Genomic DNA, 72,089 nt, shown 5'->3' with positions numbered 1-72,089 from the left:
GTACCATGTCAGAGAACAATTCTCATCGGTGAACTTCATTGAGTCAACAACAATTACTTTCTCTTTTAGTCCATTGAAATTAAAGAAAGACTAGAGATTATTTTTGGAACTGACACTACTGGTTTCTTTGTCATCCATCCCTTTTTGCTCAAAAAGTGAGAACTGACGTTCAAACAATTCTTGCAACGAGTTCATGATCTTACGTGCAATGACCATGTCATCCATCCCTTTTTACTAAAATTATGTTTGTTCTATCTTATAGAAACTCCTGTTAAGAATCAAACTGTTAAAAGCCATTTGCAAATATTCAGATATTTAGAAACGGTTGGATCAAAGAATAGAAAGTTAAAGATTTCCATATCTGACTGTTAACAAGAGTTGTTGAGACAGGTCAGATGCATCATACTCAAGGAGTATAGAGTACCTCAATGTAGTAGGAGGAAAGTGTGATTTCTTGGTCATTGTTGAGAATAAGATGCAATCCCTTATAGGTTAATTAAAAGCCTATTGTACATTAACGTGTTTACAATGATTCTCTCAGCTAAAGTGTTTGAGAATCACCTAGTAAAATTAGGAATACTAGATTAATAACCTACGGCAAGTGGGAGAAATATCAGGTATGGGATACCGAATGGTAAACCATGGGTATGGGATGCCCTAGTTTATTGTATTTCTCTATAAAACTCAGAAACACAGTCTTATATATTGGATATATAAGTTACCATTGGAGTTTTAGTCCAAGTGAGAGTTTGTTGGGTTTTATGTCCTAAAACTCGTAGTTTGTAAACAATAGAACTTATTCTGAAAATTCAATAAGTTGTTATTAAATATATGTTTTGCTTATTAGAAATCCAATAAATATAAAAGTCCCTTGACTATTACATGAGTACTTGAACTTTATGTGGAGATATAAAAGTGGATCAGCTTCAAGTAAATAGTCAAAATAATCTATAGTATATGAATAAGGTTGGGTGCCTTATTTTGGTAACACTATTGGATGCAGCCTACTCTGTAGTTGTTACAAAGAGTTGTAAAGTGCTACAAACGAAGTGATCCTAATTCGTACATGTTATGACATGAGGAGTTGGGGCGTCCCTCCTTAGATGTTATCCCCATGCAAAAGGGTTTGTACAAGATCGGACCACGAAATCAATCACTCTTACTTTATAACACTGTTTTCTGTTTAAGACTGACTATTTCAAAGCGATGACCTAGGTAACTTAACCTTAATCCTGAGCTAACTATGAACTCTTGTTTATTCGGGATTATCCTTAGATTTGCATAGGTGAGGGTTAACTCAACAGCACCGGCTCAATAACCTCCCATTTCATAGGTAAGACCAGATAAATAGCTGGGGACGTAGGGTGTAAGATGGAATTCACTCCTACCCGCTGTTTAAGGATAATAGAGAGGTTGTTCCCTTAAGTGCTGATTCTAGGTATTAAACAAGGTGCGCCACCCTTTCATTGGCCCGAGAGGGACTCGATTTGTTGATTGGATCATAAATCAATTGTTCATTAGAGAAATAGTGAGACTTAAGGAACAAGAGGTAATTTCAGGGGTAAAACAAAGATTTGACCCAGCCGTTATTAAGAACAACCTGTGAAGGGTTAATTTACTAATCATGGTTATATCGAGTGGACATAATATATCTACAGTGAGGGGAGTTCAACTATGGGTTTTAATGGAGTGACCCATTAGTTAACAAATGGGGATTAGGTTAGTCTAATGAGTTTAGGATCGTTGGAGCCAATGACCTGTAAGTCCACAAGGTCCTCATACTTGCTCATAAATGGATTATCTCTAGAGTAGCGTGATAAGTTAATTTGAAACATTCAAATTAGAATTAAAGGAATTAGTAATTATATGAGATATAATTATACGTTTAATTTTGATAATTAAACGAAATTGGAGAATTAATATTTAAATATGATTTAAATATATGAAGATGGATTTGTGTAAAAATTAATTTAATATTTGAAATTAAATTAATTAGAATTATTTAAATTGTTTAAATAATTATTTATTAAATTTATTAAGAAAATTAATTTATGAAATTAATTTTGTAAAATTAATAATNTTTAAATAATTATTTATTAAATTTATTAAGAAAATTAATTTATGAAATTAATTTTGTAAAATTAATAATATTTTCAATTTTTAAATTGATTTATGAAATCGTTTTTGAAAAGTTGAAAAAGAAGAAGAAAAAAACACAAAATGGATTTTGAGCTTTTCCATTATCATCTTCAAGTTGCTCACACAAAACTCAGCTCCTCATCCTTCAATTACTCCACGCATGAGCTGCATCTCATACAACTATTTTCATTGCATGATGGTCTGCAATATATTGAAGAGATTGGAGTGAATTTGAGAAATGGAATCAATAGAATTTAGTTGAAAATTCGGGTCGAAGAAAGAGTTCTTCAAGTGGGTTGCTGCTACGAGTTCCTCTCCTAATTCCCTTAATTCAAGCTTATTTTGAGTCCCACAACTCAATTTAGAACACCAAGAGAATAGTACGTGGGAGGAAAGTGTGATGATACAATCCAAAAATTGGTATCATAGCATCATATAAGCATTCAATTCGGTTTAATTTTGGCTTGGTGGATGTTTTATATGAGTTCTATGAAATTTTTGTATTGATATGATTTTCTGAGTTTTGGCTTTTAATTTCTCTTTGATTTCTTAATTAAATTTGTAGTTGGCTCTTGTTTGATGAGCTTATATGTGTTCTCAGAGTCTGTAATTTATTTGGAGTCATTAGAGTTGAAATTAAGCTAATTGAAGAAACAAGTGAAGAAGGCCGGTTGCAGATTCCAGTTTTTTAGCCTCTGTTCATATCGTTGTTGAGGTTCAGTGCTAGGCAATCGTTTAGCTTCAGACATTAGACGATGTAAAGAAAATCTAGGCGAACGTTTACCTTTGGGCATTAGACGATGTAAAGAAAAGGTAGACGATCATGTAGCTTCGGGCATTGAGCGTTGAAGTGTTGTGCGCTAGACGATCCAGTACCTGTATGGGAGCTAAGAGATGCGTTGAAGTGCTATGCGATGGCGCTGTTCTGCATGGGAGCTAAGCGATGTGTTGAAGTGCTATGCGATGGCACTAAGTGATCATGTAGCTTTGCACGGTAGCTAGGCGATGCGTTTAGGTGCTATGCGATAGCACTACACGATCATTTAGCTCTGTGCGCGCGGTAAGTGATCAAGATGTGGCGCTAGACGATGGTGGTCAGCGATCGTGTAGTATTTATCTGGCGTTAGACGATGGTGCTGCACGATAGTGTTAGACACTAAGCGATCGTGTACCGTTGTCCAGCATTAGACAATGACACTATGCGATAGAAGGAAGACACTACACGATCGTGTAGCTTGGTCAGGCACTATGTGTTGGCTGCTACACGATCTCGCAAACACTAAACGATCAGGCAAATGCAAGACGATGGTCATCAATGCTAAACGACGAACCTTAGCGAGATTTTAAGCATGGATTGAGAGCAGCCAATTCGACCGGTTCAGCCTCAAATGGGTTTTGGCTGGTCCGGTTCAAACTTTGTTAGTTCGATTCAGATGGTTCGGGTTTGGTTCAAGCTACTTGGGTTTGGTTTGGAGCAGTTCAGGCGATCTAAAAGCGGTTCTGAAGCTGTTTTATAATTATTAGGCTTTTGTTTACTTGTTTTGACCAAAACTAAAACCATATCAGTCTATGTTTAATTATTTATGCATTTGATATATGTTATAATTAAATAAATCTTGTATGTGCATATATTATTCCATGTAGATTTAAAATCCCACCGTAGGAAGCATGTGACATGCATTGAAAGTATGTTATAATATATAGTATGTATGTTAAGGTTTCTTGTATTTAATATAATTGTTATATTAAATATTGAATGCCTTTATTGAATTTTGTGGATGTTTATTATGTCTAAAATTTTGTAAGCTGTTATAAAATTGGGTTAGACGTTTAAAATCCATAACAAAGAACAGCTGCATGCTCACTTAGTTTAACAACTAGTTTGATCGTTATAATAGATTGTTACCTTATGAAATTTGGTTACAAACTCATATCGGTTTATAATAATGTTAAAGGCTGATGGTATTTAAGTAGACGGTCTATGGAACACCTCCTACCGGGGGATTATAGCCGAATTATTAAGCGTTGGCAACCGGTTTTATGAGCATATGTGAGCGATGTGAGATAATAAAACGATTTATCACCTAGACATCGTAGGTTGAAATCCATTTATAAGTGTTATACTTGGATAAACCATATAGACTTAGGGTTGTTTTCATTAGCGGAAAAGAACCTAAGTATAAATTTACCCTTTTAAGTAGAACACTTCAGTGGTAGTCCAATAACTTCTATATGATAAAGTTATTAGAAAAATTCAGTGGGAGAATAATAACATATACGATACGTTAGTTTTAGCTCTCACGTCCCTAAGAGTTCACCGTTTAGATTTAAGCAATACTTCGTGTCACCCTGGGAGTGACCTCCATACGGAAAGTATTTTTTAGCTTAAATCTAGATTTCGGTGAATAAGAAGATGTTGTTCGTACATAAATCAAGTATATAATTTCAACTGCCACGTCTCCACATAGATTACACCGTGAGATTCATATGACGCTTCGTGTCACCCTGGGAGTGACCTTTATACGAGAAGTGGATGTATAAGTCAATAAAGGTAAACGGGGAAGTAGTTCATAGTAAGTTGGTGAAGGAAATGTGTCAACATATCCTGCGGTCTCTTCCATTAGTTTAGACCGTGAGATTTTTATGTTGCACCTGCTGGTTAGCTTTAAGCGGCCCTTTGCTAGTTGTTTAATAACGGCTATCCCCTCGGAGGGTTGTAACATAGGATTCGGAACAACTCAAGCTCCAGAAATGGATAGGATTTCTTAGGTCCATTCCCAACCTTAACTCTCCACTACGGTAGCATAGTTGGGGCCGACCTCTGACGTCTGAAAACGGAGGTTACACTTATATAATTATTAAGTGTTAATAATTTGTGACCAAAAGCTGTGCCTAAATGACTATCGGAATCTGAGTCATTCTGGAGATAGTATTTAATCAAGAATGTCTTGCTACAGTATCATTGCAAATATAATCTTGGGTAGATTATTACTTTACTAAAACTTGATTGGATATAAAAGCAATTCGCTTATAGATTTTGTTTATAATTTCAGATTGACGATTCATTAATACAATTGTTGGCATCGGATAAACTGATCGGGGATAATTATGTGACCTAGAAATCAAATTTGAACATGATATTAATGATAGATGATTTCCGGTTTATCTTAACAGAGGATTGTCCTCCCATTCCAAGCTCTAACACAAATCGAATTGTTGGGGATGCATATGATAGATGGATCAGGGCAAATGATAAAACCCATGCTTATATCCTCGCTAGCATATCAAATGTTTTGGCAAAGAAACATGTGGATATAGGTACTACCAAAGAGATTATGGAATGTTGCCATAAAATACGTTTACAACAACCGCATGAAAGAGGGGGCCTCTGTTCGTGAACATGTCCTGGACATGGTGGTCCACTTTAATGTGGTGGAAGTAAAAGGCACTGTGATTGACGAGCGAAGTCAAGTCGATTTTATTCTAGAATCTCTTTGAAGAGTTTTCTGCAATTCTACACTGATGCACTTATGAATAAAATTGAATACAGTTTGACTACTTTTTTGAATGAGCTACAAGCTTACCATACTATGTTGAGAACTAAAGGTCTAGAATCAGAAGTAAATGTTACTACTGTTGAAAAGTAAGGAACGTCCTCAAAGCTTGATGTTGCTTTCTCTTCACAGAGTAAGAGTATTCCTGTGAAGAAGGGAAAAGGGAAAGGGAAGAAGAAACCTGTTGGAAAGAAAGGCAAGAAAAACGCTGTAGAGAAAGGGAAATGTTTCCACTGCAATGAAGAAGGGCACTGGAAGAGAAATGGCCCTCAGTATCTTGCCGAGAAGAGAGTAGAGAAAGCTAAACAGGCAAACTAGTTCCTGGGGACCGCTTGTTCAGCTTGAACAGTGGGAGGTGTTGTTGCGTGATCTTACTTACTTTTTGCGACCTTGTAAAGAACAAATTTTATATATTCTTGTTGTAAATGAAGTGTTCATTTTCCAAAATTATGTTTGTCCTATCTTATAGCAACTTCTGTTAAGAATCAAAATGTTAAAAGCCATTTGCAAATATTCAGATATTTAAAAACAGCTAGATCAAAGTATAGAAAGTTTAAGATTTCCATATCTGACTATTAACAAAAGTTGTTGACATAGGTCAGACGCATCTTACTCAAAGAGTTGAGAGTACCTCAATGTAGTGGGAGGAAAGTGTGATTTCCTGGTCATTATTGAGAATAAGATGCAATCCTGTATTGTTTAATTAAAAGCCTATTGTACACTGACGTATTTACAATGATTCTCTCGGCTAAAGTGTTTGAGAATCACCTAGTAAGACTAGGAATACCAGATTAATAACCTAGGGCAAGTGGGAGAAATATCAAGTATGGGATACCCATTACCATGGGTGTGGAATGCCCTAGTTTATTGTATTTCTCTATAAAACTCAGTAATCAGTCTTATATATTGGATATATAAGTTTTAGTCCAAGTGAGAGTTTGTTGGGTTTTATGTCTTAAAACTCATAGTTTGTAAATAATAGAACTTATTCTGAAAATTCAATAAGTTGTTATTGAATAGATGTTTTGCTTATTAGAAATTCAATAAACCTAAAAGTCCCTAGACTATTACATGAGTACTTGAACTTTACGTGGAGACATTAAAGTGGTTTAGGTTCGAGTAAATAGTCAAAATGAATTATAGTATATGAAAAAGGTTGGGTGCCTTATTCTGGTAACACTATTGGATGCGGTCTACTCTGTAGTTGTTACAAAGAGTTGTAAAGTGCTACAAATGAAGTGATCTTAATTCGTACATGTTATGACATGTAGTGGGGCCGTACCTGTGCAAAAGGGTTTGTACAAGATCTGACCACGAAATTAGTCACTCTTACTTTATAACGTTGTTTATTGTTTAACCTCTCATTTCAGGGGTAAGACCGGATAAATAACTAGGGACATAGGGTGCAAGATGGAATTCACTCCTATCCACTGTTTAGGGATAGTAGAGAGGTTGTTGATTCTGGGTCTTGAACAAGGCTCTCATTGACTCGAGAGGGACTCGATTTGTTGATTGGATCACAAATGAATTATTCATTAGAAGACCACCCTCTCATTGACCTAAGAGGGAGTCGATTTGTTGATTGGATCACAAATGAATTGTTCATTAAAGGATCAGTGGGATTTAAGGAACAAGAGGTAATTTTGGGGGTAAAATAGATATTTGACCCAACCGTTATTACGGACAACCTGTGAAGGGTTAGCTTACTAATCATGGTTATATCGAATGGACATAATATATCTACAGTGACGGGAGTTCAACTATGGGCTTTAGTGGAGTCACTCATTAGTTAACGAATGTGGGTTAGTTCGGTCTAATGAGCTTAGCCGATTAATCTCGGATTGTTGGAGCCCATGATCTGTAAGTTCGTGAGGTCCCCTTACTAGCTCATAAATGGATTATCTCTAGAGTAGTTTGATAAGTTAATTTGAAATGTTCAAATTAGAATTAAAGGAATTAGTAATTATATGAGATATAATTACACGTTTAATATTGAGAATTAAACGAAATTGAAGAATTAATATTGAAATATGATTTAAATATATGAAGGTGGAGTTGTGTAAAAATTAATTTAATATTTGATATTAAATTAATTAGAATGATTTAAATTATTTAAATAATTATTTATTAATTTTATTAAGAAAATTAATTTTGTAAAATTAATAATATTTTCAATTTTTAAATTGATTTATGAAATCAATTTTGAAAATTTGAAAAAGAAGGGGAAAAAAAAACACAAAATGGATTTTGAGCTTTTCCATTATCATCTTCAAGTTGCTCACACAAAACCACCTTTTAAGTCTTCAATTACTCCAAGCATGAGTTGCTCTCATGCAGTCATTTTCATTGCATGATGGTCTACAATATATTGAAGAGATTGGAGTAAATTTGTAGAAATGGAATCAATAGAATTTAGTTGAAAATTCGAGTTGAAGAATGAGTTCTTCAAGTGGGTTGCTGCTGTGAGTTCCTCTCCTAATTCCCTTAATTCAACTTTAGGACTCAATCTAAAGCACCAAGAGAATAGTAGGGAAGATCTTGAGGTGGTCCACAATAAGATTCGGAGAGATTTACAGCTGAAAATCGAGATTTCAAGAGGTCTACAAAGGTATGACTTGAAGCCCATTTATTTCTGCAAAAGCATGCTTTATATTATGCCAAAATTAATGAATTAGAGTGTTTAATGATCCTTGTTGCTTCCACTGTGTGATGATATAATCCAACAGTCCAAGGATGTTGCACAGGATGCTCATTCTACAAAATATTTTGTTTCCTTATCTGGAATATTTTGGAATGTTTTTTTTTTTTTTTGGTGCTTTTCTGTTCTATGGCCTGTTGATGTTAATTAAGAATATTTTCCTCTTTTTGTTGTGCTTATTTAAGAGAAAGTTTTTGGGCTTGCTAGGGCTATCACTTGTATTTAGAGATTCAAGAACATTTATGTTTTCACAGTCTTCACCAAAGCTCTCTGTTAGTTTGATTGTTGTGAAGCATGAAGTTCGAGTGTTATTTTGCTACATGATGTATCTTTGTTCTTGAGATATCACAAGCGGCATATTGTATCTTTTTTCTTGAGATATTACAAGCAATTTTGAAATGGGTTCTTGTTGTTAGAGGGAGCCTAAGGTATCGTTGGTTGTGAAGAAGTTCTCATTCTAAAGGGGATCCTAACACATTATTGATTGAGAAGGAGTTCTCATCCTTAGGGGGATCCTAATGCATCAACAATAGAGAAAGAGTTCTCATTCTTAGGGAGATCCTAAGGTATCGTCAACAGAGAAGAAGATCTTGAACTTTGGGGGAGTTTAAGTTATATCAAGTGAAGCGGTCTTCATTTGCCAATGGAAAGATAAAGTATTAATGAGAAAGAGTCTCACACTTAGGGGGAGCTTAAGTGATCCATCACTAATATTCAAATACTCAAGAGGTGCCTAAATTTGACTGATAGGTAATCAACATAATTTAGACTCTACGTGTCACTATAATTATCATAACTTTATAGAAAAGTACAACGTTGTAATTGCTTGACTTTACATATTAGTGAATTTATCTTTTCCGAGCACACTGCCCCTCTAGATGTGGGTGGTATACCACAAAAGTGGGTTACTAAGCTTTGTGTGTTATTTGTTTATTTAGTTGTTGGTACTTTACTCGTTTATGTGATTGCTAGGACTATTTGTGGACTATTCGTGTTTTAAGTAACAAATCACCTTAATTTCACAAAGGACCTAGAAGAAGAGCCAAGAAGAGTTCAAGACATCATAGGAGAACCTAATGGAGCTTAGAGGACCCATGGAGAGAACCTAGAAGAGCTTAAAGGACCCACAGGAGACCTCTGGTAGACCTTAGGACGATTCAGTTTGAAACCATCCAGATTCTCAACACACAAAGCATAAGAAAACATTGAGAAATTGAGTGGATGGTGTACTTAAGCATCACTTGTAATAATGGTGCAACTGGCCAACAAGTATTAATTCAACGATTTCAAAAATTTAATAGGGGCAATTATGAGCCCAAAGGACTCTTAGTTTTTACTATTGATAAACAACCAAAGCCACTGGTCGAATGTATGTCCAAATATCCTACTATTTTCTACTATCAAGTTACTCACAAACCCGAGATTGACTTGAACGTCGGAGTCTTTGTGGCTTAACACCACATTGGCACTCAATGTCTTTTGTCTTGCAGACATTTAGACTATTTTCTCCTATAAAAAAAAATTACAGTTGATTCATTTTTTGGCATTAACATATTCAATGGCCGATAAATTCGTAAAACTTTTTTAAGATATATATAGGTCAAAAATTATTCCAAACAAAATAAAAAGATTAGACTTATTAGATGCAGTTTATCAACAAAAGACGTCAAATGGTATTAAATCAATTGGTTTTTTTTTTTTTTATTATTTATTGAAAAGTAACTATATCAAAGCTTTCATTTTTTTAAAAAAAAAACGGCTATTTAAAATAAAAAGAAAAAGGAAAGTGTTAAAATATGAGAATTTGGATTTGCCAGGTCAGACGGCACAGCATCCCAGACTGTCAGCCGTTCATACAAATATATGTTTGTTTTTAGCTTTGTCGTCTCGTAATCGATTGATTAGATATTGCTTTTGTTTTGTTGCATTGGACACCGGACGACGTGTCGGCCGCTGATGTGCCAGCACATCCCAAAAACCCACCGTTTTATACCTATCCTTATAATTTTCAAATCTAATTGACAATATTCTATCTTTTTTCCTTTCAATTAATGAATTACAAACGTTTTGTCCTGTATACAGATCACTTTAATTAATGAAAATGAAAATTATGGAACTTTTAGAGTTTATTTTGGTAAAATGTGAATTTTATTTTATGTTTTTAGATTTATTGGTTTCGGTAAATATGTGTTTTGATATATAATTCGGTTCCGCTTCTAAAAACAATTTTCGAATTTTGTAAACTAAAAGCGATAATCGGTTCAATTTTATCGGTTTTGGAGGTCAACCAAGAATCAATCGGTTTTACAAAGAAGGGATTCAAACCAATGTCCAATAAATAACAAAACCATTGGATTGATTCTTTTGAATCGGTTATTATTGGTTTATTTCTCGGTTTTTGACATTTTCTTTTTTATTCTAATTTTTATTTTTAATACCACTTTATTTTGAATTTTTCTTTTTTACTAATTTAAAATTAAAATTGGGTCTATTTTTTTTATAAATTAGAATTTGACATTTTTTTTTCTAAGCAATAAATATACATGCACCATAATAAGCAACAAATATACATGCACCCTAAAATACTAAAAGATAGTTTACTTTGAAGGGTATATATATACCACTAAAACTCAATTCATTCTTTAAAAAATATAATATATATGATGTAAGGTATTACAAATTATATAATATTATAAAATAATAATTATATTAATTTTTTTAACATAAATCATACTAATAAATAAATTAATAATAGTTTATAATCAACTAAATATTAGTGGATAACTTCAAATAGTTTTATGATTTATAAATAGTGTCAAATAAATTTTAGACAAATGTTTAAATTAGAATCTAATTTCTAAATTCTGCTACCAAACATATATATAAAATTAAAACGTGAAATACAATTTTATTTTCATTGAATCTCTTATTTTTAAATTTTCTACCAAATATGCCCTTATTTATTTATTTTCTTCTCATTTTGTATTGAATTAATTAATTTTGTTTTCAATACAATTCATTAATTTTGTTGTTCAATTGGGTTTGTATTATGTATGTTAATTAATCACTATAAACTATTCAATTGTTACTTGTTTCAATAATATTTTTAAACTTTTAAAAGCATTGATAAAAGACATAAATTTTTGGAAAAGAAGTGTTCACTAATATTTCTACCGTTAGTATATGGATGAAAATCATTTATACTTTGTCTCAATCGTACTCTTAAACTTTTAAAAGTTGAATCATTCAATTTAAAATTACTAAGAAGATGTAGAGATCCTTTAACTTGAACATTTATGTGTTTTATGAATATAAATTTTACATTTTGGAAATATGATTTAGGGTGTCTTAAATTAACTTTTTAAGTGTTTAATTTTAAAAATAAGTCATTTTGAAAAAAATTAAAGTGTTTGACAAACACTCAAAATAGTTTTTGAAACACTTTCAAAATATATTTTAAACCATATCATAAATGTTTAAATAAAAATATTTTTTTTGAAATTTTTTTTTTTCTTTCATCCATTCAAACATAATACCCTAAATTAATACAACTATAACATAGACATTGTTAAAATGTAGACCATTAATTTATTATGATATTCATATAGAATTGAGGTTCAATGTTTTTATAAATGCATTATTAATTAATCAGAAGAGAAGTGGGGTGAAGGAATCTAATATTTATTTCATATATATATTCTCTAATGCCTACTAATTATAGGAACCATACAATTTTAAGGGAAATTATTGTGGCATGCACTAACTCAAAGTGGGTCATGAATTGAAATCTGAGTCTACTTTGAAGGTTCATATCAATAATCTATAGGTGCATATATTAAAATTAGTTGTCCCATTGGAAATATTCCTATTTTTTTCTTTTAGTACTAATAAAGTTAAGAAAGAAAAAACTTTCAGTCCTTTGCAAAAAAGAAAAAAAAAAAATTCAGACTATGTCTTAAATTTAAATCAAAATACTAAAGTCTCTAGTTTGATAATGCATTATTATTATTATTATTATTATTATTATTATTATAGTCCACATTTCAAACTATAAGTATAGTCCACATATTTTTTCTCAGTGTGCTTTTACATAGAAGTTTATTTCATTTCTTAAATGATAAAAATGATTTTTTAATGTTAAATTACGGCAAAAAAAATCACTATAAAATACTATAAACTAATAAAAAAATCGGAAATTCAATGTTTGGACTAAATGTACGTATTTTTATGTCAAGAAAGATGTTTTTATTGACTATTTTGTGTCAACTTAAATATAAACATTTATTGATATTTTATAAGTATTTCTAAATTAATAGTTGTTTTTAAGTTTTAATTAAGGTTTTATTGACGGTTTTATGTCTCGATTGTCAACAAAACAAAAGACTTTGTGTGTTAACAAAACTCAAATTTGTATAGTCATAATTTAAAATAATGGCCGTCAGAGTTGATGGAGTGGCTGCTGTCGAGAGTTGGTGGAGTGGCCGTTGTCGGAAGTTGGTGGAGTTGGCCGTCAACAGTAGTTTGGATATTGTCAGAGTTGGTTGCAGGCGGTGGTTGCCAAAGTTGATAGTTAGAGATGTCCAATTTTCCCACGGGCCCGATTAGGCGGGAAATGGGGGAGGGAGTGGGGAAAAAAATTCTTCGTGAGCTAAACAGGGATGGGGACGTGGAATGCATTCCCCTGTCTCCAGCTTGTTCCCCTTCCCCGCCCCGATTAGCTTTTACATATTTATTTAGTATAGTTATCTAAAGTTATGTTATTATTATTATTATATAAATATTACATTTTAAATTTTAATTTTGATTATTTATTGGGAAAGATAGTGAATATGTTTAAATTGAATGTTTAAATTTAGATTATATATGTGAATAATTTGATTTATGTTTATTTAAGTAGCTTTTTTAGGCCAAAATTTGAGTAATTTATCTTTAAATTCAAATTGTCATATAAAACTAACCACAATAAACAATTTAGTGATAAAGTTAATTATTTAATTAAAATTTGCGCACATTAGTGATTTAAATTAATTTTCTTTTTACAAAAAAAAAAAAAAAGTAACAGGGAAAAATTTCCAGCGGGGAATCCTGCCCTGATCCACTTGGGTAATTTCACGGGGATGGGGAATGAAATGGGGAGCGGGGATGGGGATGGGGATGGGGAATGTCTCCGGCCTCACCCCGCCCCGTGGACATCTCTATTGATAGTTGGAGGCGGTCGTTAGAGGTGGTCGCCAGAGTTGGCTGTCAAAGATGGTCACCGAAGTTGGTTGTTAGAGTTGAGCAATGAAGCATCAGTGGTGATGAGCGCTGAGTGCACTATTTGTAGACATGGTATAAAATATCGGTGACATACAAAGTTAACCTCTTAAACAATGAGTGGAGTTCATACTTCAACTCATCTCATCTCATCTCATTTCCTCACCTCAAATGCTCTTATATTTTAAAGCATTCCATCCTTGAATAAAGTCCCACTTTATCAAAAATTAAAAGAATGCTCTCCTTAACCATATCTTTTCTTAAAAAATGCTTAAAAAATCTTAGTAAAAAAATTTAAAAACTAACCATCAATTTTTTTTTAAGTGATTTGCTATATAAATTATAAGGAAATTTTTAAAAGTAGAAAAAATGTCAAACTATTTATAGAAATAGCAAAAAAATATTGAAAGACATTGAAAGACTTTTATCAGCATCTATTAGTGATAAACTTGTATCAATAATAGGCTTCTATTAGTTTCTATAACTGATAGACACTGATAGATTTCTATCAGTTTCTATCACTGATAGACTTCTATCAACTTCTATCACTAATAGACACTGATAGACTTTCTATCAGCGTCTATCAGTGATAGACAGAAAAGGAGAAGGATTAAATTTTGTTATTATGTGTAAATAGTTTCTCTTATTTTTCTATTTTTGAAAATCCCTCTAAATTATACAAGATACTCTTAAATTTTGGTCACTATTTAAAAAAAAAAAATTAATCCTCAACTTTTACTTTTATATAAGTATCAATTTAATTAACGGTAATTTGTAACAATGAAGTAACTTAACATGAAACAATCAGTCACAATAAGTGTAAATTTCTATTACGTAATGTCTTAACCTTTATAGTTAAAAAAAAACTTGATCCTTAATTGATTTATCAATCTACATATGTAAGAATTTTTTTTTAAAATATAACTGTAATAATTCTTTTTCATAGGGACTAAATTTTTTACAAATTATGAAGTATAAAACTAAATTGTTACTTATTAAATTTTAGAAATTAAATTATTATAATTTTAGAAGTACAGAACTAGATCGTTGCAAATTATAGTTAAAAGATTAAATTGTTATTTTCAGTTTAGGAAAAAAAAAAGTTTTAAACCAAAAATTAATCAGGCTTTGAATCAAATTAACAGCAACACTTTCATATACAATTGCATTTATACAAGTTAAAATTTAAATTTGAAGCATCAAGACAACAATACACCAACAAAAATAGCACCAAGTTCCTAATACAACACCAAAATGTTCACCATTAATTTACCGATATCAACAACACAAACTTCCGTTGCAATCATTCGTCTTTTGTATTTCATTTGTTTTTGTCAATGAATTGGATAGTGAATTTCTATAATAATAGGAGTTCAAATAGTGGCTTAGTTGTAGGAGAATTTAAGGGAATGGGTAGTTTTTATTATTATTTTTTTTTAAAGATATTGTAATTAAAGTGTGTGGTGGGGGAATCGAACTTATGACTTCGAAGTCGATAGTTTTTAAATTTTTTTATTAAATAGAAAAAAGTAGAAAAAAGAGAGAATTTTTACGTTAACTTATTGTTAGTCAATTCGGAGGTTGGGATTCTTCAAAAATCTTATTTAGGCTTATTTGAATGAGTCTATATTATTATCATGTTTGCAAATAGGCTTATCTATCACAGATGGTCAGAAGTCACACAAAGTAATGTTACAAAATCAATAACAATGTATGGAATGACGAACAGTAAAGACAGTAATAAAAAGATACAAGGATTAGTAACCTAGCTTGGTGCAATATATGTAACCTACATCTGAGGGGCAGTGTGTCCTAAGAAAGAAGCTTCACTAATATAAAGTTATGTAATTACAAAGTTGTACTTTTTGTTAGATGATATAATTAAATTTACCTTCACCCATTAACCTAAGCTCTGATACCATCTTAAATAAGCAATTGACCCAAAAACTTAAGTTAATGGGTGAAGGATAGTTAAAACCAAACAAGTGTAAATCAATATTAATTGGGGAGAAAACAACATTGCAGGGGCTTGAACACAAGCCTCCCTGGAACACCTGCTCCGATACCATATTAAATCACTTATTGACTCAAAAGGTTAAGCTCATGGGTGAAAGTAAATTTAATTATATCATCTAACATACTTATCTAATGAAAGAAGACATCTATAGGGAGACTAATGAACAATCTAGCTTTTAGTGAAAACTAACTAAGGCTCCTCTTAATTGTGAGACTCCCTTTCAAATATTATCTTGATCTTGAAGGAAGTCAGACATGAGGATTTTCATGAGCAGGGGAATGATTGTTCCAAATTCCACTTGATATTAAACATACAGAATTACAATCAAGAAACGAAAACTAACCAGTCATGCACAATACGAAATTACAGCATGCTTTACAATAAGATCATGGGCTAGAGTATCATACCTTTGAAGACTCATGCTTCAAACTCCCTCGATCACGAACGCTCGATCAGTCTCCAAGATGGCAACACATGAACGCTCAAACACAACGATCATAATACAACACGGTCAATCAGCAACCACAAACTCAATGATCTCCAAGATCACGAACCCAGCGAACGACCTCCAAAACCTCGAACTCAGTCGAGTTGAGTAAGTCACCACCACAATGGCTACCTTGGTATTCTTGGTGTGAAAATCTATACGTGTGGGCTCCGTGTGGACTTGGTTAGAGGATGAGACCGGAGGAATAACAATCGTGTAAACGATTGAGCAAGAGGGAGATGACAAAAGTCTATCCTATAGACGTATGCCCAATCGTTTAGAAAACGACAAGCTATTGTATGGAAAAAGCCCCACGATCGTTTTGAAGACAACCAGTTGAGTGAACTATCATGTAGTATCACTCCACGATTGTTTAGTCTCTCTTTAACTATCGTTTAGTGAATCCAGTTCACTTGACATCAACTCCGTGAGTTTTTCTGAGATTGGAAACTCTATTAAATTTAGGAAAATATTTTTCCTTTTATCTCACGGTTACCATGAAATCACCAATAACCTCTCATTCAATTGGTTATTAGAGAAAAAAAATATAATTATCTAATAATTAATATTATTATATATTATATAAAATAACCAACTTACCATAATATATTTATAACCTATAGTTTTAATATTTCATCTCATGAAACATATAAACCATAGTTCTTTTTCTATTTTATGGTACTTAATGTAAACCTCATTTACATTAATCCTCCACTTGATGTATCTCATACATCACACCGATCATATCATATATAATCGAATTTCCTCTTGTCAATTTGAACATTTCAAATCAACACCAAGAACTGATTCTCAACTTGAATCCATTGAGCTACCAAGGGGACCTTATGCACGTTTAGCTGGAAGCTCCAACGGTACGTGAATAACTGAGTAAACTCTTTAGTCACGGGATCCACCATCCGTTCACTACCAGACACTCTACCAAAGACCGATAGCTACACTCTTCTTACTACAGATATATTTTGTGTCCATATCAACCAATCAACAGTGCGATAACCCTTCACAGATCGCTCGTAAGTACAACTGGGTCAATAACCGTTATGCCCCTATAGTTACATCTAACTCCTTAAGTACCACTGATCTCTCTAACGAACATAAGTCATAGTCCTACTAAGACTGAGTCCTCTCTTCCAAAGAGAAGTTGTGGCTACTATGTTCAAGACTCGGAATCAGCCCTTAAGAGAACAACCTATCTACTTACCCCTGCTTCGGTGAAGGAGTGAATTCCATCTTTTTATCTGAGTTCCCAGCTCCCAAATTAGAAAAGTCCCCAAAAAGGTAGGCATGTTGAGTTGGCAATCTAGTCACTCTCACCCATACTAATCAAAGGACCACCTTTAAAGACAGGAGTTCCCAAAACACTCAGGATTGAGGTCATGTCACCTATGGTCCTATGAGATGTAAGTCTCAGTATCAACGGTGTTATATAAATAGACTAGTCATCTTGTGGCCCAATCTTATACAAACTCTTTGTATAGGACACCCCCCTCCCCCCTCGCATATCTCTACATGAATTGTCAAAATCTACCATCTGTAGTAGTTCACAACACTTGTAAACCTCTACAAAGTGGGTCATATCTGTAGTGTCACCAGGATCAGGTATCCCTCCTTAATCCTTATACTATAGACCTATTTAGGTTATCACATAAGGCATGATCCACTTGTATATCTCATATATATGCTTAAGTTTACATATAATAACCATGGAGCTTTGTTTATTGGATATGAGTAAATGCTAAATAAAACAACTCTTATTTTATTCATAACAATGTGTACAGTTTACAAACTACGAGACTTCAGGAGAATTAGGACACCAATCCCAACAGATCTTTCCTTAATCTTGTAAGGAAGAACTCTTCAACTGAGAAACTTGTTCGAGTCAGGAGAGGGTGTGACGCTACATTCTAGTTGAGGAATGTCCTTAAGTCCCTGCTGTTAATGTAGCCTGAAAGGTTCAGAAGTCATATGAAAAATGGGTCAAGGCACACGAAAAGACTTGAGCGTACATCTTGGAAGGTTTATCTGAACTCTTAGCCAAGAAGCACGAAATCGTGGTCATAGCTCGTGAGATCATGGATTCATTGAGTGAGATGTTTGGACAACCATCCATCCAACTCGGACATGATGCCCTTAATTTCATCTTTAATGCCCATATGAAAGAAGTGGCATCTGTTGAAGAACATCTTTTGAACTTGATGGTCCATTTTAATGTGGCTGAGATGAATGAGTCTGTTAGGTTAGCTTCATCCAGAGACTCTACCTAAAAGTTTCCTCCAATTCCATAGTAACGTTGTCATGAATAAGCTAGACTACAACCTGACCACCTTTCTTAATGAACTAAAGACTTATCAGTCATTGATGAAAATTAAGGAGCAGAAGGGAGAGGCAAATGTTGCCACTACCACTAAGAAGTTTCATAAAGGTTCAAACTCTTGAAAAAAAATTGTACCTTCTTCTTTCAACACCAAAAACTGGAAGAAAAAGAAGGAGGTTAGGGGTAAGCTAACCCTAGCAGCCTAAAGAGACAGCAAGGTCAAGGTTGTCAAGGGAATCTATTTCCATTGCAACTAGGAGGGACATTGGAAGAGGAATTTTCCCAAATATTTGGCTGAAAAGAAGAAAGCCAAACAAGTTAAATATGATTTACTAGTACTGAAAACCTGTTTAATGGAGGATGATGATTTTGCCTGGATAATTGATTCAAACACCACTAATCATGTTTGTTTTTATTTTTAGGAAATTAGTTCCTGATAGGAGCTTAGGACTGGTGAGATGACTATACGTGTTAGAACTAGACAAGTCATCTTAGCTGCAGCAGTAGGAGGTCTTCGATTACTTTTTTAGAAAACATATTTATCATTAGATAATGTATATGTGGTTCTGGATATGAAACAAAACCTTATTTCTGTTAAAGCTTTGCTTGAACAATCATATTCTATAAATTTTCTTATGAATGAAACGTTTGCTTTTAAGAATGGCATTTATATTTATTCAGCAAACCTAGAAAGTAATCTTTATGTGCTAAGGTCGTTAGCATTTAAGGCCCTGCTTAATACTAAAATGTTCAGAACTACAGTAACTCAAAATAAAAGACAAAAAAGTTCTCCTAAAGAAAATGCCCAACTTTGGCACCTAAGATTAGGTCACATAAATCTTAATGGGATTGAGAGATTAGTCATGAATGAACTTCTAAGCAAGTTAGAAGAAAATTTTCTACTTTTGTGTAAATCATGCCTTGAAGGCAAAATGACTAAAAAAACCTTTTATTGAAAAAGGTTATAGAGCCAAAGAATTATCGAAACTTGTATATTCGGAACTTTGTGGTCATATGAATGTTAAGAAAAGAAAGTGTTTTAATATTTCATCTATTTTATAGATGATTATTCAAGATATGGGTATGTTTACCTAATGCAACATAAGCTTGAAGCTCTTGAAAAATTCAAGGAGTACAAGGCTAAAGTTGAAAATACATTGGGTAAACAATTAAGATACTTCAAACTGATCAAGGTGGAGAGTATATGGATTTAAAATTCTAGGACTATTTGATAGAACATGAAGTTGTATCTCAACTCTCCGCACCTGGTATATCTCAACAGAATGGTGTATCAAAAAGGAGAAATTGAAACTTGTTAGACATGGTTCGATTTATGATGAGTCACGCTCATTTACCTGATTCATTTTGGGGTTAGGCTGTACAGACTGCAACTTATATTTTCAACTGTGTACCATCCTAAAGTGTTTTTGAAATACCTTTGGAATTATGAAGTGGTTGTAAAGGTAGTTTATGCCATTTCAGAATATGGGGTTGCCCAACACATGTGCTTAAGGCTAATCCTAAGAAATTGGAACCTTGTTCAAGACTATGCCTATTTGTAGGCTACCCTAAAGGAACGAGAGGTGGTTACTTTTATGATCCTTAAGATAATAAACTGTTTATGTCGAAAAACGCTACATTTTTAGAAGAGAACTATATCAATGAGCATCAGCCACGTAATAAGATAGTGTTAAACAAGTTTTCCAACGAAACTATTGAACCTTCATCTAGTCAGTCACATCTACCTCAACCGTTGAAGGAACCTTGACGTAGTGGGAGGGTTGCGAACCCACCTATTCGTTATATGGGCTTAATAGAAACCCTAACCGTCGTAAGGTTGAGGATCCATTGTCCTATAAAAAGGAAATGAATGATGCATGCAAAGATGAATAGATCAAAGCTATGGATCTCGAAATAAAGTTGATGTACTTCAGTTCAGTATGGGATCTTGTAGATTAACTCGAAGGAGTTAAACTTATAGGTTGCAAGTGGATTTACAAGAGGAAAAAAGGTGTAGATGGTAGGGTGCAAACCTTTAAGGCTAGACTAGTGGCAAAGGATTATACTTAGGTTGAGAGAGTTGACTATGAGGAGTCTTCCTCACCTATTGCCATATTAAAGTCTTTCAGGATACTCCTATCCATTGCCATATATAATGACTTTGAGATTTTGAAAATGGACATCAAGAATGCCTTTCTGAATAGAAATCTTGAGGAGACCATCTTTATGCAATAACCAAAGGGATTCATCTCTCAAGTAAAAAACAAAAGGTTTCCAAGCTTAATCAGTCCATTTATGGATTGAAACAGGCTTCTTGATCTTGGAATATAAGGTTTGATATTGCAATAAAATCTTATGGTTTTAATCAGAATGTTGACGAAGCGCAGTTTATTCTTGGAATCTAGATCTTCAATGATCGTAAGAATAAATCATTGGCTTTGTCTAGGCATCATACATTGATAAGATGCTTGTCAAATATTCATGAAAAATTCTAAGAGAGATTTATTACCTTTTAGATATGGAATTATCTTATCTAAGGAGAAAGAGACCTTAAGAAGTTGAGAAGATGAGACAAATCCCTTATACATCAGTTGTTGACAGCCTAATGTATACAATATTATGTACTAGATCTGACATTTGCTATGCAGTGAGAATAGTCAGTAGATATCAGTCTAATCTAAGATTGGATCATTGGACAGTAGTTAAAACCATCCTCAAATATCTTAGGAGAACGAGAGATTACATGCTTGTGTATAGGTCTAAGGATTTGATCCTTACAGGATACATTAACTCTGATTTTCAGACTGACAGGGATTCTAGGAAATCCACTTCAGGATCAGTGTTCACTCATAACAGAGTGGCCAGATTCGTCGACGTAATAGACTTACCATTTTGGGGATTTGTCTTATTAAGAAGTTGCAAATATAGCTACACAAGAAAAATTCACTCCTTCCCTATTGTTAGGGTAAGTAGATAAATTGTTGTCTTAGGGCTGATTCTGAGATTTGAACAATGTGGCGCCACACCCTTTCTTGGCTCGAGAAGGGTTTGGCTATAGTTGAACTATAACTAGCTGTTCATTAAAGGTATTAGTGGTACTTAAGGAGATGTAACTACAGGGGTAAAACAATAGTTTTGATTCAGCTGTACTTAGTAGCAATTTGTGAAGGGTGCAACTGTCGGTCTTTAGTGGAATGACCGACAGTTAATGAAGGTTTATTAATTTAATTAAAAAGTTTAATTAATTAATCAAGTATCATTTGAGCTTCAAACTATAAGTCTATAAGGTCCCCTTGTTAGCTCAATAAGGATTAATGAGAATCGAATTAATTTTAGATTAATTTGAATTGTTCAAATTAATTAAGGGAATTAATTATATAAGATATAATTCATATAATGTATATAATGCATTATAATATAAATTTTAAATGAGTGAAATAAATATTTGAATATGATTCAAATATTTAATTATATGTATGTCATTCATATAAAAACTACACGTTAAAATTAATATAAATATGATTCATATTAATACTATTGGTTATATGAGAGTAAAATAAATTATAGGTTATATTAAATGTGAGATAATAAACTATAGGTTATATGTTATATCTTAATTATATTAGTTAGTTAATATAATTAAATTAAAATTGATTTTAAATTTTGAATTTAAAATTAAATTTAAAATCAATAACTCCTTAGGGAGTTAATTTTACTAAAAAGTGTGATATTATTTTCCCTAACCTTTCATATACGTGAAAACACATGTGAGAGTAAGATTTGCTTGACCTTCCTCATCTATCTCTTTGCAAGAACTCTTGGTGGAAATTCTTCTCTCACAAACAAATCCTCCCTACACCATAATTAAGTTATAGAAGCCCATACACTCTCCAATTGATTCTCGTCCTTGAGAATAACAAGGATGAATTTGTGGTGGTATTCCTTTTGGGTAAGTGTCGCTATTTGTGTTGCGGGTTCAAGAGATCGAGAAGGTGAAATTCGTGTTTGTACTGTGAACGGAAGAGGAAGCGAGAAGACAATGTACTTCAATGGTGAGTTTCTCTCTTTTCCTTTTTTCTTCTCTGTCTTCATTGTAGAAAATGCATTCTTAATTAGTTTTATTTATCAAAATTTTTGTCCCTCTATATTTCATATTCTATAAAACGAAAATGGGATACGACGACAATCAATTACTTCCACTTCCAGATATTTCGAACCCTTCGAGGTCTTGACTACACAGAAGACAAACTGTGGAAAAAAATTCCAAAATCTTTGCCGTAGGAAAAATAAAGCCAACACTGCTAGTACACTAATCATGTTACTTTGAATATATTTTATTTTATATTATAATCCAAAAGTTGGGTCGGTAACAATGAGCTTAAGAAGTGTTCCAATATTCTTTAAACTTGTTTTACAACATAGTTTGATTAAAACATGTCATGGATCGAGAAAATTCAACAACCATGGTTCTTAGGTTTGCATTAACAGTTTCCCAATGAGATATGTATACGAAGACAAAGTAACTTATAGCTAGCTATAGCGGCGGATTCAAAAATTCATAAATTAACTGAATAACTAAATTCGTACATCACAATTGTCTACAAGATTTTATATTATGAAATCATAAATCTTTCTCAATATATGCGGATGATGACTCATCGTTCTTTCTTTTTTAATAATATTTCTCCTTTTAGATTTCAAATTAATTCTATAATAAAATTAGTAAGTAGATAATAATAATAATGATGATAAATGAACTACAACATAAAATAAAAATAATGAAAAATAAATATCTATAAGTAATTGAATATGAATATTACTCAATGTGTAAAAGTAATTGAAACATGAGCCAAAATGAGGTCAGCTCAACTAACATAAGTATGTGTTGAAGATCAAGAGTTTTATGGTTCGAATCCTCCGCCCCATTATATGATACGAAATTGAAACGTAAATATTAAATGTATCTTAAAAAGGTAATCTCCAAATTGCCAACAACAATTTGATTTGAAAAATGAAAATACATATATGCATGTTTGAATTAAAAAAGCTTATTCTTAGGTTTAAAACCAATATTATATGATGTATTAAAAAAAACATATTTTGTGGTAGAAGCTTTGAGAAAAATCAAATTGGTTGGATTTAAGTAAAATATTAGAAATGCAATTGTCTCACATAAAAAAAAGGTCTAAGAAAGTCATTGACTCCAAGTACTATAAAAGGAACTTATGCCTTTGGTTTTTCAAATTAGCTAGAAACACTTTACGCTTAGGTATGCAAACTCTAGTTAAATTCCTTTTTGCAATCTAGTTTGAGAGTGGAAAAAAGTTGTGCGTGGTTAAAAGCTTTGTGAATGATTTTATAATCAGATGTAACAAATTTTCACATAGTGGATTTATTTTCTAGTTTGTGGTTTTTTCTCCAATTTAGAGTTTTTTCATGTTAATTCTTGTGTTTCTAGTTTTATTACTTTCTTTTAATTTATCTGTTATTTTTCTGTTCATCCTTGGAGTATTAACAAGAGGTTTTTGAAGGGATTGGAATTCCCACAGTGGAAGCGTACAAATGCCTATGTCTTTGAAATTCATTTTATAGCAACTTAAATAAACTGAGGAGGCGGAAACGACAGGATAAATAAAGCATACTTCTACTATAAATTTTGAGAGGATTGGGAATGAAATTAAACTAACCCTTGAAAATCAAATATTCTCGTTTCCTCTCCGATGGTCAAAAACATTGAAAGTTCCTTATTGATCACGAACACCACAAACATAGCAACACAACATGAAGAAACTTCTTAGACACTACTACAAGAAGTCTTCCTTGTTATTTTCAAAGAGAATCAAATGTTGAGTTATGTGCGCTTGCCTTTTAGTGTGTATTGGGAATTTATGTGAGAGCTTGAGAGAATTTTTGCAAGTGAGGAAGAAGGAGATGTTAAGTGCAGAGAGAAATTTCCTTCTGCCAAAATTCACATCACATAAAAAACATCCAATGATTCATCATCCCTCAACCCCACATTAAGTATAGTTAGTGAGTTACTAATTATATTAACATTCTTTATAATAACTCCCAACGAGATTTATTTTGAATCAAATTTCAAAACCAATTTAATTATATTAACCACTTAATATAATTAAATTATATATTACATCCCATATAATATATAACTTATAGTTTATTATATCACACATAATATAACTTATAGTTTATAATCTCTCATAAAACTTATAGTATTAATTTGAATCTATTCATATTAATTTTAACCTATAGTTTTTATATGAATCACATTCATATAATTAATATTTGAATCATATTCAAATATTTATTTCTCTCATAAAACTATATAGATTTAATATGAATCATATTCACGTTATTTTTAACATATAGTTTTTAAATAATTTTCTCTCTCATTAAATTATATAATGTTTCAACATACATTATATTAATTGTATCGTATAAAATTAATTTCCTTTAATTAATTTGAATGATTAAAATTAAACCAAAATTAATTTGATTCTCATTAGAGGTTATTGAGCTAAGAAGGGGACTTTATGAACCTATAGACTGAAGCTCCAATAATACGAGAACAATTGATTAAACTCTTTAATCAAATTAATCAACATTCATTAATTGCCGATCACTCCACTAAATACTGACAATTGCACTCTTGCATTGTAGATATATTTCTTTTTCTATTGGATATAACCAATCAACAGTGCGTTGATCCTTTACAAATTGCTCGTAAGTATCGCTGGGTCAAAATTTAGTATTTTACCTATGTAGTTACATTTAACTTCTTAAGTACTACTGATCCCTCTAATGAACAATTAATCATAGTCCAACTATAACTAGACCACTCTGGCCAGTGAGAGTGTGAGGACTCTCATTGTTCAAGACCCGGAATCAGCCCTTATGGAAGCAATTCATCTACTTACCCTAACAAAGGGAGGAAGTGAATTTCATCTAGCTCCCCACTTAGAAGAATCCCAAAAATGGTGGGTATATTGAGTTGGTGAATCTGGCCACTCTCAACCATTGTAACAATTATAAGGGGGATCGTTACACGGATAAGACACCATACCTTATCTACTACAAACCATTTAGGTTATTAGTTAAACATGATCCACTTGTATGTTAACCACATACATGTTTAAGTTACACAAAATAACCTTGAATATTTCTTTAATAGATTATTGTATATAAAAACTAATCAACCATTTATTCAAATAATATATAACTATGAAGCTTTAGGGCAAACATCCCAACAATCTCCCACTTGCGCTGAAGTCGATGAGACATAAGCCGGTGAGATATGTATCTTAGGACATACTTTATATCCTATATGCCCTCTCACTTGCCTTAGAGCACTAGACACATGTCTCATAGTCCTACGCAGTCTAGGAGATCCTTTCACACTTTAGCCTAGAGAATCCTTTTATATAATACAAACTATTAAGTCAACAAGAACCATTTGTTTACCACGAAGATGTTTGTCTCATTTTGTGTTATTCTTACAACTTGGTGCTTACATATGTCCTCAGACTCAGTCCTTGCACCACATTATCTTATAAAATGGATAGACTAAATTATATCTGAAACATCTTTCAAATATCTAAGGACATACTTGACTTATGCAAATTATCGCTTCACAAGCAAAATATTGCCATATTATCTAATCTACATGAGCTAGGATAAAACACAGATTTCTCTAAATCTAGTATGAAACTGTCTATCCTATTTATGATCAAATTTTAAACTTTATACATCAATATCTCATTATTTGTAAGTTTTAATTTTCAAAACTCAATGGTCATACCATTGACTTCACCAACTTTGCCGATTTAACTGACCAATTGTATATTAAATGTTAATGAAGTCTCATGTAAGATTTACATCCCCCAAAATTTGAGATGGCTTAGGAAACTTTTAATTCCCTTAGACATTTCAACTTCATTGTACAATGGTACATTACCATTCCATCTAAAGCATTTGCCTCGAACAGTAAACAACTTTGTAAATGTAAGGAGCATGAGAAAATTTTAACATCATGTCTTAAACATTTGTATGTGGATTTTTAATGTACAAAAACACTTCAAATCAAGTATTCTAAATTGGTTAAATAATCAAACTTTCATACTGATTTCTACTTCATTCATAATGAGCAAATATCTACATAGAACAGATAAATACCAAAGTTTTATTTTCTTGTCTATACAAGAACATTGTCATCGTCCAAAGTCATTGGTTATGATACTATATCAAACCCTTATTCTCAAAGTTCCCAATTGTGAAATTTATTTCTCAAATGAAGATCACAATTTTGAAAATCTTTTGCAATTCAATCTTTGAAAATTTTCGTGAAATTGTGTAGATGCATTGAACTTCTTTTCATAAAAGAAGTTATTCATTTTTACATATCTCATATGCAACAATGAACCAAATAATGGATACAAATTTTGTTATAAAAACTAGTTAGAAAATTGACTCATAGTCCATTTTCACTTAATAGTTCTAGCACTAGTTTTCACTTGATGTCAAGAGTTTTACTTTGAAGATCTCTATCTTCAAGTACTACACTTTCAAGTCTCTCTTTTGTAAATCCATTCATATCCTTTGAGTTTGACCTCATCAATAAAAATCTACAAAAGGCTGACTGAGATTAAGTGCACTACTTTATCTCATTATGATTTTAACAAAATTTCTCTTTGTCAACTTCCTTCAATTCTTATCACAGAGTATGACAGCTTTGACTTCCAATAAGTCACAGCAAAGGTTGAGTCATCGCATAACTCTCCCACTGCTATAAGGTTTATAAGTTTTTATCTTGTCATCTCATATGATATTGAAGACTTCAAGTAAGCCTTTGCAAAGGATGAGTTATCTTATAACTCTCCCACTACGATAAAACCTTATCTGCTTGACAGTTAGAGATTAACATTAAAATGAAAATGAATGGTTAACAACATTTGTTAACTACTACGTGGTTTTATTTGGAACTAATTCATTAATACAACTTGACCTTTTTACAAGTTTGTAACCTTTAACTTTCCAAATGAATTAGTATTTGTCACACAAATACATAATTTTATTTTGGACTGTCCAAAAGGCCATTTATAAACTCCTCATGGACTATCTACATGTAGATGTACTTTCGAATATTTATTTCACCAAGAGTTTGTTTTGACACAATTGTCTCAACTTACCCAGAAACTGAAATGGCATAAACTAATTTTGCAACACTTTTATAATCCAACATTGTTTCCCAAACAGTTTGGAGAAAATAACATTAAAAAAAATGTAATCTCCATTACATATTCTTAGTGGAATCAGGCGTCAGTGTAATTTTAAAAGATTAGGACTATGTTTAACAAAGTACTTAAAATGTACCAAGTTCATGAAGGCACATTTCTCCTACTACAACAAAATTTCATCCAAATTGTACCTAATGCTCGAAGTTGAGATTGTTGGAAATATCCTAGAACGCGCAGTTCGTGTTAAACATTCTATTTATCAATAATAATGACTGGTTGATTTTGCATCTTATTATGGAATTCCAATAAATGCATCATTGGCTATAGTCTGAATGTTGTAACTTTATGTAGTGACATAAACAGGATCAAGTTGACAGTATATAGCCTAAATGTTCTAATAAGTATATGGATGAAATTGGGTATCTCATCCTAGTAACACTATTAGATGCGGCCCACTCTGTAGTTATTACAAGAAGTTGTAAGGTGCGACAAACGATGTGATCCACAAATCATTCATGTTGAGACATGTAAGTGGGGGCATCCTATGCAATGAGTTTGCATATAGACTGGACCACGAAAATAGTCACTTTTTTATATAATGACCATTTACTGTTAAAGCTGACTATTTCATTTATCATATAACCTAGGTTAACTCAATCTTAATCCTGAGCTAGCTATGAACTCCTATTTGTTTGGGATTATCCTTTGATCTACAAATGGTGAGAGTAGTTCAATAACACTGCTCAATAAGCTTATCATTTTGGAGATAAGACCAGATGAATAGCTGGGGATATAGCCTTGCAAGATGGAATTCACTCCTACCCTATTTAGAATTAGCAGATAGGTTGTTCTCTTAAGTACTGATTCCAGATCTTGAACAATCGGGGCCCTGCCTTCTCATGATAGAGAAAGGATTTGATTCATAGAGGTTATGGATCAGAATTGTTCATTAGAGGATTAGAAGAAACTTAAGGAACAAAATGTATTCACAGGGGTAAAATAGTATTTTTGACCTAGCTGTGATTACGAACAACCTGTGAATGATTGACTTACTGATTATGGTTATTAAGTGGACATAATATATCTACATTGAGGGGAGTTCAACTATGGGCTATAGTGGAGTGTCCCATTAGTTAAAGAATGGGGGTTAGATCAGACTAATGAGTTTAGCCGATTAATCTCAAATCGTTGGAGTCCATAATTTGTAGGTCCGCAAGGTCCCCCTACTAGCTCATAAATGGATAAGCTTTAGAGTAGCTTGAGAAATTAATTTGAAACGTTCAAATTAAATGGAACAGGAGAATAGATATTTAAATATGATTTAAATATATGATGATTATTGTGCAAAAATTAATTTAATATTTGATATTAAATTAATTATTTTTAAATTAATTTATGAAATTAATTAAGAAAATCATTTTTCAGTTTTATTAATAATAATGGTTTTGAAATCATTTTTTATTTTTAAAAGAAAAATTCAAACCTGTTTTGCATGTCATGCTAAATGGAAAATGAAAATTTTCCATTATCTTCATCTTTTTGCTCACACAAAAGTCATTAACTTCTCTTCATTAATTCTCCAAGCATGAGCTGCAAGCCATGCAATTCACTTCTTTACATGTTCTTCTGCAATAAATAAAGAAATTTAGAGTCATTCGAGAAGGACTAATGCAGAAATTTTGAGAGAAAATCTCTGTGAGGAGAAAAGTGTTCTTCCATTCGGCTGTTGTGTGTTCTTCATTGTTCTTCACCATTTCAAGTTGTTCTTGAGTCTCACAACTCTGTCTAAAGCTCTAAGAGGATAGTAGGGAAGACTTTGAGGTGGTTCACGATGATCTCTGGTGAAGACTACTGCTGTACATTCGGATTCTTGGAGAGGTCTTCAAAGGTATGATCTTAAAACCCTCTTTTTAGAAAAGTATGCTTTAGTTTCTATCAAAATTAGTAAATTTGATGGATCCTTGATACTTCTGATGCATGTTATTTAACTCTTTCAGAGATCTCATCTCTATTAATTAGGCTTAGTACATCATATATCATGCACTAATCATTATGATCTGATAATATCACAATATGCTTGCCTAAATGACTTAAACTTTTGTCTAATTTCTTTTGAATATTTCAAAGAAAATAAGACCTAAGTTGCATTAGAATAAGATACTCTTATTCATAAATACTCATAAATCATATTATTGACTTATTTATGAAGTCAGACTTATGCTTTCAATCACAAGACCACTTGGGTCAAAATAAGAAAGTCCAACATTGACCAGGTAACCATATCTAATAAGGTTTCAGTGACGTACCTATATGAGAAGCAAGACTTTTGACAGGCAATAATAATTTAACTCTAACTCTTAGAGAATTACTTGTAACTATCATTTAAAAACCAAAGGCATGTATCTCTGTAGGAGAATAAAATCTTTCTTTTTTTTTCTAGATTCATTAATTCTTATACTCTCTTAGTTTAGTATGTAGACGTGTTAACCTTTAACACACAGAAATATATTTATTTAAAGCTGATCAATTTTCAAAATAAATTTTGAAAACATGTCTTATCACTAAAATCATTCATACTTTATGAAATGTTTAGAAATAAATCTTGGAGAAATTGAATTTCTCTTATGGTGATAAAAGCATCATAGTTAGCATAAATAAAAAAAATATTTTAATGTCTCCCACTACTTTAAATGAGATGAACTTCCCATTGTCTACTAGTAGAATTATTCCACTGAATTAAATATTTGCCAAGATTTACAATCTAATTGTAATGAAGAAAAAATATGATAGTGAATCATTATTCAATTATCAAGATGTGAATCTGTATTCTCTACTAAGAACTTAGTAAATCAAATTTACTTATTCTTATTTTTCTTCCTTTTGAGACATTTCTAAAATTCCTCATCATGTGACATCCCAAGCTAATTTGAAAACATTTTCCTTATTAGCTCCAGTCATTATAATTTTCTTAGACACAGATAATACTTAACTTTGGAGATCATTTAGCTTCCCACTCCAACATACAATATATTTTGTCATGACTTTATCATATAATCCAGACACATCATATAATTATCTGGACAATAAAAGTAAGCTATCACTACAAGATTATTCATGAACACTTCATGAATTGACACTATTCTTTTGAGATCATTTACCAAATAAAAGACAAAATTACACTGCCATTATGTATTGATGAAATTTTTCAAAGTAACATATTTATTAGACCTTTTGACTTATATTGGTAATTAAATTTAAAACTCTTGAGATGAAATGACATAACAATGAATTATATAAAATATGTTAATTGACTATATCTAAAGGAAGAAGCTCTTATGATGCCTTCAAGCCAAGCATGAGTCTCACAATGTGAACTATAAGGGAGAACATGAGTAGAAAAATGATATATCATATGCATATTTTTCCTCTCATTAAGTATTTTACAAACGAGGATTCATTCCTTAAGTAAATTAGGCTAAAAAATTATCTTAATGAATTGTTAATTTGACTCAATATAACTCTTATATTCGATAGTTAACAATATATGGTTCCTGTTTATTAAAAATTTTCATAAACTTAATCATTTATTGCATGCTTCTAACATATTTGTCTAATTCTCCATCTAGGTCAGATCCTAGGTAGGAGCGTTTCATTCCGGTCAGCTTAAATACCTCAGCTTTAGATAGGACCTTTTTTAGACAAAGGTTCCTTATAGACAAATAATCCTATTTCTAATCACATTAAATATTTTTAATATAGGTCTAGGTGAAATCAATTTTAAGCTATTTAAAATTAATTTCAACCTGAGTTTGCATGCAACTCTTAATTATAGATTTTAATTCTAATTTCATTAACCTTATAACACTTATAAAACTTAATGAAACAATTAAAATCTATACATGCATCTAATGACATACTTAAAATATAACAATTATATCTTCTAAGTAATGTCATGTTTCATACATTTTCATTTTCATTACATAATATAACACTTATATTATCAACTAATAAAAATAAATAACACATTCATCACATAATATAACACTTATATTATACATCATATAATATAACTCTTATATTAAAATATGATGCATGAACATGTTACTATGCATGCAATAATATAATATAACATTTATATTAAATATGATGCATGAGCATGCTAAATTAAATCATACAACCATATAATCTAATACTTATATTACAAATGACGCATGATTTTATCTTTATCCTATAGTGACATTGTAATTTATATGACATACAATATGCTATGTAAACTAATTGAATCATACATCACATGTATAAAATAATAAATAGCAACATTGGATCAAAAATTGGCATCCTAAAGCATTAGTTAAATTAATATAACCTTTATATTAATTCAGTTAATAAAATTAAAAATTAATTATAAATAAATTCGAAATAATACAAAAATTTCTTTCAAAACCACATCATCTGCTCGAACCCATGATCTATAGGCATCTAACGCACCTGCAAAAGGAACTCGAAGCGTAACAACGCTCTTCGGCAGCATCGTTATGCAGGCTTTTATGTTGCTATAGCGGAACATTATGATGTCAGTAGCGTAGTTACACTAGGCTAAAATTTGTCGCAACATAACCTTACCCTCGAGATAGCGTAACAATGCTGAAGCTTCTGTATTCCAATGTAAAGGGCAGCATAATTACGCTTCCTGTTACGCTCTAACACATAAGCATTTTTCTACTTCGATCCTTCATCTGTTTTGCTCCATTCTTACTCCAAATTTCTCCAACTTGAAGCCTGGTTCTTGGTAAATACTTCATCACGAAGACACGGACTTACAGATTCGGTTGCAAGAAAATAAATTCCCAAAAAAACACTGAGTCGTTACATATCGAATTGAATTAAAGCATAAAACTATGCCAACTTTTGAAACATCCATGTGCAAAACCAACATACATTCACAATATTGTACTCAAAATCGCACAAAGACACAATTTGGCTCTGGTACCAATTGAAAGGATTGGAATTCCTATAATAGAAGCGTACGAATGTCGAAGTCATTGAAATTCATTTTACAGTAACTTAAATAAAAAGAGAAGACGGAAACAACAGGATAAACTATGAAACCCGGAATTCCATTTTCCCTTTCATGGCAGGAAATAAAAGAGATTAACTAAGAATGAGTTAGATCCTAAGATAAAGAGTAGGAAAATTCTAAGTGATTAAAAGGATTTGTTAAATAACTTTGGAAATAAGCCATAACTAGTGAAATTTGGCTAAGTATAACCATGTGTTTGAAGCCAAGGAGAAAAATGACTAAGTGTTGGACAATGCATTGGTGTGGTGCCATGCGTTGGCCATGTAGTATTGAGAGGTTACTTGCGCATGGAGAGAAGTTGAAGTATGCCAAGAACAACACATGTAGCAGCCACTATCTTGAGAGGTTAGAACAACACATGCGGTGCGATGGATACGATGGATGCGATGGTTGTGGTGGTACTACGATGCGGCCGAGGACATGCGGTGTTGCTACGCGAGAGTATGCGGCTGATGTTTGCAGCCGAAGGGGTGCGCTGGTAGCATGCAGCGATGGATGGCATGCAGCGATGAAGGATGCGGCGATGAAGGATGTGGTGATGGATGGCATGCGGTGATGGGGTATGTGTCAATGGTATACGACAACAACTATGCGTTGGCATCATGCGGCAGTGCTATGCGTTGGTGGCATGTGGCGGCCTTGTTACATGAGAGTATGCGGCCGAGGGCATGCAGAGATGCAGCCTATGGTATGTGTGTATGCGGCCGAAGGAATCCATTAGTAGTATGTGATGGCATGCGGCGATGGATGCGATGGATACGATGGATTCGGCGGCCTTGTTAAAGTATGAGCTAGGAAATGGAACGAGCTAAGGTGGACGCATGGTGATTTATCCTTGCGTTGTTAAGGCTTGCGGTAACAAGGTTCATGAGGTTGGTTGCGTTGGTCATAAGAGATGCATTAGCAAGAACCTGGGGGATGGTGAGCTATGCCTTGAGGTGTTGAGTTGAGAACCAAGTTGACCCAAAGGTTGCTATGCATTGGTGATGTGCTATGCGTTGGACATCCGAGGGCATGTGGGCGTATAGGACAAGACTAGTAGTATGCTTGAAAGGGTGTTGGTCATTATCCTAGTTGAACGCATATGAAGGATGGATGCATCTAAGGACGTCATCCAAACATGTGGATTACTAGGAAGAAGTCTTAGGCCTTAAGAAAATGAGGTGGGTGCACAAGCAAACATGCAAATTTAAGCCTCAAGTGTTGGTATGGAGGATGAGGACACTTAAGATTGCATTGATGTAAGGGGTTGCATTGATAGTGTGAGGTGAAGACACTTCAAACAGGAGGTGGAAGAGGCTGGGAGTTGGCAGAAGCTAAGGAAAACACTTAGATGTGATCAAGGGAAGAGGTGTCGGGCAAAGGAGAAGGGTTGAATGCCTATAAAAGGGGGAGCATGCCTCACTTCAACCCACACATTAATTAAGTACTTAAAAATTATAAAGAAATGAAAGAATGATAGATACTCGAAAAAGGGAAAGCAATGCTCGGTCGGAGGTGCAAGCAAAGGTGCCAAAGGGAGCAGGGTTGTACGGACAGATGCATAGGCTAACTTCAAACAGGAAGCTTTTCCAAACTACTCGTGCAAATCAGATGATTTTTTGACCAAAAGTTTCTAAATTAAGTGTAGTTTCAATATAAGGGCTGCTTTAATGCAATTCTAACTCTAAGGCTATCAAATTCAAGTAAAACCGAGAGGTACTCACCAGTGAGGAGACAGTCGAGCCAGGAGGAATAAACTTGAGACTCAGAACTTTCGCCAAGGAATTTCAAAGCGAAACTTAAAGGTATTATAAGACATTTTCACACATTTTGAAGAGGTGAATGTCTTGAGATCAAGCCCAAAAGAATGAGTAATCTAAGCTTAAAGTTAAACCTGAAATAGGGTCCAGCGGAGGAACAAGGGAAACCGGGTGAACTAGGAAAAAAGTTCTCAACAAATCACCGTGAGTGGTTTCTTCCTTTGCTCTTTTAAGCATATTGTGAATTAATATGTTGTAGTTTATGCTGTGAGATGTGTATGACGTTGGGATGTTCGAGGGGTTTAAGGACCTAGAACCTGAGCCCAAAATAAATCCTTACGGATGGTCAAGGGATCGAGGAGTCTAGTTCCTGAGCCTGTGGGACGGAAAAACCTTGAAATAGGATGGTCAGAGGGCCGACGGACCTAGCTTCTGGGCCCATGAAAGGGAGAACTATGTGCACATAGATTGATATTTTTAGTTATGAAATGTATAACCATCTACCATGTGTGTAGGTGGGTTGTGAAAGCTTCATGGTATGGTGAAGGTTCACGTGGAAACCTTGTGATAATGCATGTAAAAGACTTGTAGTTATTTTACCACTCACTGAGCTTTGTAAAGCTCATGGTTTGTCTCTGTATTTCTCTTGCAGGTAGTTGACGAGTCTAGGTTACGGCGTTGGTCAAGGTCTGTCACAAGTCTAGAAATAGTATTAAATGAGATTGGTTGTCGGGATAATGTCTTTCATGTAAATGTAACTTAAATTTGTAAACTAGTTTCTAATTAAAACGTGTAATATTTTTCGCTGTTGTTATCATTAAGTTCATTAAAAGAAACTAGTAGGTTAACCAAAGTAGCATCAGATAATATCATGCCTCTCCTCAGGCTCAGGAATGCGGGCTCGGGGCGGGGTGTGACATAAACATTTTTCTAAAGCATGCTTCTACTGTTTAGAGAGGATAGAAGATGAAATTAAACTAACCCTTGAAGATAAAATCTTCTCGCTTCCTCTCCAGTGGTCATAAACAGTGAAAGTTCCTTCTCAATCTCGAACACCACAAACACAGCAACACAACATGAAGAAACTTCTTGGACACTATGACAACAAGTCTTCCTTGTTATTCTCGAGGAGGGAATCAAAGACAGAGTTGTGTGGGCTTGCTTTTTGGTGTGTATTGGGAATTTATGGGAGAGCTTGAGAGAATTTTTGCAAATGAGGAAGAAGGAGATGTTAAGTCCAGAGAGAACTTTTCTTCTGCCAAATTCACATCACGTAAAAAAATATCCAATGATTCATCACCCTTCAACCCCACATTTAGAGATAGTTTGCGAGTTATTAATTATATTAACTCCCTCCATAATAAGTCCTTATTCAAAATTCAAAACCAATTTAATTAAATTAATCAATTAATATTATTAAACTATATATTATATCTCATATAATATATAACCTATAATTTATTATATCACATATAATATAATCTATTGTTTATAACCTCTCATAAAACCTATAGTGTTAATATGGATCATATTCATATTAATTTTAACCTATAATTTTTATATGAATTACATTCATATAATTAATATTTGAATCATATTCAAATATTTATTTCTCTCATAAAACTATATAGATTTAGTATGAATCATATTCACATTAATTTTAACATATAATAAACACTTAAATCATATTCAAATACTTTATCTATCTCATTAAATTATATAATATATCAACATACATTATACTTCATGATGTATCAACATACATTATAATAATTGTATCTTATACAATTAATTCCTTTCAAATAATTTGAACAAATCAAATTACAAATTAAACCAGAATTAATTTGATTTCCATTAGTCCTTATTGAGCTAACAAGGGGTCTTATGGACCTACAAATTGAAGCTCCAATGATACGAGTTTACTTGATTAAACTCTTTAATCAAATTAATCAACATTCATTAACTGTCGATCACTCTACCAAAAGCCGATAGATATACTCTTCGCATTGTAGATATATTTCTATGTCCATTGGATATAACTAATCAACAGTGTATTGACCTTTCACAAATTGTTTTAAATATAGCTAGGTCAAAATTTACCATTTTACCCCTATAGTCATATCTAACTTCTTAAGTATCATTGATACCTATAATAAATAATTAGTCATAGTCCAACTATAACTAGACCCCTCTCTAGCTAGTGAGAAGATGAAGACTTTCATTGTTCAAGACCCAGAATCAACTTGTAAGGGCGTAATTCATCTACTTACCTTAACAAAAGGAAGGAGTGAATTCCATCTTGTGTAGTTGAGTTTCCAACTACCCACTCAGACAAATCTCCAAGATGGTATGCATATTGAATCGACGAATCTGGCCACTCTCACTCATGCTGATTAAAGGATCGCCCTCATACGCAAGAGTTCACAATTCATTTAGGATGAAGGTCAAGTCACCTATGGTTAGGGGTGTTCATGGGTTGGGTTGGGTTGGGTTGAAAGGTTGGGTTGAAAGACTTTTTAGACCCAACCCAATTATTCAGGTTATAAATTTCTTCAACCCAAATAACCCTTATTTAAAAATGATCCCAACCCAATCCAACTATGAAATATTTGGGTTCGGTTGGTTCGGGTTAATCGGGTCATTTGTTTAAAATTTTGTTATAAAAAGAAGCACAACGTAAATATGTAAAAATCTTATTTAATTATTTTTATATATTGAATTAAGATTAACAACTCAATTTCAATTTAAATAGTGAAAATTTTCTTTCTAAAGTGCAAAGAAACTACTTTTAAGAGTTGTTGAAGAATAAATTATTCAAAAACTATTTGAATTAAATAAAATTAAAATCAATATATGTATAAATAATTGTGTTATAAGTAATAAAAATATATTTTAAAGGTAATAATAAATTCGGGTTGGTTCGGTTGGTTTGAGTTATATTAGGTGAATCCCTGAACCAACCCAACCCATAAAATTTTCATTTATTTTAACCCAACCTAACCCAAACCGCGCGGGTTGGGTTGGATTGATTGATTTTTTTGGGTCATCGAATTTTTGAACACCCCTATCTATGGTCATGCTGGTGAAATGTAAGTCTCTTCTAGTAATAGTGTTATAAAAAGAGACTCATCATTTCATGGTTTGGTCTTATACAAACTCTTTGTATAGGATACCCCACTCACTTGTCTCTACATGAATGATCAGGATCGCATGATCACTTGCAATACTTTACAACAATTATAACAATTACAAAGCGAGCTGTATTAGTAGTGTTACCAGGATAAGATACATAATCTTATCCATATACTACATACCATTTAGGTTATTACTTAAACATGATTCACCTGTATGTCAACCACATACATGTTTAAGTTATTAAAATAACCTTGGATCTTTCTTTGATGGATTATTGCATATAAAAACTAATCAACTATTGATTCAAATAACATATAACTACGAGGCTTTAGGACATACATCCCAATAGTTTTTTTCCAACAAAATGCTATTATTTGAAAAAATTAATGAGTCAATTTAGAACTATGTCACAAGAGTATAACTCAATTGATATAAAGGTTAAAGGTTTGAATATGAATTAAAAGAAAAACACAAATTGTTGAAAAGATGATGAAGTGATTTTTTAGAACTCTAAAATAAACATATATAAAATGCTCCTTAAATTTGATTCTTTAATTTCGTTTGTTACCTATATATTTGTTTCATGATTTTGATGCCAAAAATTGATATCAATAATTTCGATATAACTAAAGAGAAGAATTTACATAACATATCGACCAAATAAAAACGGAAACGTTTTATTTTTTAAGGGGGGTTTGTTTCAAAGGTTGGAATTGGGTGGGTCAACATCCTAAGCATCCCAACCCTTATTTGGGACATGAATTTAGAAAGCCTTGGCTTCCTACGTCTTTTTCCCATGAGTTTTAATAATAAATACTATTCAAACCTTTGGGTTACTTTTTTTTCTAAACGTAAAGGTTTAAAATGTTTAAAACAACTTAGCGACAAAAAAAAAAAAAAAAAAAAAAAAAAAAAAAACTCAAACTCAAACTTTATGATTTTTTATTCCTCAAATGTAATTTGATAAAAAGTATAGTTTTTTTAATAATAAAATTTAATATTAAAATACTAGTTTATTTCAATTTTAAGTCAGCGTATTATGGTTAAAAAAAATGATCATTTTCAAATTAGTTAAAATAACAAAAGTCTAAGAATTTTTATTTCAAAATCTAGTAAGATTAAAATATCAAATTATTAAAACAATAAATTAAATAAAATTATAATTTTAGTCCAAATCTATATTTCAAAATATTTTTTTAAAAAAATATTCTTCAAAGTTTCTTAATTTATTTTAAATTTAATTATATTAAAATAATTAAGATGACAAATTTAAACTAATCTAAAATCTAATTAGTAATTAAATACAAGAACATATTTCACAAACTAAATATTTATAAATTTACACTTTATTCCCATGCTACTTAAGCCTACACATCAAATACAAACTTCTTAAATCCAGACTTCTAAAACCTACACTCCAAACACAGTTTTCTTAAATTCAGGATATCTAAACCTCTCAGTCTAATCCTTTAGGCTTAACATTTTTTCAAATTTAAGATTCCAAACTTACGCGCCAAATGTCTCCTAAATGTTACTAATCACTTGCCAAAAAAAAAAAAAAACAATTATTTATTATGCATTTTCTCAAGTGAGAGTAAGAGTAAGCTAATACTCATAATAGTTAAGCTTAATCAGTACGTGCAAATCATTTGTTTTGAAGTTAAGGTCAAATTCAAGTATATAACTTAACGTGATTAATGCATTAATCAGACTGCATTGAATCTCACATTTGAAACGCTATATTCCACAATTGCAATAAAATTGATAGATTCTTTTTTCTTTCTTTTTCTTTTTTTAACAATCGGTATAGGATTTGACGTGGTACAGATTTAGTATAGGTCTAGAGCTCTCTCAATTTTATCCTCTTTATATATATATATATATAAAAGACTAATATAATATTAAAATTACAACCTAGCCCAATAGTAAATTTGCTTTTCAGCCTCCTCATTACATATTTTTTTTTTACTAAACTATATAAAACTCTCCGTCGAAAAAATTTATGGATCCGCCGCTTATTACTAACACACTCAAAAACCAATTATACTATGCTTGATTTGACAACATTGATAGATTCTTAGACTTATGATAACCAACTGTTGGTTTTAATGTTTGTTCTTATTTGGAAAATAAATATTAATTCAAACTTTCAACTTCAATGTAAAATTCCACACAACAAATTGGATTCTTCATGACATAAGAACGGTAAATCTATTGAAGAAGAAGAAAAAAAAAGTCATAGAAACCAAAATCTCACATTTTTTGGTTGGAAAAAAACATAAGTATTTGGATTTTTCAAAATTTATATATCTTTTTTCATGCTACAAATTTATACAAATAACAGTCATTAAGTGCAAGAAAACAAAAATGTGCAATTTTGATAGAAAAACAATTTTCGTAAAAAAAATGGACTGCGACAACCTTTTTGTGTCATTAATTTATGCCTAGAATAAATAGTCATTAAATAGTGATAATTTTTTATAGTCATTAAATCGAAAAAAACAATTTTGACAAAAAAAAAACTTGAAATTTTGAATTTTAGACTCTTATAAATATTTTTTTTTTCAATTTTTGAAGGTCGTAAAAACTTGTTTTTGTTATAAAATTCCTATTTTTACCAGATTTAGTGGACCATAAAGAGTGTTGGTTTGCAGAGGAGAAAAACTCGTGTACTTAAATGTGTTCCAATTTCCATTTTGAAGTGAACCATTCTTTATAGGGTTCTTTTTTTTACTTTATGAGGGGACTTTTTCATTTACAAATTTCCCCAATGACTCAAGGGAAGTTAGATAAATTGGTCCCATTTTTTTTCCCTTCTTAGCTTTGAAGGGAAATAAGAATCCCACCTTTGATTGCAAAATAAAATCAAATCCCATCTATTCACTTTGAAAAGAGAATTTGAAATTTTGCCCATTACTTGTCTCCTTCTTCATAGAATAATGGAGCCATCAAAATTCCACCCCCACCTATTTTTCCTACTTTTCATATTCATTTATTCCATTTTATTACTTTATTTCCAAATCTTCTCATCATCAAAACAATTGAGGAAATAGTACAATCAAAATGTCATTTAAATAAAATTTATCTGGTTATTATTACAATCTCCTTTAAAATGTAATATAGCAAAATATTATAGTCTAGATATTGATAGACATCTATCCGTATCTATCTAGATGTCTATCAATGTTAGACATCGATAGATAATAACATTGTGTTATGTTTATAATATTTTGATTCATTTTTTATATTTAAAAATAGTTCTATTTTAAATATATAAAAGTAGTATAATTGAAATCCTAATCAAAATTCTGATATTCACTCAATAATAAAAGTTGAAGTTATGATATATCTATGAAAAAAATTAAATATTAGAACGTTTTTTATATGACATTAAATTTATGCAATTTATTGATTTTTATGTGAAGATAGATGAGATTTAAAATAAATTTATTCAACTCAATATAGATCAACTAGTTAAGATATTATATTATTCATCAAACGGCAAGATATAAATCACCCCATCCAACCAAAACCAAACAAAACATTTAGAAAATTATAAGGTTATGAAAACTAAGGTTTAATTTGATTACATTTTTATTTTTAGTTTTCAATTTGTGAAAATTATACTTCTTTTCTCACAATTTCTTTACAATAATTTTTTCACATCTTATTAAAAAAACTATATGAATTTATAATCAGTTTCAAAAAATAAAACACCTTTTTAAAATTGATTTATTTAATTTTGAAAACTTAACGATAATTTTAAAATGTCTCCAAAATTTAATAACAAAACAAAGAAATTTATACACTAGAATAGTGTTTGTAAATTTAAATTTCAATTAAAGAATAAAAATCTATTAAAATGGAGGCTAAGTAAATCGAGTTGAATTTAAATAAAAACATCCACATAAAAAAAAAATTAGTGCTTTTTTTTTTTCTAAAGAAGAATTTAAACCAATAATAACTTAGGTCTTGTTTGGTAACCATTTTGTTTTTTGTTTTTGTTTTTGAAAACTAAATCTATAAATACTATTTCCACCTCCAAATTTCTTCCTTTATTTTCTACTTTTCACCAGTAGTTTAAAAAACTAAATCAAATTTTGAGAATTAAAAAAGTAGCTTTCAAAAAGTTGCTTTTATTTTTAAAATTTGGCTACGAATTCAATCATTGTACTTAAGAAAGATGTATATTATTATAAAAAAAATGTGGATGAAATAGACTTAATTTTTAAAAAAAATAAAAAAACCAAATAATTACGGAGGAAAGTTTAAAATGGCAAAAGAGTCCAAATTAGATTAGATAGAGAAATCAAAATGGAGACCACCACTTGGAAAAAAAAAATTGTAGTCACCATCTCATACCACTTTTTTAAAGGAAAAAATATGCATTAAATAAAAAAATATGCAAGTGGAGCACCATGAAAGTAGATCATGTTGGTTTTAGTTGTCCATCTATAATTTTTGAAAAACATGTTCATAATCTATACCAAAATTATGTCCCACTCCCTTTCAATTTATTAATAAAGACTTTGAATCTTTTTATTTTCAATTATCAGGTAAAGAAAAATCACAATTTAAATATAATACCACACTTTTGTTTCAAAATACTATTCTCTATCTTTAATTACAAATTTAGTTCGTATAATTTGAAAAAAAAAAAGTTAGAATTTTACTTTTTTATGATTTAAAAATTACAATTCATCTTTATTTATCAGTGTTATTACAATGTTACTGGCAATTTTTTCTTACATACAAGATGTTGATTATTATGTTCTACATCATGTACTCTGTTTCTTCATGCATGATGTTCCACGCTTTTACAGATCTTGCTTCAAAATATTTTCCTTATTTAAGTCTAAGTTGTCGTATTGTTTGGTTTCTTTCCTTTATTTGGTCACTGAAAAGATCACAGTCCACTTTTAGTTCTCACACGAAGCTGGTTTTTGGTTATCGGTTAAGGTTGCTACTTTTGAATATAATTTTTTGTTCAGTGTTGCTTCTCTTTGAAAAATAGTGTAGAGCAAAGATTGTTGATGAACTGGTAGAAGTGATGTGTATATCCTATTGTATTAGGTTTTGCTATGGTTCATTTATATTAATCAGTAATTTGAACATCTCCCAGAAGCGTTTGAGTCTTTGACAAGTCTTTTGTTTGTTAGTCTAGAGGTGTTCTCTAGACTATCTTAGTGTGAATAGTAAAGTATTTGGTAAGAGGGATTCTCACATTTAAGGCAAGCTTAAGTTATATTTGTTTCAATGGTTTTTCTTACCATACTAGGAAAGATCATGGCTATAGTTGAGAAAGAGTCTTACACTAAAGAAGAACCTAAGTTATTGTTTATTAAAAGCTAGGTGTTTGTTAGTCTCTGTATAGATTATTTTCAACAAATAAGTACTATGTTGTAATTGTTTAACTTTATATTAGTAAAGTTTTCTTTCCTTTGGGACATTGCTCCTTAGATTTCGTTGATATTGTACCAAACAGTGTTATAATCTCTATGTCTATTTATTATTGTTTTATTGTTTGTTCTGTACATTGTATTATCTTGTTAGAACATGGTGTGCGACTTGTGACGATTTTTGATAGATACACCTAATTTGAATAAAGTTTATACCAATCTATAAAAATGAAATTTTAACTTCTAAAATTACAATGATAAACTTTTAACTTACCCCAAAGTAGAGGCACCATATTTCGTAATCTATTGCTGAAATTTAAAAACTAAAAGAAAATAATTTTGGGAAACATATATATGAAAATTTTCTAATAATCCGAAATTTTTAAAACATAACATACAAAAAAAAAAAATCATTATAAACAATAGTTTCAAAATAATATATATAATTATATATATATATTATATATATATATATATATACTATCAAACAAGTCAGTAAAATATAATTAATCTTTTTAAAAAGAAAATTATAAGATTAAGCGGCTTCCATTTGTATATTTGATTTTTCCTTTTAAATATTCAGTTCATATTGGGAGATTATTTTGAAAATAGTGAAAATATTTTGGAAGAACTATTTTTAATTTTGTTTTATCCAACCAAGAATAGATAATGCATAAAATACCTTTATCTTTTATATTATTGAAAAAAAATATATTCTTCAAATATGTTTTGAAAAGAGAAATCATTTCAAATGGTAAAATTATTAAAAATATTTATAAGATATAGCAAAATTTTAGAACTATCAATGATAGACTTGATAGACACTGATAGACTTCTATCAGTGTCAGTGTCTATCATCTATAATTGATAGTTCTAAAATTTTATTATATTTTGAAAATATTTTGATTCATTTTTCTGTATTTAAAAATAGCCCTTTCAAAAATTAGTAGCATCTAACATAAATGAAACCGTTCCTTCTTTCAAAATCATTAAACCATGAATAGGGATTTCATATGCACAGTGAAATTTCGAAAATATTTGGATTTTCTTTTAAGAATTAATTACGTTAGCTCAATTAAAGTTTTCAATTTTATAGTCTCGATTACATTCAATTGAATATAATGTGATACTTTTCTAGTTTTTCAATTTTTCTCGATTTTCAACTTTATTTTTAATCCAAAACTTTCATTTAAAAATAAATTGAATTGGTAAGAAACTAAAAAAACAAACCTAAAAATGAACCTATATTTATTTTTAAGCTCATTCAAACTTTTTTCATTACATTTTTACATTACTTCAACTTAAAATTGAATTGGCGTGAGTTTTGTTTCATTAACAGTCAAAACTTCCATTTTCACTTCATTTCAGCTCAAAATATTCTTGAATTTTATATTATTTTGTAATTATTTTTTCATTTTTTTCTAAATTTCCACTGTTGCATCGATATTTACAATATACATCTAAATTTTATCCTACTTTATAGAAATGATGGTTAAAAATGCTCGCTTAGAATCTAAGTTAAGTCAAATTTCATTAACTAATTATAACAATTTCCATCAATTCAATAAAGTTTTCCAAATTTTCTATCGATATGAATATTTACAGTTAAATTAAAACATTGATATTCCATCGTTATCAATATTTTAAACCTTGTGCATAACAACATTAATCATTATAATTAAATTGGGTTTATAATAGCTCTTAAATAAAAGTTTTGAAATAACCAAAAAAAAAATGATTGAAGGGGACATTTCTTCATAAAATAAAAGTTTTCAAACAAGTCACGGACATTTCTTTATAGAAAATTCTTTACCACAAATACACGTAATTAGCTAATATCAAATCAATCAAGGGGATCGCTCACTAAAAGGAAGAAAAAAAAAAACACAATTAGGGCAGTTTAAAAAATATATATATTGTTTTTAGTACAACACAATTACAGGATAGGAAATTCAATATCGAACCTCTTAGATCAAAGTACATGTCAACATCACTGAGATAAGTTCACTTTGATGAAAAATAGCTATATCTAATTTGTTTGGATCACATATATTATTTCATATGTATGAAGATTAAGGTCCCGTTTGATAACTATTTGGTTTTTTTGTTTTTGTTTTTGAAAATTAAGCCTATAAACACTACTTCCACTTCCAAATTTCTTTATTTGATACTTGCTTTTTATCAATGGGTTAAAAAATCAAACCAGATTTTGAAAACTAAAAAAAAAATAGCTTTTAAATATATATATATATATTTTTGAGTTTGACTAAGAATTCAACCATTGTACTTAAGAAATGTACAAATCATTGGAAAAAATGAAGAGGAAATATGCTTAATTTTCAAAAATAAAAAATAAAAATGAAATAGTTATCAAATAGGCTTCAATGTCAGAGTTTTAAATATCTAGACTTTTTGAAATAATTAATATATGCGTTTAGATCGGTAGGATAATTAATTTATGAGAATTAAACATGTGTTTGTTTTACCAATTTGGTATATAAAAACTAAAATTAAATACCCATTTGATAATTGTTGATTTTTATTTCTTAGTTTTTGAAAATTAAAACTACAAATACCTCTTTCAATTCTAAATTTCTTGCTTTGCTATAAACTTTTTTACCAATATTTTTAAAAACCAAGTCAAATTTTGGAAACTAAAAAAGTAGTTAAAAAAATTTTTTTTTAAAGAAATTCGATTAAGAATTCAATTTTGTGTTTAAGAAAATACAAACCGTTGTTAAAAAAAAAAAAAAAAAAAAAAAGACAAATAGACTTAATTTTCAAAAACAGAAAATTAAACAAAATTTGAAATTATTATCAAATATGACCAAAATAATTATTTAATTAAATGTAAAAGAATAATTAATGTAGTCATAGATGGAATTGAATATTAGTTAATACGGTGTTATTTAATTAAATAACTATTTAATTCAAATAAAATAAATAATTTTTGTAACATTAAACATTTTTTAGTACAACAGGCTAGGGGATCTGAAGTTTCGAACCATAGACCTGTTCGTCGGTAATACAGACTATATGCTATTTGAGTTAAGCTATGCTCGTTTTTATCACATTAAACAATAATTAAATGTAATATAGATAATTAAGGTCTCATTTGATAATCATTTTGGTTTTTTGTTTTTTGTTTTTGAAACCTATATACACTACCTCCACCTCCAAATTTAATATTTTGTCATCTACTTTTTATCAATTGTTTAAAAAACAAGCCAAAATTCGAAAACTAAAAAAATTAGTGTTTAAAAACTTGTTTTTGTTTTTGGAATTTGACTAAGAATTTAATCATTAAACTTAAGAAAGATACAAATCATGGTAAGAAATGAGAAATAAATAGACTTAATTTTTAAAAAATATATATATTATGAAACGAAACCTAAATAATTTACTTTAATGACCAAACTAATTAAATAATTATAAATTTATTTAAATAGAATAAAATTGTATACTAAAATGTTAGGATAATATAAAATATTAATTGCAAACGTATTAATTTATAAGTTTAAATAATACATGTATACTTGTTTAAAAAATAATATATTATTAAATATAATTAATTAAAATTAAAGAGTAATTATTGATTGNATTTATAAGTTTAAATAATACATGTATACTTGTTTAAAAAATAATATATTATTAAATATAATTAATTAAAATTAAAGAGTAATTATTGATTGATATTAATCTATTAAGTATAGAAATTCTACCTATATGGAGAGTATTGAAAAAATTACGTCAAATGCGTTTCTGAGTTTCATGCTTAATGTTAAAAACATAATATTAGAGATTTGCCTGCGAAAATTTAAGCTCACTAGTACTAATTTGACGCTTAAGTAACATTTTAAACCTCCATTAAGTTTAGTTTCATTTTTTAAGAAGATTATCATGCCTAAAAATATTCTTTCCTTAAATATTCCTTTTTAAAAAATATATTCTTTCCTTAAATACAAATTCTTTTTTTCTTTCTTTTTTTCCTTTTGCCGAAGCATGTGGGAGACTCAAATTCTCATTTCGGATTTTTTTTTTTAAATAAAAGGTGACAAAAATTTAAAATTAAAAAAAATTTAGAATAGTTTTAAAACTTATAAATTATTTTCCTTTTTCTTTTAAAAATTCTTTAGTCCTAATCTCCATCTAAAAAATGTTAAAGTTATATAAAACCCTAAAAATTTTATGCTATGTTTCAATTATGCTATTACACTCAAGAAAAAAAAATTAATCAAAGGGCACTACAACAAAAATGACTTTTCCATACAAGAGTATAATCAAATTTAACAGGGAGAGACTGAAATGAGTATAGCTTAACTGATATAATTTTTGTATTATCAACCTCGAAGTTAGAGGTTCAATTTTCCTAATCTCATATTGTCAAAAAAAGAAAAAAATTAAGAGGGGAGAGAGAAAAATGCTCACAAAATGTTAAAAGGCGTATTTTTGTAATGAAACTGTATTGTGAAATGATAATTATAAAATGTTATAAATATATATAATGTTTTTGTGACATTGTGAAAATGTCAATATATATCGACATTTTTCTTGTTAATACTCATATCAGCGTAGTGATGAAAATCGCGAGTAAATTGTCAAGAATATCTTTGGATTAAAATGATTTGTAACAACAATTTCACTTTTCTATATATTAGTTAAAATTAAATTTTCAATCCCATCGTTTATGAATTCAAATTTTTACACCAACAACCGCATCAATTTTTGTTTGTCATTTCTTGCTATGTTGGAATCCAAGATTTCCATAGATGGGGAATACCGCATTTATTTTACAATGGTGTAAGATGTTTGGATATCTAAAGATTTTCGGACATCTTCGTTTATTTCGTGAGAATCTTGGTAGGCATCTAGATTACCCAATTTGTCTTGCAGTAAATCTTTATGGAGGGCATCTCGAGAACTTTGAATGCTCTCTTGAAACATGGATTTTTGGCATTTCCGTGTTGAGAGCATCATCTTTTCACTTTTCTAACCCTATATTATATATTATATATATCACTCTTCTTTATTTTCATTTTATAATTAAAATAAATACTGTGAATTATGTATTTCACTCTTTTTGGTTTTATTGTAGTTGTTATTATTCAAGTACTCCCTAGATATCTTAAAAAATATTCTACAAAACAAACATGGTGATCTAAGGATGCTAGACATCTATAATTTTGGGCATCTCAAGATTCAAATTATCTAGATTCTAAATTTTTTAAAAAATGGCCCTTAAGCAACTGTTTGTTTCTTGGGCATCCTAAATTCCTATGGAGTGGGCATTTGGTTTATCACGTTTGCTTTTCGTTATTGTAAAATGCCCTATCATCTAAAGATTCTCACACATCCTAAGATGTCCTTAGGAAGATATCTAAGAGTTTTAGATGTCCTCATGAAACATAGGTTTTTTAGATTTCCATGTTGAGGGCATCCACATTTTACCTTTTTGCCCCCCATTTTTTTAATGTATATAACATTCTTCTTTATTACATAGTATAATTAAAATAAAATTTATTATTATATCGTAGTTCTTTATATTTTTTGGCAAGAAATTTAATATTTATTTTATTAAAAAAATCTTAAGTTATTATATGTTTTATTGTTGAGAAAAATAACAGATAAAATAAAAAAATAAATTAATTTAAAAAGAAATTCAAATTGATAAAAAAAATATGTTATATAAGTTGAATTTATACTAAATTAATTATAATATATGAATTGTCGTAAGGACATTTTTGGAACATTATATAAATTTAAACATTTTCAAATAGAAATCCTACAAAACAAACATAGTTATCCAACCATTCTCAAATATTTTCGAAAATATTCATATAAAACAAACATGGTTATCTAAGGTTATCGAGTATCTGTAATTTTAAGAATCTATAATTCGAGATATCTAAATTAGATTTTAATTATCTAGGTTAAAAAAAAACAAATAAACTAACCCAAAATGTTCTGTTTTATAAAAATATTCAATTTTTTTTAAATCTTAAGTTTGGCTCCCATTACATTTAAACTATTCATTTCAATAGAAGGAAAGAAAAAGAACCACATATAATTCTTCAAAGACCCACTCATTTCAACGAAATCAAACACTAACAAATCGATGAATTAATAAAATCTTAGCCAATTAACTTACAAGATCAACTTTATTGGATCTTTTAATAACAATTTTAACAAAAATATGGCCCTAAATGCTACCTTTCTTTGAAAATCTCCGTTTGTAATTCATTGAAGATGTGTGGGAACGGGAAGAATATACTTTTCAACAATTCTTCAAAATGGAACCTAAAGATAAGAATTACAATAATTATCAATGTTTAAATTTTAATTAGATAAAATTTAAATCTTTAAGTGAAAATTAAAATATTTAATACTAAGATCAACAACTATTTTCAATATGTTATAAAATGCTCTCTATATATATACTAATTGTCTCTTTATAATCGGTTTGAAACTTTTGACAAAAATAGGGTTGGTTTGAAACTTTTCCCCAACTTCTGTCTTCTTCTTTTATTTTTTAGTTTTTTTTTTTTTTTTTTTTCGGAGAATCTTTTACTTTGAAATTCAAAATTTTAAAGGTCTACAGTAAAATAAAAATCAAGCCGAATTTCTAGTCTCGAATTAATTCTAAATCTATTTTTTTTTTCACATTTTCCCCAAACTTCTTCTTTTATTTTTTTTAGTGTTTTTTTTTTTCATTTTCGGAGAATTTTTTACTGTAAAATTCAAATTCTTAAAGGCCTATGGTAAAATTTAAATTGAATCAAATTTCTAGCCACAAATTAAGGCTAAATCTATTTTTTCACATACATTTGGTTTACCTAGATTTTTTTTTCCACATAGATTTGTTTTACGTCAAATTCAAATAGATGTGTTCCACTTTGTATCTATTTAAATAAAAAAAAATAATAAAAATATGGAACTCGTAGACCCGTCCAAAATCGGGTACACGATTTTGCTACTATTTTTTTCTTTACTTTTTCCTCATCTTACTTTTGTAATTTTTTTCCTATATACCCTATTTTTATCACTGCCTTTAAAAAATATATTATTTTTTAACTTACCCCTAACAACGTGCTAAAAGTATAATTTTTAAAGAATAATATAATACATACGTGGAGCCTGAGTTAGAAACTACTTTCTAGAAAAGTATGAGATACATTGATTCCTGAGCGATGCTTATATTTTTTTAAAGTTAGTAGGTAATGTACAATATTCACGTAAATGTAAATATAACTCAATTAATTAAAGTCTCATTTGGATAATCATTTTTCTTATTTTTTTTTAAAATTAAGCCTTTGGCCATTACTTCCACCTCCAAATTTCTTCCTTTGTTATCTACTTCTCACTAATGGTTTAAAAAATCAAGCCAAATTTTGAAAACTAAAAAAAACTAAAAAAAGTAGCTTTCAAAAAGTTATTTTTATTTTTAAGATTTGGTTAAGAATTCAACCATGTACTTAATAAAGATGCAGATCATGTATATGAAATAGGCTTACTTTTAAAAAACAAAAACAAAAAATCAAATGGTTACTAAACATCGCCCAAAATATTAGTAGTTAAAAAGTTTTTTTTTTTTTAAAAAAAAACCCTCTAAATTACTCTTTCAAGTGTATTTAATTTGGATAGTATAGGGGCTATTCATGTGCATCTTCCTAAAAATTAGACTATTTTGATTTAAACAACTCCTATGAAGATAAGTCTTTTTGCATACACCAAAAATTCCAAACCTAAAAATGGTCCTTACTTTGCTATCAGAATTAATGTGTAAATTATCTTCCAAATATTTTAAACCTCATCCAAAAATAGCTAACTTTGGGAACACACCGCTTGGAAAGATGAACATTTCTAATCTTTTTTTTTTTTTTTTTTCTTTTAGTTCACACACCCACTTGCCTCGTTTTTTCTTTTCTTTTTTTCCCCTAAAATATTATATTATTAATAATAGTGAGTACTTTGTGTACAAGTTAATGCCAAAATAAATGTGGACCAAGGAAGTTGATGGCCTAACCATATCAAGATAGGCATATATGAATTTGATAGACATTTCCCACTTGCAATACCCAACAAGAAAAGTGATCCATATTTGAAACAAAAATATTATACCTTTTGATTGGAAAATGATTCATTTTGGAGCGGTTTGGTTTTTTTTTTAAAGTAAATAATCAGAATCTTTAAAATTCCAAAATTATAGGTATCTAATAATATTAAATAAATATGTTTGTTTCGTCGGAATATTTTTGTAGATATATAAAATTATTAGGATAATATTATTTGTTTTATAGGATTTCTACTCGAAAATGTTTTTGATTTACATAATGTTTCAAGAATGTCATGCTATTCATTGATTTAAAATTAATTTAATATAATCATAACTTATATAACATAATTGTTTTTTTTACTTTTTTAAATATAAAAAATATTTAAAAATATTTGCAAAAAGTTCAATAAGTATAAATATATCAAAGTACTTTTAAATTCTTTTACTATAAAGTGTAAATATTTTTTGGATTTTTCTTTTATAAGTATTTCCTTTGTTTTTTTTTTTTTTATTAATTTGAATATCTTCTTTAATTAGTTATAATTTATATTATTTTTATATTTTTATATGTTATTTTTTTCAACAAAATGATATACATATAGATTTGAGATTGTTTACAAAAAAAAAAAAAGAAAAAAGAATTTAAATCTAAATTTTCATATCTTTCTAAAAAAAATAAAACAATACCATATCACAAAAAATAGTGATATATGATTGACAATTTTTATTTTTATTATAAAATGACAAAAAAATGATTAGAAGGGAACAAAAAAGAAAAAAAAAAAAGTAAAATAGATGCTATCAACATGAGAATACAAAAAATCCATGTTTAGGTGGTTATCCAAAATTCTTAAGATATCCTCTTTACGGATATGAAAATTTTAGGTTGCTCGAGAATCTCAAGATGTCAAGATTTTTAAATAAAGTAAAAGTGATAATCTAGATGTTTACTTCATAAAAATTGAATTTTAAGTGTTTGAGAAATAAATATTTTTAAAATTTTAAATTTTGGATAAAGAAAGTGAGATAGTATAAAACAAATAAACACTTCAAACGATACTTTTTTTTGGTATGTTTACATCATAATATAAGTTTAAGAAAGTTAATTAATTAAAAAATGATTAATTTTAGTCGGTCTGCCAAGAGTTGGAAATAAATTTTGAAAACAATTCTGAAAAGAAAAGACTTTTTCAATTAGCGCACTTAAAAATTAATAATTTAAAATGTATGTAGTGCATTCTAAATGAAAAAAAAATGTTGTTTTAAGAAGTTTAATAAATAAAAAGTACTTAAAATTTTGAATAAATTTAAAAACTAATTTTGATGACATACGGACAGATCATCAAATTATTTGAATTCGAACCATGTTTACCTAATCAACAAGTAATAAATTAATGATAATAAGAAAAGTGGAATCTATTTTGATTATTTTGATGTTGTTTACTTGTGTTTTACGTCCATACTAACATTTAGGACATAACTTTAATGAACGGAAGGTAGTTAATCCAATTGTGCCTAGAAATTAAGTGATATGATTATCGTTATCGTTATGGTTACCATTATTGTTATTGTTTCAAAGGAAAATTTATGAATTTTGACATTTTTACTGTTATCGTTATCGTTATCATTACCATTTGACTCTCAGAGATAAAGGTAATGGGGTAATAGTAAACTTGACAAAATTCACAAATTTAAGTAAACGAGATCAAAAGCAATTTAATTATATTTGCGATTGTGGTCCATTACGATTGATCTATTAATGAAATTTTATTATGATTACACCGGTTCTCAAATTGTGTTTAAATTAAAAGGTATGTGACTCTTACCATCCTTAAAACTTGGGATTTTATGTGTGTCTATTTAACCTCAAACTTTAATACCATTGTTAATCAGACAACATGTAGTGATATAAGACATGTTTGATCTTGTTGGCCCTTGAAAAAAATATTTAATAAACATATCATATCAGTCTTTTGTAAATGATATTAATTACTTGAATCGAATTGATACATATTCCAACAATTAGGGATATAATTAATTTTAAAAGGTCCGCTGAATAGAATGTTCAATATATTAAGAATTAAATTTCGATTCATGCTAAAGTATGTCTCTTCTATTAGGAAGCATTTGGGACAAAGATTATAATATCCACTTATTGCTACTGTAAATGTTATTTTAAAACTCTCAATTAGCTACAATTTTAAAAGCTCAAATTGCTACCGTATTTATTATTTTGTTATAGTTTTTACTATTTTACATTTATCATTTTTTTTATTCTTTATTACAGTGTTTACTATTTCCTTCTCAAACTAAAATAATTTATACCTCAAACACATACTGTTATAATTCAAACTAAAATAATCTACACCCTGGATGCAGACTATTAAAACTCAACTATAATAATATAGAGTATAATAATCAACTCTTTGCCCCAAACATCCCTTAAATGTTAAAATCTCATCACGACTTAAATTGTAAGATTGACTTCTCAAATTTTGAAGATCTAAAATATATATTTTTTCCCTCTAATTTATAACTTTAGTTTAAAAAGTTTTAATGTAACATATAATAGATTCGGTAGACCTTTACTTGATAGTGATTATTTGATTTTTGAAAAATTAAGCCATAAATATTACTTCCATTTAAAATACGAGCAAGTGAAAATTAATATATAATATATATATATATATATATATAAATATATATATATTTAGAAAATTTCTTTTGTTATTGGAGTGAATATAAAGTCAAAGACTTCTTCCACAAAGATAGAAACCTATAGTAAAGAAATTGTAAAAGGACAAATATAAAATTCAAAATTCAAATTTTAAAATTCAAAATTCAAAAATAAATAAAAATTAAATGGTTATGAAATAGAGTAGCTTTAATAGGTCTTAGACTCAGATTGAGATTGTATTTGCAATCCTAAGGAGTGATTTTAGAAAAATCTTAACCGCTTTTATTGTTTCATAAATCAAAATATTAAATAATCTAAGAGAATCACCTTTTAAATTATAAACTAACACGTGAAAGTTGATAACATAGCTTTTAGATTAAGCTTTTCTAAAATATACAAAATTTTTAACCATTTAAATAAATATATTATAATACTAATCTTCCATATTAATACATTTTTGGGAAATTCTTATCAATAGAAAAATCTAAAATTATAGCAAAAGTTCTAAGAGTGTTTTGTATTTTTAGAACTTTTTGCTATAAAATGTAAATATTTTTAAATATTTTTTATTTTTAAAAAGGCTCCTATATTTTTTTTGCCTATTTTAAAATTTTAATTGATTCATTTTTTATAACAATTATTTTCTTAAACTTTTATCAAATAATTTAGAAACAAAATAAGTTGAAATCCAAATATATATATATATATATATGTGTGTGTTATAATAAATTATTAATGTGAAAAAAATTAAAATAATAAGTCCGCTTTGGTTCTTAAAATTAAATTACCAATTTAATATTAATTTATCTAATACGGTAGCTAGACATTTTAATTTAAATATAAAATTTACCAAACACTATTATACTTTGCTAATTTTTCGAAAAGTAAAGCTGACAATAATAATTTTAAAAGTTATAGCAACCCCAAAACCTTAATAGGTTCCTAAAATTTAGGATACATATCTTACCATTATTTGAAGTTGAAAAATATATAATAAAAAATTCTCAAACTTTTATTTTATTAAGTCCATTTAATGTATCTAGTATTTTATTTTTATCACGATTTATTAGATACAAAATTAAATTTTATTATTTTATTATTATTTATATTTTGTTCTCAATTTTATATTTGATAAGGTCATAATAATTTAATCTAGCATTATTTATTTATTGTTATTATTATTGGGAAAAAAATAACATGTGAAAAGATAAACATGGCACAAGGAAGGAGTCCCCACCATCACATGACTTATCACATGGGGAGAGAAACAAGAGGTAGACAGCTTTACCAAAAATTGTCAATGTTTGGTGATCCTTCCAAATGACAACAAAAACAAAACAAATCAAATTTGGAAGTTCCATCTCAACTTATATTCGTCGGTGTAATTACTTTTCAATTATTTCTTTATTTGTGTGTATATATATATTTTAAAGATTGAAGAGAAATCTTAGGCCTTGGCATTGTGTTAGGTATGTCAAAAAGTAATTTGAAAAAAAATCGAAACTCTCTAGTTTCATATCTATTTTAAAATCAATATTCCGCTAGTTTTTAGATTCTCCTAAAATCTTATAGAATTTTTAATTAATATTTAGTTTTCAATTTTATACTTTAAAAAGAATATTTATTTTATATATTTATCTATTTCTCACGTAATCAAATATATTTTCTATTTTTTATGAATTAAATGCATCCATTTTTTAAAAAGTATACCATATTGATTTTTTAAAAAATAAAGCTATTTTTCTTAACATTTAAAAAGTAATCTACAACAAAGAAAATTTATTATATGAAACAATTATTTAAAATTTTAAATTACAAAAAAATTAAAGAAAAAAGTTGATTATAAATCTATTTTAGTTATTATATCTAAAACAAAATGTTTTTATATTTATTTACTAAACACTCTAACATGGATTTTTCAAGTTTAAGCTGAAATTTATCAAACACTTTTTCACATTGATTTTTCTAAAAACATAGTTGCCAACAATTATTTTAAAAGCTACAACAAAATCTATAATTTATTTATTTGTGTTATTGGGGTTTCTACATAATAATATATGAAAATATTTTAACTTACACCTCTAAACTGACACATCTAACTACAAATTTTATAGATATATCCATTTGAAGGGATCGAATCCCAATGTGGAAGCGTGTGAACATCTTGTGCCATTGAAATTTGATTTGGAAAAAAAGAGAGAACAATATAAACATGGGATAAAGTACAAAATGCTTTTCAATTTGTGAAGAATTTCAAGGGAAAAGAAAATACTACCTTTGAAGACAATTGTTCAAACTTCTCCAATTATTCACGAACTTTTCAATCTTCTTGGATCTTGAATAGAACACCACCACAAAGATCTTTCTTGCTATTCTCCAACAAGAACTGGGTTTGTGGGAACTCCCTTTGAGAAAAATAAAGGAAGAAGAAAAAATAGAGAAACTTTATCTCTAAATTATGTGTTTTTTAGAGTCGAGTAATAATTTTTCTATTGATCCATTGAGAGAATAAAAAACCATACTTCAAAATAGAATACCTTATTTTATTTTAATGAAGGAGTGAGGAAAAGTTAATTAACTTCTCTTTTAACTCACTTTTAACTCCCCTTAACCATGAGGAGTTAAAAATTAACTAAAGTTAAATTAAATCATATTTGATTTGATTTAATTTAATAAATATTAATTAATTAAATATCATATATTTAATTAGTATTATATTTGAATCATATTCAAATGTATTTCTCTTTCATAATCTATAGATTAAATATAAATCTTATTCATATTAAATTTTAACCTATAGTTTTAATATGAATCACATTCATCTTATTTAATATTTGAATCTGATTCAAATATATTATTCTTTCATATTATATAGTTTAATTTTGAATCTAATTCAACATTAACTTTATAATATAATGTATCTATATACTAGGATGACCATAGGTGACTCGATCTTAATCCTGAGTGAGTTGTGAATCTTCTTGTTTATGAGGGAAATACTTTGATTTGTATGAGTGAAAATGGCTATATTAGCTGAATCAGTAAGCCTACCATTTTGGTATATGTCAGAGTAGGGAGCTGGGAACACAATTACATAAGATGGAATTCACTCTTTCCCGTCTTTAGGGGAAGTAAATATATTGCTCCTTTAATAGCTTATTCTGGAGCTTGAACATTAAGGTCTCAACCTCTCACTAGCCCTAAAGGTGTTAGTTTATAGTTGGACTATAAATTGTTTGTTCATTAGAGGGATCAGTGGTACTGAAGGAGTTAGATGTAACTACATGGGTAAAACGGTAATTTGACCCATTTGTAGTTGTAACTCCTTCCCTCTTTTTCTCTCTACTACGTGTTAGGTTGGTTGAATTATGATTCATTATTTTCTTCCTCCTTGAGGTTTTACAGAAAGAGTTCTGTAATTATGGATCTATCCATATCTCTCAAATCTCTTTTAATTCTTTCTCTCACCAAAAAGTCAGAACCCACACACTCCTGGATTCTCATTCTAGAGAATAAAGAGGAAATCAAGTGGTGGTGTCTATTGTGGGGTGGTTTCAAGTTCATGATTTGGTAGAGAGGATAAACGTGAAAAATAATTCTTCAAGGGTTCGATTATTGGGGTTGATGCCCTAAATCTCGTAGGGTCCTATAGTTTGTAATTGTATTGTACAAACAACTTGTTTATTTAATAAAATATATGATGTTTTATTTCAAATTTTTAGTTGCATTAACCACAAACCAATAAACTAACATCTAAGGTTATCTTGTAACTTAAACATGTATCTAGAGACATACTGGTAGATCATGTGTAAGTGGTAACCTAAATGGTTTGTAGTAGATGGATAAGGCTAGATACCTTATCCTTATGACACTAAGAGTACGACCTGCTTTATAGATGTTACAATTGTTGTAATGTGCTACAAATGAATTAATTTGGATCATTCATGTAGAGACATGTGAGCGGGGGTATTCTATACAAAGAAATTTGTATAAGACCGGACTATGAAATGTCTAGTCTCACTATATAACACCATTCATAATTGAGACTTACATTTCACCAGGATGACCATAGGTAACATGACCTAAATCTCGAGTGACACCATGGGAGCATTTTTGACACATGATAAAAGCAGAGAGTTGACTTGAGTTGAGTTGGTAATTATTATTCAGAGAATTAAATTATCTGGAGAGTTATATTGTCTGTGTTTAGTGTGCAGAGTTGAGTTGAATTGGTAATTATTGTCTGTGTTTGGATGTAGAGTTAAGTTGAGTTGAGTTGAAGTATCTGGTGCTATTTTTGTAAATAAATTGATTTTTTTTTTTTTTTGCTATTGTTGATTTTAATTTTCAACTGTACACATATTTTTCTAACTTTTCTAAGATAAAAACAAAAAACTTTTAATTCTTTTCCATTCTCAAATCATAACAAATTTTTTACAAAGTATTCATATACAGAACATCAATTTTTGAATTCAATTTTTTAACATTTAAATCGAAGTGATTATTCCATTCAAAACTTAACTTAATCATTAATTACCGTAAAAATTAAAAAAAAAAAAACTGTATGGATTAGTGCAATCAAATGAAACTATTGACATTATTTTAGATAGAAGGGATGACACTTAAATGTTAATCTTAAAAAAACCAAAATCTTACAATTTAAATCATAAAACCAACTATTACATCGTCTTTTTTGACCAATTTGTGGAATATGGATTTACCTTTTTCTAAAATCGGTGAAATGATTCTAGAAATATCAATGTCTATTTTTTTTACTATTATGTTGCATCAGTGTACAAACAATTTTTTTTTAAAAAAAAACAACTTGACCCAAAATTTTATACTCCACTATCTTATTAGAATTATGTACTATTTGAAAACATCAAGGGATAGGTTGTTTAAAGCATATCGTTGAACTTTTGTTTAGTGAAACAATAACAGGACGTTGTATGTAATATTTTTTAGATCTAAGAAAAATGTGAAATAGAAGAAGAAAAAAAATTAGATCTAAAAGAACAGCCATAGATAGAAAATAATAAAAGAGAAAGGAGGAGTTGAGAAAGAAAAGAGAAAACAAAATCCATACGAGCCAAATAGAGAAAGAAGAGAGAAAATGAGAAAGATGAACCAGACGGTGAAAGAAATAAGAAAATGAGAGAAGATGAGTAAATGTGAAGAGAGCATGAGAGAGAGAAAAACGACAGAGTAATTGAGAGACTTGAGAGAGTAATGAAAAATGCGTGGGAAAACAGGTGAGAGTGAGGGTGATAAAATGGTGGGTAATTAAACCCACCATTTTATTTTTATCAGTGGTCGTCGAAGTTGGGCACACGAAGGTGGTAGGCAGAGTATGTCGTCGAAGTTGCTTGTGCGAAGGTAGTCATTGGAGTTAGTCGCTAGAGTTTTTGTTGGAGGTGGTTGGTGGAGCCCGAAGTTCTTTGTCGAAATTGGTCATTCGAATATGGAAGTCAGAGATTTTTTTTTTTTTTTTTTACCAAGGTGGTTGTCAGAATTGGTTGTCGGTGTGTCGTTGGAGGTGGTTGTTGGAACTCGGAGTTGGTTGTCGGAGTTGGCCATCTGAAGGTGGTCATCACCTCATCGAAGTATGTCAGGGAATGTGGTAGCAGTAATCGCCAACGGAGATCGATGGGTGGAGCCATTAAAAACATTGGAGGGAGAGAGAATTTGGGAGAGTTGGGGTGAGTTGGTAAAATAACCAACTTAACCCCACCAATATTTAAAGTTGGTTGTCAAACATTGGGTTGGTAAAAAATACCAATTCAACCCAACTCTCCTTGCTTGTCAACACCCCCTACAAGAAATAATGGATACAATAGCTAATGAAAAATGCTATAAAAGACCTTAAATAACCTTTTTCGAAGGTCCTAATAGCCCATGTTATTAAAAGTTTGGGACTTTTTATAGCCTTTTTGTAGAGCTATAATGGATGCTATAATAGAGTATGGAGATATAGCATATATACATGGATATGAAAACATTCAATAGCATTAATCATTAAAGCTATCTTTAACATTTAATAGCTTGCTCTCAATGCTATCTCTATTATATAATAGCCTTTTCTTAATGCTTTATTTGACATATGATAACCATTTTTAAGGATATTATATCATATATATAGCTTTAATCTTATGTTATAACAAATAACATTGAAATTATGTCCATTTACATTACAAACACTCGTTTTAAGTTAAATAGACATATGAAATAATTCACAATGTATGCATTAATTACAATGACTTCCTTTCATTATTGAAATTTAGTAATCAATTTACATTAGAAACAAAAAAAAGTATCCAATAATACAAAAAGTACATCAAATGTAATTTTCAACCATACAATATGCACAAAATACAAAATTCATCAAGTTTTGAGGATTACAACATCATGGAATTGAGCTTCCATCTTTGATCTTCATCTACCTACATAAAAAGTGAATTAGCATCTAATTGGTTTCCAAAACCACAACTGAATATCAAAACTATATAAAAGTACATAACTATCATTTTGACTCTCAAAACAACTTAAAAATATGTGGTTAATTAATAATCGACAAAGTTATGTAAACACAATTATTAAACCTTTAATTACCTTTAAATTCATGAGCTTGCATTTTAGCTATTCTCAATGTAACAAATATATATAAGCAAGATAAGTTGACATTAAACTTCATAGATCATTGAAATAATAAATGCCACTAATTAGGCAATAATAATACAAGCAATGGTCATGAACTTTAAACATATGAAAACAGTAGTAAAATAGAAACAAAGGCACAATGAATAAATATGTTAAAAACAAATTCAGAATAATATGTAAAATATGGAGATGTTTTACAATTCTAATAATAGATTGAAATCAACAATAGTAAAGTGTAACTTGTTTACCCATTAAGAAAAAAACAAAAAATAAGCATGACAAATATGCTAAAATAATACTTTCCTACATGGAGTTCATTATTGCTACATGAAGATCACGTCCCCTCGATGATAAAACAAAAAATCCACATCAAGATCAGTATTCACTCTTAACAGAGGAGTAATAGTCTAGAGAAGCACCAAGCAAGGGTGTATTGCTGACTCCACCATGGAGGCTGAGTATGTAGCATCTTGTGAAGCTGTTTTTCTCAAGAAATTTCTGACTGATTTGGAAGTCGTTCCAGACATGTTAAAGCCCATCATACTTTATTGTGATAGTAGTGGTGCTGTGGCTAATTTTTGAGAGCCTAGAAGTCACAATCGCAAGAAGCACATAGAGTGGAAGTATCATTTCATCTGAGAGATTGTGCATCGAGGGGACGTGATCTTCATGCAGAAAGCTTCTGAGCATAACATTGCTGATCCATTTATAAAAGCTCTCACCTGCAGAGTATGGGTCTATCAGATAGGCCATGATTAGATTAGGGCAAGTGGGAGATTTGTACTGGGTGTGTTATGCTCTAATTTATTGTTTGTGTACTTTGTGTAATAGTTTGACTTATATATTGTACACCTCACTAGATTTAGGTCACACTACAAGAATTTTGGGCTTTAATGTCGGTTGGAAAAAACTAAAGTGAATGTACAATGTCGATTTCTTAAAAAATAAAAAAGCGGATCTTTAATATCGGTTCTAAACCAACATTAAAGATGGGGCTAACTATACTTATTGTTTCCCCATCAGTTTTCACTTTTCGTTTCCCTCCTTCAATTTTTTGCTACCCTCTCAAATTTTAGGGTTTGGTATATATAGGAAAACGAAAAGAAAGAGAAAACTTCAACTCTAGCCGTACAACTCCCTTCTCTCTCGTGATTTCTTTAACGTACGACTCTTATCGTTTTCATCTCCCTCAACTACATAAGCGTATCGGCCACATCTACGTCGCCACCTTCATCGATCATCTGCAGGTCTTCGTTCGTCACTGTTGTCGATTGCAGTAGATTTTAGTGGGTGTTTTCCTCTCTCCCTCATGAGTTCCCTCACACATGGCTGTGTTCATATGGAACTTCTTTGCTCACCTTTGCTGCTCGTATGCCTCCCATCCATACCTTCGAACGCTGTGGATTGTCAATCATTGCCTACCTCAAATAATAGGTTTTTGTCTTTCTCTCCTTCTCTCAGCTTTTCACTCTTTCTCTCTTTTGAATCTCCCTCACTACCGCACAGATCTGTGGATCTATGGTTGCACCGTTCTTTGAGTTTCCACCGATTCTATTGTGGGTGAGAGTTTATTGAGTTTCTATTTGACTTTCTTGTTTGCTTTTGAATACCTACTAAGATTTTGGCCTAATCTTGAACTACCTATAATGTATGGATTATAGATTTGAGGTTTAGAAGAATTTTGAGTTTGGAAGCAAACTGTTTGCAGTATTAAAAGATTGTTTCAAGTGTTTTGACAAGTTCTTAAGATTTTATAAACTTTTTGGATTCTATATTAAGGCTGGAAATTGGGTCATGACCCCTAAATATTGTGTTTGGATACACTTGATTGGAGTTTTGTCCTTTCACTAGAAGAAAATGCCAAGTACCATCCAGCACTTCAGAGCTCCAACTACTGCAAGTGTTGACCTCTTTTTCTATAGATTTTTGGCTGAATATACTTGCCTTGTATGTGTTTAATGTTGCTTTGTGTGCATAGGTATTATGAATGGCTATAGTTGGAAACAATAGATATTGGAAACCATTTAATTCTATTTCCCACAAGAATCAAGGAAAGAAACAATTCCTCCCTTTTGGTATTGACTTTGAAAGTGGAAGTATTGCAGAAAATAACCCTCAACTACACTTTCATTGTAAGCAACTGACTTTACCATATATTTCTTTTGCACTGTTTAGTGAATCTAAAAAAAGCCTTGTACAATATGAATGTTTTAAGAAGATTCAAGGCAGTTCTTTTTGTTTTCCCTCTTATAATGTTGTTCTTTGCAGAAGCGGAGAGATGTTGAAGCACTTAACTCAATTGAATAGATACTCTTATATATCAGTTAAATCATCCGCTCCCTTGGTATCTCTCGTATGTTCTTGACTTTATGGTTAGTGAATTTGATCTTTACTGGCATTGTCATGAAGGAAGCGGGCGAGAGGTTGAAAGAATCCAAACCTATTGTTTTTGAAGATAAAAATTGTCAATCTAGAGAAAGAATTAACTCCCTTGAATTTGGTATGTTTGTGTGTGTGTGTGTTTGTGTCTTATTTTTTTCCCTGTTATTCTCATTTCTCTTATTTATTTTGCTTTATTTGGAGATTTTTCCATTTGGACTTCAGGAAGTAAATCCAACAATGAACAAAAGGATAAATGGTTTGAGGATGGTGGGAAAAGGTACTCTGTTATACAAATGCATTTGATTTTCTTCAATATGGACTATTAATGGAAATATCTCCTTCCAAATGATATTTGAAATGTATATGTTTGGATTTTGGCTATAGTCGGAGTGTAATGCCTTCTTTGGTTTCGTATATCATTTATTTTATTTTATTCTTCAATGCAAAACAATTTCTTTAGACACCTGACATTCTTGATAATGATGAGCATGTGGATAATTGTTTAGGCTATTCAACTCTTCATAATCGTTCGTTCATAATGCTTTCTGTTTTCTTTGTTGTGAGCCACAACTTGTTTGAAATAGGGGAGCCCCGATTGACATTGGATTATTATGCCAAAACTTGTCCCAATGTGTTGCAGGTTGTAAGGAAAGAAATGGAGTATGCTGTGCTTTCTGAACCATGCAATGCAGCTTTTGTTGTCCGATTGCACTTTCACGACTGCTTTATTCAGGTTCATTTCATCCTTTAATTCACTTTTTGTTTTGGTACCTTTCTTTATTATATTGAAATTGTCTTGCTTCTTTAAATCAGAGCTTGTTTCAAGTTTATGGCCTCACTCTTGATTTTACTTTTTAATGAAACTTAGCTTTCGTGAAGCCAGGCTTATTTGATAACGTTCTTGTTTTGGATTTTTGGAGTCTTAGCTCTTGTTTGTTTGTTGTTTTCTTTTTTTTTTGAAAAAGAGAACAAAAATATGTAAGGTAATTGTTTGTTTGTTATAATACTTTTTTGTAAAGTTTAGTTTCTAAATTTTGAAGTTTGTGGCTATTTGGTCGCTAAATTTTTAAAGTGATTATAAGTTCCTAAACTTTTAATTTGTGCTTAACAAGTCCTAATCCTTCAATTTTGTGTCTTATAGGTCCTTGATAAATTCAAAATATATTAAAAACTAATTGATCTATTAGATATAAGTTTGAATATGGTATCTTATGAAACTTTGAATTTTCAATTTTGAGTTTAGTATATTTGTGATTTTAAAAGATTCCAATGCTCCAGGATGAAATTTATAATTTTGAAGGTTTAGGAATCAAATAGACACAAATCTTGAAGCTCAAGAATAATGAAGTCTGAAACTAGAATTCTGTGACTTTTTCTCTCTCAAAACTTGGCTTGAATTTTGAAAAATTTTATGAAAAAGTGGATTATAAAACAAAGAAGCTCATAGGTGGATGTATTGATTTTTATCTTGTTTTTATCTTATCGAATTGAAAATATAGGCATGATATTCATGTGAACCGAACTCACAATTGTTAGGATTTGAATTAGGGGTGCGACGAGTCGGTTCTGCTAGATGACAACATAACATTACAGGGAGAGAAAAAGGCTTCCATCAACATACATTCCTTCAAAGGCTTTAAAATCATTGATAGGATTAAGAACAACCTTGAATCAGAATGTCCTGGAATTGTTTCTTATGCAGATATAGTCACTATTGCAGCCAGGGATACAGTGATTCTGGTAATTATTATCCCAAAATTTAAGCTTTCAATTGCATTTCTTGTTTTTTGTTTTCTGAACTTTATGCATGTTCTCCCAAATCCGTTATGATTTTCACATTTCTTAAAGAAACACTTGAATTCTTAGTCAAGTTCTAAGAACAAAAACAAAGAAAGGGGATAAACGGACAAAGAAACTTATTTGTGAAAATAGTGCTTCTAAGCTTAATCTTCAAAAACAAAAAAAACTAAGACCTCGTTTGGTAACCATCTTGTTTTTTAATTTTAGTTTTTGAAAATTAAGCTTATATTCTCTCATTTTCTTACCCTAGTTTGCATTTTTCTTCAGTACAAGAGTTGAATTCTTAACCAAATTCTACAAACAAAAACAAGTTTATAAAAACTACTTTTTTTAGTTTTCAAAATTTGGGTTAATTTTTAAAAATATGTGTAAGAAGTAGATGACAAAACAAGAAATCTAGAGGTGGAAGGGGTGTCTGTAGGCTTATTTTTAAAAAATTAAAAATAAAAAACTAAATAGTTACCAACCAAGGCCTAAATGGTTATTAAATGAGGAGGGAATTATGGAAACATATCATTATTCTTACTTCTTAAAAATTATATTCTGGATCTAAAATCATTGATGAGTGTCAAAATGCTAATGATGGAATTGTTTGCTTTGTAGGTGGGTAGCCCTTACTGGGATGTTCCTCTTGGAAGAAAGGATTCCACAATTGAAATTTATGAACTTGCAAACTCAAATCTTCCCTCTGTCAATGAGGGACTTCTCATTGGCACAGAAATCTAGCAATTTGGATGTGGGTAGTTGTTAGCTTAGCATACTGGAAAATAATAAGTGTTATCTCCTGGACTGTGGTGTTGAAATATTTGTTTGGGTTGGAAGAGTTACGCAAGTAGAGGAGCGAAAGGCAACAATTCAAGTAGCTGAGGTAACCTTCTGTGCCAAAATTTCAAGTAATTAAAATTTCTTTGGTCATGCTGAAGCTGGGGGGTCTGTTATCCTTGTTTTTAATGAAAGTGCACATGAGCTCCTATATTTAAAAAATTATGTTGTGCTGTATTGCTTCTTTGCTTTTGATCCTTTTCTTTGGTCATGCTGGTATCTACTTTCCTGTGATCCTGTCAAACTTAATTAAATTATTATCATGTGGTGAAATGAAAATTATGTTGCTTGTAAATTTACAGGAAGTAGGTGGATGGGGATGGTCAACTGTTGTTGCAGCAGCAGTAGCAGCAACAGCAACAGATGGTTCCATTATAAGATACTTACATGTAGAGCAGAGCTGAAGCTCTTCAAAATGTTGAATCCACCATTCATGAATTGAGCAATATCTTCAACCAGCTGGCAACTCTGGTTTCTGAACAAGGAGAGATTGCTATCAGGTTCTACCCTTATGCACCTATTTCAGAATTGCTGATAATATAATTACTTTTCTGTTACAAAAAAAACATGAAAGGTATATGGTTACAGTATGTCCATTACATTCAGGTTGATCCTGAACCTTAAATAGTTTAATGTGCTATACAAGATTGAATGGGTCTAAATATAGCCTTCATTAAAACTGGATAAGTAGTTAACCTGTCATAGCTTCTAGATGTATTGGGTTTATTTACCATATATATTTTCAAAAAACGTATGATTCGATGGTTGTTGTGATTATGAAACTTGGTTCAATCTGATTGTCTGATTGTTTCCCTTCACTAAATGCGTGGAAGGAACAATGGCTTGCACACAAAAGGGTTATTGCTGATCGAGAGCGCCATGTTGCACCAAAAAAGGAGGTTTGTGTTTCTATTGTTTTGTTCTAAGTAGAAGCTTTCATGAACATTGAGGCATATTATTATTCTTCTGCTTTTTTATTTGAATAGCTTATGGCTGTTAGCTGTTACATGTTAATGAAAAACAAGTTTTTAAATGTGCCATGCGTAATACAACTTGGACCGGAACTTTCTAAAAGATGAGGATGATATTCCAGCTGTTGTGTCATTATTGAGACGAACTTTTGATAGGACGAAGAGATTGCCAAGCATGAATTAATATTATGAATTTCTTATATATGAATGACTGAAATCTGTATATACAACTTACCTTTTCTTTCATTGAACATTCATTAATTCCTTTCAAGTCCTGTTGTTCAAAGATTTGGTATTGTGTGCCTTTTCAAATATAAAAGTTCGTAGACCCAAGATTTCTCTTTTATATTATGCACTAATATAAAAAGTTGAAATCTCAGATATCCAAGGAAGGGAAGGAAGGTACTTTTTCTTTTGCTTATCTACTTAAAAAGACACTATTGACTTTATTATTTACTACTAAAATGTTAACATCCCCTACTTTTCTGTTGCTTATCTACTTAAAATACACTATTGACTTTATTATATTTACTACTAAAATGTTAATATCCCCTTGCTATTTATTTTCGTAGTCAAAGAAATGGAATCAACAAAAGATACTAAAAGCATTGATAAGCTTGAAAAAGAGCAACACTCTGTGTCAACCAGGCAGACTGACATAGATAAAAAGGAAAAGAGTGACAAATGGGACAAAGGGAATACATCCGAGGGAAGGGGTAATGCAAGTAGCACAAAACTTGAAAGCAAGGATGCAGAAGAAAGAGGCAAGGAAACTCAAAACGTTGAGAAATCAGATCAAGGAGAAGTAGCTGGTGGTACACAGTAAACTCATAATATTTGTAAAATCATAATTTTTGTATTACTTGTAATTTGTGTTTTCAAGGCCTGAATTATTGTACGCCTTTTAAATTATAATTCTATAGCAGAATTTGTGGATTAAATGTAATATATTTACAATCCATACATGAATAATATGTCATAGCTATAGTGTTCGATGATGATGTGTCATGTTATACTTTTTTACCAAAAAAATGGATTTGGTAAGGGAACTTTAAAAAACAGACAATAATTGATAAAACAGACAGATTCGGGCTTCAATGTCGGTTAAGAATAAAAAAACAAGCTTTAATGTCGGTTGCAACCAACAGGCTTTAATCACTAAAGACCTTTAATGTCGGTTGCAACCGACATTAAAGACCTTCAATGCGGTTGCAACCGACATTGAAGCCTATGTTATTGGTGTTATTGAAGCCCTTTAATGTCGGTTTAAAATTGATATTAAAGGCAACCGACATTAAAGGACTTAATAACACTATCTTTAATGTTGGTTGCCAACCGACATTAAAGCCCGAATTTCTTCTAGTGTCAAGTGAGAGATTGTTTAGATTGATGTCCTAAATCTTGTAGAGTTCTATAGTTTATAATTGTATTGTACAAAAAATTTATTTATTTAATAAAATATATGATGTAGGATTGTATCAGCATTAGCGGAAGCACAAGGATCATCTAAGCACTCAAATTCACTAATTTTGGCAAAATATAAAGCATGCTCTTACAGAAAAACAAGTGAGTTTCACGAAATACCTCTTGTAGAACTTCTTCAAAGCTCATTCGCCAGCTGCCATCTTCTTCAAATCTTATTGTAGACCACCTCAAGATCTTCCCCACTATTCTCTTGATGCTCTAGATTGAGCCGTGGGACTCAAAACAAGCTTGAATCAAGGGATGAAGCAGAAATGCTCACTATAGAAAACTAGCTGAAAAACTCTTTCTTCAAACCGAAATTTCTCTCAAAATCACTGTAGATTGCATGCCCGATTTCCACTCCAATCTCTTCACTATATTGCAGATCAACATGCAGAGGAGAGACTTGCATGAGTTGCAGCTCATGCTTGGAGAAGACAAGGCCAAGAAGATGCATTATGTGTGAGCTACATGAAAGATGGATAATAGAAAAACCAATTTTTCCATTTGTGTGTTTTTGTTTTCTCTTTTTCAATTTTATCTCAAAAATCAAAATTTGATTTTGTTAAATCTATTTTTATTTTAAAAATGAAAAATTTAATTAATTTCATAAATAAATTATTAAATAAAATTTAATTAATTTAATATTGATATTAAATTAATTTTAACACATATCCATCTTTATATATTTAAATCATATTTAAATATATAAATTCTCCTATTCTGTTTAATTCTCAAATTAAACATATAATTACTAATTTCCTTAAATCTAATTTGAATGTTTCAAATTAACTTATCACGCTATTCTAGAGCTAGTCCGTTACGAGCTAGTAGGGGGACCTTGCAGACCTACAGATCATGGGCTCCAACGATCCGAGATTAATTGGCTAAACTCATTAGACCATATTAATCTCCATTCGTTAACTAATGGGTCACTCCAGTAAAGCCCATAGTTGCACACCTCTCACTGTAGATATATTATGTTTACATGATTTAACCATAATTAGCAAGTCGACACTTCACAGGTTGTTCGTAATAACAACTGGGTCAAATATCTATTTTACCCCCGAGATTATGTCTTATTCCTCGAATCCCTACTAATCCTCTAATGAACAACTTGTCTGTGATCCAATCACTGAACCAAACTCTCTCAACCTCGTGAGAGGGTGGGGCCCCTTGTTCAAGACCTGGATTTAGTACTTGAGAGAACAACCTTTCTCCTATCCCTAATTCGGGCAGGCGTGAACTCTATCTTGCACCCTATGTCCCCCGCTATCTATCTGATCTTACCCCTGAAATGGGAGTCTTATTGAGCCGGCGCTGCTGAGCCAACCCTCAAGTATGCAAATCTAAAGGCAATCCCGAATAAACAGGAGTTCATAGTTAGCTTAGGATTAAGATCGAACTACCTAGGTCATCTAGTAAAATAGTCATTTTAAATAGTAAACAACGTTATAAAGTAAGAGTGACTTATTTCTTGGTCCTGATCTTATGCAAACTCATTGCATAAGACGGCCTCACTCCTCATGTTTTAACATGTACATATTAGGATCACATCGTATGTAGTATTTTACAACTTTTTATAACAATTACAGAGTAGGCCGCATCCAATGGTGTTACCAGAATAAGGTACCCAACCTCATTCATGTACCATAAATCATTTTGACTATTTACTCGAACATGATCCACTCTTATGTCTCCACATAAAGTTCAAGTACTCATACAATAGTCATGGGTCTTAGTTTATTGGATTTAGACTTTCATACAATTTATGAAATCAATAACAAGTATATTGATAATAGAAAATGTTTATTATTTTACAAACTGCGAGTTTTTAGGACATAAAACCCAACATATAATGTTTTGTTTTAATTTTTTAGTTGCATTAACCACAAACCAATAAAATAACATCCAAGGTTATCTTGTAGCTTAAACATATATGTAGAGACATACAGGTGGATCATGTTTAAGTGATAACCTAAATGGTCTGTAGTAGTTGGATAAGACTGAATACCTTATCCTTGTGACACTACAAGTAAGACCTGTTATATAGATGTTACAATTGTTATAAAGTGCTACAAATGTTCTAATCCTGATCACCCATATGGAGACATGTGAGCGAGGGTATTCTATACAAAAGAGTTTATATAAGACCGGATCACGAAATGTCTAGTCTCATTATATAACGCCATTCATAATTGAGATTTATGTTTCACTAGGATGAGCATAGAAAACGTGACCTGAATCCTGAATGAGTTATGAACTCCTACCTATGAAGGCGGTCCTTTGATTTGTATGGGTGAGAGTGGCTAGATTGTCGACTCAACGAGCCTACCATTTTGGGGATTCGTCTGATTGGGGATCTGGGAACATAGCTACACAAGAAGAATTCACTCTTTCCCCGATGTCGGGGTAAGTAGACAAATTGCTCCCTTAAGAGCTGATTCGGGGGCTTGAACAATATGCCGCCACACCCTCTTCTGGCTTGAGAGGGGTTTAGTCATAGTTGGACTATGATTTATTATTTATTAGAGGGATCAGTGGTACTTAAGGAGTTAGATGTAACTATAGGGGCAAAATAGTAGTTTTGACCTTGTTGTACTTACGAGCAATTTGTGAAGGGTCATCGTACTATTGATTGGTTATATCCAATAGACAAAGAAATATATCTGTAGTGAGAAGAGTGTAGCTGACGGTCTTTAGTGGAGTGTTCGTCAGTAACAGATGGTGAATATTTTAATTAAAAGAGTTTAATTAATTATTCATGTACCATTGAAGTTTCAAGTTACGAGTCCATCAGGTCCCCTCAATAGCTTAACGGGAATTAATGAGAATTAATTTGAATTGTTCAAATTAATTAAGAGAATTACTTATGTCATATAATTAAGTTAATATAATTATATGTGATATATTTACAATAATGCATTTGAGACATTATAATATTAAGTATTTATAAGAGGAAATAAATATTTGAATATGATTGAAATATTAATTATATGAATTGAATTCATATAGTTAAATTTAATATAAATTTGATTTATTTTTTGGGAGGCCTCCCCCTTCTTTCTCTCCATCACGTTAGTGGGACTGTAGTTTTAAGAGCGAATCTTCTTCCTTCATGATCCTGAGAAAAAACTCAGTAGAGTTCTGGACTTTTCCTGTTCTACCATATCCTCTCATTTTTAAACATTCCATCAACCAAAATAGCTAGAGTCCACTCCTCCTGGATTCTCACTTAGAGAATACCGAGGTAGCTGTTGTTGTGGTGTTCTTGATTTAAGGGATTCCATTGAAGAATCGTTCTTCAAAGGTATGAGTTCTATTTCTAATTTATTTTTATATATTTCGTTTTTTGAACATGCTGTAAATTTCCAAATTAAGTGCATAATTTTTCTGTTCATCTCTGTAAAATTCTATGTTCTGTGAAATTGAGAAATTGGGACGATCCTGTGTTCCGCTCAAGGTCCGTTCAAAGGCCTTCTTCATAGTTCTCTCATACTAATTCTCTCATTTTCTTTTTGATTGTATGCTGTAAATTTATGTTTATGCATAATATTTGTACTCTGCAATTTGATTATGTGATAATGAATTTTGGATTGATCTCCATGCTTCTGCTCAAGGACCTTAAAAGGTTTCTTTACTTAGGAGTTATTTAAAAGAAATAATGGAGGGAGTTATTGTAACTCCCTCACTTATATTCTCTTTTTTTGGACAGAGGGTGTAGTAGTACGTGGAATTAGTTTTGAGGCTTCTGCCTTCACATCATCTTCTTCCTCTTCTAATCTATGTTTTTCTCTCACTCTCTAGAACTCCCTCAATTCCTTTACTAAAAGGCAAGCCTATACAACTCCACCTTTGATTCTCTCCTTGAGGATAACAAGGAAGACTCCTTGTGGTGGTGTCCAAGGAGCAAAAGAGTTTGTTGCTGTTTTTGTTGTAGTTATTCAGGTTCAAGAGAAGAAACATGTTCGTGATCACACCAGAGAGGAAACAAGAAGAATGGTTCTTCAAGGGTTAGTGTTCTTATCTTTTTTCCTCTCTGTAATTCCATTAGAAGCATGCTTAAGTATAGATATTTATCATTGTTTCCATTTGCTTTGTTTATTTAAGTTACAGTAAAACGAGTTTCAATGACAAGCGATCGTTCACTTCTACTGTACGAGAATTCCAAAT

General features: G+C 30.5%; 1 protein-coding gene across 1 annotated transcript; it reads left to right on the top strand.

Moving 5' to 3' along the window:
- Positions 1 to 34,898: 34,898 nt before the first annotated feature.
- On the top strand, positions 34,899 to 65,385 carry LOC120076232 (peroxidase 11-like). Its single transcript, XM_039029996.1, has 7 exons — positions 34,899 to 34,963; positions 35,072 to 35,132; positions 35,209 to 35,304; positions 63,082 to 63,136; positions 63,366 to 63,592; positions 64,408 to 64,599; positions 65,263 to 65,385. The coding sequence occupies exons 1-7, from the start codon at positions 34,899 to 34,901 to the stop codon at positions 65,383 to 65,385; spliced, it is 819 nt and encodes a 272-aa protein (XP_038885924.1).
- The last annotated feature ends 6,704 nt before the right edge of the window (positions 65,386 to 72,089 follow it).

Source organism: Benincasa hispida, chromosome 4 (genome assembly GCF_009727055.1).
Source record: "Benincasa hispida cultivar B227 chromosome 4, ASM972705v1, whole genome shotgun sequence".
NCBI lineage: Eukaryota > Viridiplantae > Streptophyta > Magnoliopsida > Cucurbitales > Cucurbitaceae > Benincasa > Benincasa hispida.
This window is presented reverse-complemented; position numbering and strand designations above follow the sequence as displayed.

Excerpts from the sequence above, each read along its gene's own strand:
- LOC120076232 (XM_039029996.1), top strand. The coding sequence starts at position 34,899 with ATGGTCAAGGGATCGAGGAGTCTAGTTCCTGAGCCTGTGGGACGGAAA. Across the intron at positions 35,305-63,081 it reads GTCGGGATAATGTCTTTCAT|GAAGTAAATCCAACAATGAA; the intron begins GTAAATGTAACT and ends TTTGGACTTCAG. Across the intron at positions 63,593-64,407 it reads TTCACGACTGCTTTATTCAG|GGGTGCGACGAGTCGGTTCT; the intron begins GTTCATTTCATC and ends GATTTGAATTAG.